Raw genomic sequence first — 72,089 nt, 5'->3', positions numbered from 1 at the left:
CACTTAGATTACTTAAAATTTTAAATGGCCCTTTTCCTCCATTAAAATGTTTAAACATATAACTTCTTTCTTGTTAATATCAATGATGTTATCCCTGAAAAAGAAATCTAGAACAATGGTTCTTAACTAAGGATAATTTCTCTCCCAAAGGATATTTGGCAATGTCTGGAGATATTTTTGGTTGTCACGCCTGAGGAGTGGGTGTTGCTGGCATATAGTGGGTGAAGAACAAGATTGGTGCTAAACTTTCTATAGTAGACAGTACAAATCCCCCATGAAAGGATTATTTAGCCCCAGATGCTAATATTACCTAGGCACTAAAGTAAAATCTACAGTATTTTCATGTTATTACTGCCATTATCCACTTTATTTTTAAGTATCTGCTGGCATCTTTTAGGTAGATTAATAGCTAAATTGATAAAACAAGCTGCTTTGTAAACATTTTAAAAAAGTTTTGTGTAAATGTTTTAATCTCTTTCTTTATACACACACATAGACGCATACACACACTTCCATTTAGCAGAGTTGGAATTCGTGTTTGAATATTCATTTTATGCCCTATCAAGCCCATTAAACGATAAACTTTTAAAAGTTTGAGCTGTCTTGTTCATATTCTCAAATCTTAACAAAAGTCTTTTTTCCCCAAGATTAAATATGGATAAAATAGACAAATTACAAGGGTTTATGTTTTGTAGATGTTGTATTCAGATGGAAATAAACTGATAGGAAGCTAATGAAATAAGTAATATAGCATGATGGTTTAGCTCATGATTTATACTTCCTTGGTTTAATCATATTTGTTCTACCCAATCAGCTATGTGAGATGTTGGCCAAGTTACAAAATGTCTCTATGGCTCAGTTTGCTCACACAGAAATGAAGATAATAGTTCCTATTATTGAGGTCAATATAAGAATTAACTGAGTAATACATTCCAAGAACTGATAACTATACCTGGGCACATAAATTTATTTGTTGCTATCTGCTTTCATTTTTCTTCCCAAATTCTTTTACAGGGTGATAAAATTTGGCAGAGTCCAGAACATTTGTCTGAACTCAGTGTTTCTCCCTGTATCTATAAGAAAGAAAAAAACGTGGAACTTTATTTTTCTTTGTATGAATTGTAAATCAGTGTTCATAGTCATTGTATATTTCTTCCAGATCTGAGGCAAATAATGAAGAGATCAAGATTTCCCGAAGGTTGAGCAGGAAGATGCTAGCAAATTCTCTTAGAAAGGGGCTAGGTATGTCTATAATTTAGCTGGGGTTCTTGTGAAAGGACCTACTAGATCCAGCTAGTTGACTAAAAGTGACGTATAGGTAAACTGCTCTTATAAGTTGATTGTCATTATTCTTACTGCTTGGAGAACTAGGAAATCTTGGGATGTGAAATTCTTCCATGTACATCAGTAATGGAATCCTTCTCTATCAAGCATTCTACCAGTTCCCAGAAAGGAATCCATCACATATTCTACTTATCACTCATTTGCCACTGAGAAAGGAATCATAAAATAATGCTCTGAGCCTCACTGAACTCAAAAATCATGATCAGGAAGAGAAAATAATTACAGTTCATTAAGTGAAGATGTTAACATGAACAATGAAGACAAATGTTCAAGGCAGACATTCAGAACAAGTCTCTCCCTGAAGCACATTAAATTATAAAGACAAAATTCAATTGCAAGAAAATTAACAAACAACAACAAAAAATAATGGAAAAGCTAAAAAATATTCACAAAGGTTCTCTGAAACAAAATTTTAAGGTCAGTAAATCAACTGAAAAAAAGGATTTTTTCCTTTTAAGAACGGCAATGTTATTGAGGAAGATTAAATAAATATATATTAACAGTGTGTTTTCTTTCTGTCTGTAATATATATGGAAATGAAATTCATGAGGGAAAGTAAAAAATAAGGAGAACAGGTGAAGGAAATCTCATATGCAAATAACTGAGATGATAATTGAACATATGAGAATCGCCCTAAGCTTAAAAAAGACTTTATTTTTGAAAAATTCAATATCTTCTAGAAAACTTAATTGTAAAGACTTACACTTAGACATAATAGCAATATCCCTACTTTTCAGGGTAAATAGATATCTTAACCAAACTTCAGGCCCAAAGAAAACTTTACTTACAGATATTTTATCTACTACTCCAGAAGACAGTGACAGGAAGAATATCTACAGACTACTGAGAGAAAATGATATCAATGCCAGAATCCTCTACTAAGTCACTACATCTATGGACTATCACCATCAAAGTGCTACATATTTAAACATACAAGAATTCAGAAACTATTTACTCCTGTGTACTCCAACCAAATATCGTTTGAATCATCATAGATATCTCAAGATATGGAAAATACATTAGGTGAACAGTTGTCAGCAAAAGTCTTAAAACTATTTATGCTTAAATAAAATAAGGTAATTAATTAAGTAATAGGTAGGAGGGACAAGATGGCAGAGAAGAGAACCTGTTTCAACTGGTCCCCTAAAGTGAGCTAAATATCTACTAGAACAGTCTGCACACCTATGAAATCAGCCTGAGGTATAAGATTATACACTTCTGGATCTCAAGGGGGGCAGAAGGCAGTGGAGAGGTCAAGCAGAGTGGCAACGATCGGACTCATATCAGAGGATAAAAGAAGGGGGTGGGAGCCACGAGAAGTGACCCGTTGGAAAGTAATTCCCCAATATGAAAGTGCCCTGTGATTGGGGACCAGCAATAAGTTGGAGACTGGTTAAAAACCCTCAAAAAGAGCCAAGATCTTAAGGGGCAACTGGTGGAATTGGGTGGTCAGGGACATTGACCTAAGCCCACAGTCGCAGGACAGGCTGCTGGTGACCACCCAGGCCAGAGAGATCCCGGTGGAGCCTCCCATCCATGGTCCCTGAGCCTACGGCTTTCTGCTGCTTGCACCATCACTCAGGCTGGGCAAATCCTCGTCAGTGCCTGAAACGGTCAGTTGTGGGTACTGGCCCACAGTCCGGGTGCACAGACTTCCACAACCTGCGCAGTGGCAGAGTCCGAGTGCATCCAACCCACACCTGAGAGAACCAGTGTAGTCTCAGATAGGGGTCCCTTGGCCTACAGCCTTACATGACCTGCACCTCCCCCAGGTGCAAATGCATGGTGTGTGGGCATGGACCCTAGACAGCAGTCCAGGCAATGGCAGTCACCTGCCTTTGGGATCACCCCAGACCAGTAGAGCAATACTGGTTTAGTCACCAGTTTAGTCATGGGGGTGCAGAAACAAGCGGGGGCCTCAGGGGACCACTGGGACAGTTGCTGATGGTGCGCACCACCTGTGGGAGGCTGTGGTCTTCAGTGAGTTTGCAGAGGCAGAGTCTGTGTGTTCTGGACCACCCAGAAAGGGAGCAGACTGAGGCTTCTCTCTGAGGTGAAGATCTGGGTAGAGACAGTTTGCTTTCCACTAAACCTCTGAAAAAGCTGCAAAAAGTTGCAAAGAACAAAAACCTCCAGAGAACAATAGCCTGAAAAACCGGTTTCCACAGAGCCAAGCTCCTTGACACAGGGCAGGGCAACTCAGCACAGGCAGGACTGACTGAAAAACAATGAAGCAGGCCCCTCCCCCAGAATAAAAACCAAAAGAGCAAGAGGACAATGCCACAGGATCCCCACAGAAATGTAAAACCGTAACATCAGGGGAAAACAATATATTAAGCTCCAGTATTGCCCCCAAACCTGTATATTTCATAGATACAAATTTTCTTTCTTTTTTTTTTTCTAAATTCATTCTCATGATTCTTGTTCTTTTAATTTTTTTCAACCTACTTACCATTATAACTAGAGGTTTAATACAACATATTCCATAATAACTTTGTAACTTGAACTTTTTTCATACATATAGCTGTGTTTGTTTTTCTTTTCTTTTCTTCTTTTTTTTTAACACATATAAATATAAGTTTCAAGGTAGTCTTTTTTCCCTATTCAATACTACCCCATATATAAACCAGTTTTAATTTCCCTGTATCTCTGGAAAGTTGAATCATTTAACAAAGATAACAAAATTCACCCAGGAACTGAGATAAGCTTCCTCACCCCCATCAAGGGTTTATAACGAACCTCCCATCTTACTTTTCTGTTAGTATTTCTGTGTATTTGTTTTTTGTTTGTTTTGTTTTGTTTTGTTTTTGTTTTTGTACTACGTAAATCTTACTCATGGGATTCATTTTGGCTGGGTTTTGCTTTTTTTTTTCCCTTGTCTTTTACTTTTGTTGGTCTTTTTGTTTGTTCATTTTTGTTTATGTACCTTATAAATCTTACTTTTGGGGCTCATTTTGGCTGGATTTTTTCTCTCTCTCTCTCTCTTTTTCTTTCTTTCTTTGTGGTGGTGACTTCTGATTGCTCCAAAACCTTCCAGGGTGCACCTTGCTAGATCATGGTTAATATATTCAGCTATACATCCCCTCAACCACCTCTTACCAAGATGAGGAGGAGGAGGAACACCCAATAGAGGAAAAATTCAGAGACTGTACACTTTGCCACAGAACTATTGCCACAGAACTATTGGATATGGACATAAACAGTATGTTCAAAAGGGAATTCAGGGTAACAATTATCCAGGCAACAGATAGGTTGGGGAAGACCATTAGTGGCAACATAGAAACTCTAAGGGCAGAAGTGAGGGCTGGTCTGGCACTACTAAAAAATGCTATCAGTGAAATCCAAACTAATTTAAATACTCTAACAGCTAGGGTAACTGAGACAGAAGATCAAATTAGTGACCTAGAAGACAAACTGATAGAAAAGAAGTATCAGGAAGAGGTCTGGAACAAACAGCTTAGAAGCCATGAAAATAGAATTAGGGAAATAAATGATACCACTAAATGTTCCAATGTCAGAATTATTAGGATCCCTGAGGGGATGGAGAAAGAGAGAAGACTAGAAGATAGAGTTGAAAAAAATCTGCATGAAATTTCTCTAGTCTGGGTAATGGAACAAGTGGTCATGTCCTAGAGGCAGAAAGGTCATCCCCCAAGATCAATGAATCTAAAAAGACCTCCAGACACTTAATTTTGAAATTCATGAATCATAATTTTAGACAAGAGTTCCTAAGGACAGCTAGGAGGAAGAGATTCCTTACATACAGAGGAAGGTCCTTCAGAATACATCAGACCTGTCCACAGAATCCTGGCAGCCAGAAAGGGCTGGCAAGACATATTCAGGGAACTAAATGAGAAGACCATGTAGCCAAGAATATTTTATCCAACAAGGCTGATATTCAAAATGGATGAAGAGATAAAGAGCTTCCAAGACTGGCAAGGTTTAAAAGCATATGTGATCACAAAGCTGGCACTACAAGAAATATTAAGGGGGGTTCTGTAAAAGAAGATAGAATCTAAGAGTGACATAAAATAGTAATTTACAATTTATAGAAACAAGGACTTCTCAGATAACATGATGCCAATAAAACTTATCTTTCAATAATCACTCAGTGTGCATGGCTTAAATGCTCCCATAAAAAGGCACAGGGTTGCAGACTGGATAAAATGATAGGACCTGTCCATATGCTGTCTACAAGAGACGAATTTGGAACCTAAAGACACATCCAGACTGCAAGTGAAGGGATGGAGAAGCATTTTTTATGTCAACAGGCCTCAAAATAAAGCTGGGGTAGTGATTCTCATATCAGATAAATTAGATTTTAAGCAGAAGACTGTAGTTGGAGATAGAGAGGACACTATTTCATTCTTAAAGAGTCTATCCACCAAGAAGATCTAACAATTGTAAATATTTATGCCCCTGACATGAAAGCAGCCAACTACATAAGCCAACTGTTAATCAAAATAAAGAGTCATATTGCTGTGAACACATTAATTGTAGGGGATCTTAACAAGCCACTTTTAGCAATATAGAGATCACCCAAGCAGAAAATCAATAAAGAAACAGGAGCTTTGAATGAGCATTGGACCAGATAGACCTCATAGGTATATACAGAACATTCCACCTTAAAACAACAGAATACTCATTCTTCTTGATTGCACAAGGAACTTTCTCCAGAATAGACCATATACTGGATCATAAATCACAGCTCAACTGGTACCAAAATATTGAGATTATTCTCTGTATATTCTCAGACCTCAATGCGTTGAAACTGGAACTCAACCACAAGAAAAAGTTTGGAAAGAATATAAACACTTGGAAGCTAAAGACCACTCTGCTCAGAATGTTTGGATCAACCAGAAAATCAAAGAAGAACTTAAACAATTCATGGAAACCAATGAGAATGAATACAATTACATCTGAAACCTATGGGATAAGGCAAAGACAGTCTTAAGGGGGAAATACATAGCCATCCAAGACTCACTAAAAAAAAATGGAAAAAATCCAGAATACACCAACTCTCTTTACACCTTAAAAAATTGGAGAATCAACAACAAATTAAGTCAACCCCCTGCACAAGAAGGGAAATAATCAAGATTAGAGTAGAGATCAATGAGATAGAAACTAGAGATAGAGGGGTGCCTGGGTGGCTCAGTGGGTTAAAGCCTCTGCTTTCAGCTCAGGTCATGATCCCAGGGTCCTGGGATCAAGCCCCGCATCCGGCTCTCTGCTGAGCAGGGAGCCTGCATCCCCCCTCTTTCTGCCTTTCTCTCTGCCTACTTGTGATCTCTGTCAAATAAATAAATAAAATCTTAAAAAAAAAAACAAAACAAAAAACTAGAGATACAGTAGAACACATCAATGAAACTAGAAGCTGGTTCTTTGAAAGATTCAATAAGATTGATAAACCATTGACCAAACTAATCCAAAAGAAAAGAGAGAGAATCCAAATTAATAAAATTATGAATGAAAAGGGAGAGATCATGACTAACACTAAGGAAATAGAAACAATCATCAGAAATTATTATCAAAAGCTATATGCCAATAAGCTAAGCAACCTAGAAGAAATGAATGCATTCCTGGAAACCTATAAACTTCCACAACTGAATCGGGAAGAAATTGACAACCTGGATAAACCAGGATCTAGCAACGAGATTGAAGCAGTGACCTAAAACCTCCCCCCAAAAACAGGAGCCCAGAACCTAACAGATTTCCTGGAGAATTCTACCAAACATTCAAAGAAGAAATAATACCCATCTTCGTGAAGCTGTTTCAAAAAATAGAAACAGAAGGAAAACTTCCAGACCCTTTTTATGAAGCAGGCATTGCCCTCATCCCCAAACCAGGCAAAGACCTCACCAAAAAGGAGAATTTCAGACCAATATCCCTGATGAATATGGATGCCAAGATTCTCAACAAGATCCTAGCTAATAGGATCCAACAGTACACTAAAAAGATTATCCACCATGATGGTGGGATTTATCCTTGGGATGCAAGGGTTGTTCAACATTCCCAGTCAATCAGTGTGATAGAAAAATCAATAAGAGAAGAAATAAGAACCACTTGGCCCTCTCAATTGATGCAGAAGAAGCATTTGACAAGATACAGCATCCGTTCCTGATTAAAACAATTCAAAGTATAAGGATTGAGGGAACAATCTATCCATGAAAAACCCACAGTGAATATCATCCTCAATGGGGAAAAACAGACAGCCTCCCCTCTGAGCTCAGGAACACTACAAGGATGCTCACTCTTTTGACTGTTGTTCAACGTAGTACTAGAAGTCCTAGCAACAACAATCAGAAAACAAAAGTAACTAAAATGTATTCCAATTGGCAAAGAAGAAGTCAAACTCTCCCTTTGCAGATGATATGATACTTTATATGGAAAACCCAAAAGACTCCACTCCCAGATTACTAGAACTCATACAGCATTTCAGTTATGTGGCAGGATACAAAATCAATGCCCAGAAATCAGTTGTTTTCTTATAGACTAACAATGAAAATATAGAAAGGGACATTAGAGAATTGATTCCATTTACTATAGCACCAAGAGCCATAAGATACCTGGGAATAAACCTAACCAAAGAGGTAAAGGATCTGTACTTGAGGAACTACAGAACACTCATGGAAGAAATTGAAGAAGACACAAAAAAATGGAAAACCTTTTCATGCTCATGGATTGGAAGAAAGAACTTTGTTAAAATGTCTATGCTGCCCAGAGTAATCTACACTTTCAATGTCATCCTGATCAAAATTACACTGGCATTTTTCAAGGTGCTGCAACAAACAATCCTAAAATTTGTGTGGAACCAGAAGAGATCCTGAGTTGCTAAGGAAATATTGAAAGAGAAAAAACAAAGCTTGGGGCATCATGCTGTCTGATTTCAAGCTCTCCTACAAATCTGTGATCACCAAGACAGCATGGTACTTGCACAAAAACAGACACATACACCAATGGAACAGAGTAGAGAATCCAGTTATGGACCCGCAACTCTATGTGTAACTAATTTTGACAAGGCAGGAAAAAATATCCAGTGGAAAAAAAGACAGTCTCTTTTAATTAATTAATTAAAAAAGACAGCTGGGAAAATTGGACAGCTATGTATAGAAGAATGAAACTTGATCATTCTCTTACACCACACATAAAGATAAATTCCAAATGGATAAAAGACCTCAACATGAGGCAGGAATCTATCAAAATCCTAGAGGAGAACATAGGCAGTAACCTCTTCAACATCAGCGACAGCAACTTCTTTCAGGAGATTTGTCCCAAAGCAAAGGAAACAAAAGCAAAAATGAACTTTTGGGACTTCATCAAGTTCAAAAGCTTCTGCATGGCAAAGGAAACAGTCAACAAATCAAAGAGGCAACCCACAGAGTGGGAGAAGATATTCACAAATGACACTACAGACAAAAGGCTGACATCTAAGATCCATAAAGAACTCCTCAAGATTAACATCCCCAAAACAGATAATCACGTCAAAAAATGGACAGAAGACATGAGCAGACACTTCTCCAAAGAAGATATACAAATGACTAACAGACACATGAAAAAATGTTCATCATCATTAGTCATCAGGGAGATTTCAAAATCACATTGAGATACCATTTTACATCACTTAGAATGGCCAAAATTAACAAGACAGTAAAAACAAGTGTTGGAGAGGATGTGGAGAAAGGGAACCCTCATACACTGTTGGTGAGAATGCAAGTTGGAGCAGCCACTATGGAAAACAGTGTGGAGATTCCTTAAGAAATTAAAGTAGAGCTATCCTATGACCCTGCAATTGCACTACTGGGTATTTACCCTAAAGTGAAAAGAAGTGAAAAGAAGGGCCATCTGTACCCAAAGTTCATAGCAGCAATAGCCAGAATTGCCAAACTGTGGAAAGAGCCAAGATGTCCTTCACAGATGAAGGGATAAAGAAGATATGGTTCATATATACAATGGTATATTATACCTCCACCAGAAAGGATGAATATTCAACTTTTATATCAACATGGATGGGACTGGAGGAGATCATGCTGAGTGAAATAAGTCAGAGAGAGTCAATTATCATATGGTTTAACTTACTTGTGGAGCATAAGGAATAATATGGAGGACATTAGGAGAAGGAAAGGAAAAGTGAATTAGGGGAAATCGGAGAGGGAGATGAACCATGAAATACTGTGGACTCTGAGGAAAAAAACTCGGGATATTGGAAGGGAGGGGTTCAGGGGAGATGGGTGAGCTTGGTGGTGCGTATTAAACAGGGCAAGTATTGTATGGAGAGCTGGGTGTGGTGCATAAACAATCAGTCTTAGAACACTGAAAAAATTAAATTTATAAAAACTAATGATATGCTATATATTGGCTAGTCGAACTTAATAAAGTAACCTATAAAAATTAAGCAAAACTTACTGAAACAAAAGATGAAATATATACGAAAAATACATAATAACCTTAAAGTAAGGCATTTTATATTTTGATGATAAAATCAAGGAAGTAACAGCATTCTAAATAAAGATTTCATGTTGGAAAAGGATAAAACAGGAAAGTATTTAAAATGTTTCATTCTGATGGGAATGCTGTTGGTGAATAAATCATTTGGGTGAGAGTATAATTTGAAAGACTGAAGTCATATGGCTTGATTTATTATTGATAAGGAAGGGAAAGATCAGGCAAAATTGAAAAGCAGAATAGAACTTAAGGACTAGGAAAGATATAAGATGAATTTGGGGAAATGTAATCAGGCTGTAGCTATAACTGAGAAGCACAAAATCAAATGTCAGCTCTTATACTAAATGTGGATAGGCTAAATGCCTTGACAACATGTAGACATTGTGGATGGGTAATTGGGTGATGAACATTAAGGAGGGCACGTGATGTAATGACCACTGGGTATTATATATAAGACTGATGACTCACACTGACTTTTACATCTGAAACCAGTAATGTATTATATGTAAATTAATTGAATGTACATTAAAAAAAAAAAGTTAAAAAGAAAACAAAAAACAAAGCAGACATCGTTAGATTGGGTGCCCTGGGTCGTGTGCCGTTTGCTTTTGTGGTCCCTGAGCAAAATTTTAAAGAGCCACAGTGTGGCAAGTTCTGATTAGAATGTGAACAGACTCCTTTTCTAGGGAGTTTCTAACGTTGTGTAAGACTGCAATCACCAGCCTACTCCTGAATTATTTGAGGCCCAAAGGCCTAAAGGAAACTGGCTATTGGAACTTGATTATATTATAATATATCAGCTTGAATTTAGTCCTAAATGCCCTTTTTGAAATATAAGAAAGAACATAATTCCCTTGGCGATCTATTGGATTAAGTAAATTATGAGCCTGTGTTTAAACCCCCTGAGGGATGAATATTTAACTGCACTCTATTTTTAGCTATGGGATTTCTCCTGCCATTGGCTTTCAGGATGGTGGGAAATGGTTTCTTCATTTTTGGTTCATATTTTGTGAATGAGAGTTTCTGCAAAACGAAACAAAACAAAACAGACGAAAAAACTATTTGAGTCCAAACTCTAGAATTATAAAATCAGCCCATTATAAGATTGGTTTATTGAGTAGAATACAATCAGCTAAATATCATTTATAAGAAACTAAAAAACAAAAGCAAACTAAACTAAAATCATGAAACTAAGGCTTAAACAAATATATGCCAGCCAAATGAAAATAAATACACTATGCATACCAATATAAATATCAGATAAATTAGAGCTAAGAGCTAAAATGTATTACATGAGAGAATGAAGGACACATATACACTAATTAATTTCAAAATCCACAAAGACATTAAAGATATATGATTCAATTACAAGAAGCCACATAGATTAATAAAAAATAGTTCCAACTGCAAAAACAACTTCAAAAAAGAAGAAATGCAATAGCTGATTTAATATATCCTCTTTGGGACACCTTGGTGGCTCAGTCAGTTAAGCAGCTGCCTGTAGCTCAGGTAAGGAACCCAGGGTCATGGGATGGAGACCTGAATTGTGCTCCCTCCTGAGCAGGGAGTCTGCTTCTCCCTCTCCCTCTGCCCTCCAGCTCACCCCTGCCCTCCAGCTCACCCCTCACCTCATGCTTTTGCTCTCTTTCTCTCTCTCTCTTACTCATGCATATGCAGGAACATGCTGTCTCTCTCATATAAATAAATAAAATCTTTAAAAAATATATAGATACCTGTTTCACAGTGGGTCTAGGAAACAAGCCAAATATACAGAAAACCAAATATATAGCAATAATAGATGATTTAAATACTGTGTCATCAAAAAGCTTAAATGTTTATTTACAATCATTAGATATATGTAATTTTGTTATCTATAGAGAATTCCAATTTTTTTCTTTAACCATACATTACTTACATAAACCTATATACTTTATTACAAAGATAATCTTATACACTTCCAAAAGGGTAGATATTTTATAGGGTGTACTTAAATGAAAACTAAACATCAATAGTAGAAATATGATCAAAGAAAATATATGTATTCAAAAATTAATTAGTCTCTGAAATAACCAAAAAGTATCACAAATGGAATACCAGAAAGTATCACAAATGGAAAGTAATTCCAAATCAACAGAATATAATGAAAAACAGAACTATTTAGTAAGCCTATGGAACTCAAAAATGCATTTAGAGAAATAGTTACCACTGTAAAACTTCTTATAAAATCTGATTAAAATTAGGTAAATTAAATATTTAAATCAACAAATTCAACCACAAACTAAATAAATCAAAGGGTTAGGAAATTAAGTTATTATTGATGAGATATAAAAAAAATAGGACAATGATAAAATCAAATTTTTTTTTATTATTTTAATTTTATTTATTTATTTATTTGACAGACAGAGATCACAAGTAGGCAGAGAGGCAGGCAGAGAGAGGGAGGAGAAAGCAGGCTCTCCGCGGAGCGGAGAGCCCAATGCAAGGCTTGATCCCAGGACCCTGGAATCATGACCTGAGCCTAAGGCAGAGGCTTAACCCACTGAGCCACCTAGGCACCCTCAAATTCATTTTTCAAATGACCAATATATCTTTGGCATGTTGTTTTGTTGTTTAAGGCTCTGTTAATTTTCTATCCACAGTCATTCTGCCCAATTTTGTTACACAATTTTTAATTTTTTTTTTTTTTTTTTTTTTTTTTTACTGTCCTCTAAGTGATCAAGATATTTAGGAGCTGGTGAAACTTGATGAATCTAAAAAAACACTAATAAACAAACTCAATCATCTTGTAAAGACCTTGGTAGTTATGGACCCAGGGCAACATTCTAGGAAATAAGAAGTGAGGAAAAGTCAACTTTGTGGCTTTTGAAAAAAAATTGTTTCTAACACAAGACACTGGTTAGGGATATTTTATCTTCTGCCTAAGGATACTGTAATCCATAAGAAATGCCAGAAAATTTTCCAGCTATTTGGAGGATCGCATGGGAAGTCAATGAGCTCAAAACCATCAACATCACCAGGAAACAAGTTGGGACTACAAAACCTTGTGCTCACTCCAGTCCAGAGCTACTAAAGCAGACACTCTGCGGTGTCACAAACACTCCAAGTGGATCTGATAAAGGTTAAAGTTTCAAATCACTGCATTAAGAGGAAAAGCATCATTCTAATGAGGGCTGAGGGCACATACTGAAAGAAACTGAGTCTTGATGATGTTGAGCTGCTGATTTAAGGAGACCTAAGCCTTGACATCATCATTCCAGAATTTTCCTTCCTTTCTCTCATTTTTTTCCCCAGTAAAATGAGGTTTAATATTTTGTATGATAATGAAATTCTAAAAGCCATGCTTGGTAAGACAAATATAACATTATAAAGTGTTTTGTTTTGTTTTTTAATCTCATAGTTATCCCTTTGAAAGTCCACTACCAAGAAAACTTCTTGACCTGGAAAGATCCAAACAAAAAAATGTTTAATAATAAGATCCTAGAGCCACAGTGATCTGTACATGATTACTTAGCTTTTACACATTATTTATTTTTCTACTCATCTTTATCTTCTGTGTCTCCCATTTTGTAGAAAATTTTATTGCATCCATAAAGTTTTTTCACAATTCATAGTAAAATTCTAAGTAAAACAGGAAGAGAGGGAGAGTAAACAGCAAATAATTAAACAAGATAAAATTAGTTTTTAAAACAAAGTAGAAAATATCAGACACCATGATGAAATATTGCAGCCCTTTTCATTTAATTCAGGAATAAAATAGGAAAGCTTTTCCTCAACTAATATTATGATCAGGGAAATTTTTTACACATTTTGGAAAAAAGTACCAAGAGCGTGCATTTTTTGAAGAAGATAAGATTTCACACTTAAGGAAAAAAAGCAAGAGACTTTAGTTAAAAATAGTTAAATAAGAGAATTTGTAAACATAGTTGAATATAAGATAAATACAAAATAGTTTTTTTTCTAACTCAAGCAAAGGCTATATATGGATAGAGATAAAGACAAACACACATGTAAATATATATTCAAAATAATGGTCAAAGATATAAGAACCCAAGGAATAAAAGTAATAAGAAATTTGTAGTATTTATGGAAAGGGAACACCAATTTTTAAGGACATTCAAACTACAAGAAAAAGCGGATAGTTTTATTCTAATTCTCAATGAAAAGATTTAATTTTAATTAAATTTATTTCAAGAAGAAAATAATCCTTCAAAAATAATATATAAATGCAATGAAATTCCATTGATAATCCCTGAGGATAGTTTTCTAGATTCTAATATTAATAAGGAAGTCTATAGTTGCATAAACAATAAAATATGAAAAGAAAGAATCATGAAGGACTGATTTGACAAGATATTGAATTTTTCTATAAAACCACTGTAATTATAACATGATGTTGTTACAGGAAAAGTGAATTACATCAATGTAACAGAATACATACTCCATAAAATTTAATATAAAAATGTTTGCATTTCAATTCATTGAGGAAAGGGGTTATAATGATCTCATCTTAATTGATAATCCATCTGAAAACAAACACACGTTTAGTGTTTTTTTTTAACTTTTCTTTTTTTTTAATTTTTTTATTTGACAGACAGAGATCACAAATAGGCAGAGAGGCAGGCAGAGAGAGAGAGGAAGAGAAGCAGGCTTCCCGCTGAGCAGAGAGCCCAATGTGGGGCTTGATTCCAGGATCCTGGGATCATGACCTGAGTGGAAGGCAGAGGCTTTAACCCACTGAGCCACCCAGGCGCCCCTGTTTTCTGTTTTTTATTCTACTGCTATAAATGGGCAATTCCCAGTATATCAGAAATGTAAATACCAAGTAAATGAATTAATTAATTAATAATAAAAATTTTAGAGAAAATATTCTCATACTTGAAAAAACATGGGATGTTGATCACCCCCCACAACAGAGAGCCTCCCCATGGTAATAGAGGAAAGGTATGCATATTCAGTAGTACAAAAAAAATGTACAACAAAATATACATTATGCTGATTCAAAAGGAAAATGATGAATGTTCCAAATATTTGCAACTTATCTGAAGTAAAGTTACAAATTCTTATTTTTATTATACCCTAAGAAATAACGGAGAAAAATACAGTCTGGAGAAAAATTTGAAAAATCAAAAATAAGAAATTTACTATGAAATTTAAGAGAATTTTCTCATCTTTTGTATCTGTAAGGAAAATATAAATTAAAGTAACAGGTAAGACTGACAATAGGAATTCCTTACATTGTGTGGGCACTCTCATATGTTGCCACAAAGTTCTTTTTTAAAGATTTATTTGTTTTATGGAGAGAGCATGCTCGCGCACGTGCTTGCACGCTGTGGAGAGCCAGCGAAAACAGACTCTAGGCTCAGGGTGGAACCTGACTCTGGGCTTGATCTCGTGACCTGTTCTGAAACCAAAAGATAAAGGTTCATGTTTAAGCAACTGCACCACCTAGGCACCCCTGTTGCTGAGCAGTTCTTAACTACCATATCATACTTGGAAAATTTAAAAAATAAGCATAATGTTAACTTACAAAAATAAAATCACTATATTGTTTGTATACACACACATAAATATATCATACAGGACTGTTTCTGTTGGCCAACAATTGAAAATATATGCTTTCTTGAATAATAAATTATTATTTTGATATTTTAATGCTATATTATATAGGATTGTTTCATCTTTGTTTCATAACATTTAATAGTTCTTAATTTATTCATTTTAACACTCCTCCAAACTACTATCATTTCATTGTCTTCCAGTGCAGTAATACCGCAAATTTGATTATTGTGTTAATCATTACACCTTTAAGACTAATAAAATGAAAGTACAATGTCTTCCCTTTCAGCAAGATGAAAATGGAATATAGCCACATTATAGTTCATCTTTAAGATGAAATATACCTTATCATATATCATTTGAAATTCCTTCCATAATGTTGGTGCCCAAGTTGTTTCTTGGTTGAATTAATGAATATTTTTATTGTGAATATATTTTAACAACTAATTTATGTTGAGGATATCTTTCAGCATGCTTTAAAAATATATTAAGATTAATAAGTTATATACTGGAGACAATATAAATATGTTGTGATTTAAATTTTAGCTATGTATTTTATAAGGAGATTAGTACAAATTAAGCTTATAAATTAGTTTAATTGTATTCTAAAAATAGTTAATCCAGATTATCACAAAACTGATTCAGCAAAGTCAAATACATATATTTTATTCTCATTGATATTTTTATACCATTACGTAAAAAAAAAAATTCTCACTCTGAGTATAAGTGACTCATGTAATCATAGCTGTATCTCATTTGATTAGTTTAATAGTGTCTGAAATTGTGTGTCAGAAAGCTATTGAGATAATCTCAATGTGCTTAAACTTCTGCTAATATAACCCTTTCATGTTAGCATTTTCTAATTAAACTATGTTCCCATAAATCTCTTAAAAAAACACATCAGAAAAACAAAAAAACAAATGGGCCTGTTTTATTGGTGCCAACATTTTAAACTTTTTATTTTTTATAAACATATATTTTTATTCCCAGGGGTACAGGTTTGTGAATCGCCAGGTTTACACACTTCACAGCACTCACCAAAACACATACCCTCCCCAATGTCCATAACCCCACCCTCCTTTTCCCAAACCCCCTCCCCCAGCAACCCTCAGTTTGTTTTGTGAGATTAAGAGTCACTTATGGTTTGTCTCCCTCCCAATCCCATCTTGTTTCATTGATTCTTCTCCTACCCACTTAAGCCCCCATGTTGCATCACCACTTCCTCATATCAGGGAGATCATATGATAGTTGTCTTTCTCTGCTTGACTTATTTCACTAAGCATGATACGCTCTAGTTCCATCCATGTTGTCCCAAATGGCAAGATTTCATTTCTTTTGATGGCTGCATAGTATTCCATTGTGCATATATACCACATCTTCTTGATCCATTCATCTGTTGATGGACATCTAGGTTCTTTCCATAGTTTGGCTATTGTGGACATTGCTGCTATAAACATTCGGGTGCACGTGCCCCTTCGGATCACTAAGTTTGTATCTTTAAGGTAAATACCCAGTAGTGCAATTGCTTGGTCATAGGGCAGTTCTATTTTCAACATTTTGAGGAACCTCCATGCTGTTTTCCAGAGTGGTTTGGTGCCAACATTTTAAAACTACAAAAGACATTTGGAAGCATCTCTTTTGAAACTGTTAGACTTGATAAAATAAGATATTCAACTGAAGCACCAAGTGTAAATCCCTTTCTAAACTTAATAAACACTCATTAAAATTTTGCTAAGTTTAACTAAAGAAAATTTATATATAAATTCATATAGATAATTAATAGGAGAGCTAAGAATCTAAATTATATTTTTCTATTTAGAAGTCCAGTATGTGTGTGTTTCTCAAATGTGCATTTAACAGGTACATTTGTTAAATGTGTGTTTCTAAACACTTTACCAGAGGCTTCGACTAACCCTGTAGGGTTATTATGTACCTGTTTATTATTGTGATCAAAAATTTTTGGAAAGAGCTGAACAATGGAGTTCCCATCAGTAGACTGAGTTATTGCCAAACTTTAAATTTAACCTGATAGTCATACAAATCAGTTGCATCTATTATGTATTATTTTCTTCTCCACTCATTCTTTCTCTATAAAGACTGAACTCACTTACCTGCCTTTTCTTTTTCTAAACAAGTCAAGAAATGCTATAAGCAGTAGGCTTTCCTTTCTTTTCTTTCATTTTTTTTTAAAGATTTATATATTTGTTTGAGAGAGAGAGCAGAGCAACATAGACCAGAAGGGGGAGGGGGCAAAGGGAGAAGCAGGCTCCCGCTGAACAGGGAGCCCAATGCAGGGCTCTATCCCAGCGTCCTGAGATCATGACCTGAGCATAAAACAGATGCTTAACCAACTGAGCACCCAGGTTCTCCAGTAGGCTTTCCTTTCTGACCCCACCCAAAATTAATATCTGTATCTCCTTTTCTAAGATTCTTAATGCTTCAGTTAAGCAAAAATTCACTTATGCTACTTAATGGGTTGGCTGCAAATATTTTAACTAATAGACATATGAGCATTTTATTTAACTTATAGGAAATATACGATATAACAAGACTTTCAGTCTATTAAAGCCATCAAGTCTCTGAAAAAATAATTAAATATGCAATTAACATACATTAAATTGTCCCTCATTTATCTCCAGTTATCAATGAGGACTTAGTAGGATATTGATATAGGGTGAAGAAATGGTGCATCTAGAAGTGAATTCAAGTTTCTCTAAAACTGGGAAGGTAGTTGAACTGAGCAATCAGGACAGGCAACAACCAAAGACAACTGAAAGAACCACATTGGTACATATTAACTTTGGAGGCATAAGAAATTTGTACCATTATATGAGTCAGGCCCTCTGCTGGGTGTTCTAAACAAATAGAGAATACAGTTGTTATGCAGATGATTGCAATTCAGTGAAAAATGGTTGTATTAACATTGTAAATACCTGGATCAAACTCATTGTTTATAAGACTTTTTATTAAAGATGATTTCTATAGGCTTCAACTTTATAAACAAGGTGAAAAGACATTTGTTTTAAAGATTTGCTATGGGGCACCTGGCTGGCTCAGTCAGTTAGGTGCCTGCCTTTGGATCGGGTCATGATTCCAGGGATGGAGTCCCATGTAGGGCTCCCTGCTCAGTGGGGAGTTTGCGGCTCCCTCTCCCTCTGTCTCTCCCCACCACTTGTGCTCTCTTTCTCAAATAAAAAATAAAATATTTTAAAAAATGAAAGAATAAATATTTACTATGAAAATTAAACAAAACTACTTTTCCGAGTCTGAAGCTCATAATTGTAGCTCAAGCTACAACTGCCTTCAAATACATTTTTATAGACAGCCTCAAACTCAACTTATGTCCATTATGGTATCTAAATATTATAAAATATATAACATAATATTGTACCTATTATATTGATAAAATATCCATTATAGTTACTAGCACTAATTATTATAAAGATAATTGAGATTGTCCCAAACAATTAGACCACACAAAATAGGGATGACCAATTCAGTAGGGTTAGGGAAAGCTTCAAAGAGAATACAGACAAGTCTAGCTATGACAATGGATAATTATTTGTCAGCCATAGAGTGGGAACAAGAATTCTGGAGGGATGGAGGTTAAAGGAAATAGAAGCTCCCATAATTATCCTGTGTTCTCTGTTTTTTAAACTTTGTTGTGTTTATAGACTGTGAAGTTTATATACAGTGGTTATTAAGACTTATTTTTTAATGTTGTTCTGTGGTGTGCATGTGTGAGGTGAGTGTGTATGTTATGTATGTGTGTGTGAAAGAGACAGTGACAGACAAAAATTTAACACTATTCCTTGATGACTAGTCAACAAATGAAAGCTAATTTTTCTCTTTTATTTGAAGATGTATTCATTTATTTGAGAGAGGGGGGGGAGGGTAGTGGAAGAGAATCCTTAAGTAGACTCCTGATTGAGTACAGAGCCTGATGTGAGGCTGAATCCCAGGACACTGAGGTCATGACTTGGACTAAAATCAAGGGCTGGACACTTAGCTGACGTAGCCACCTGGGTGCCCCCTCTCCTTTTCTTATTTTTCTTTTCACTTATTTTCTTTCCTTACTTAATTTCTTCTCATATCTTGGTATTCAATAGCATCCCCATCAGGCTCAAAGGCACTTCTATAATCACTAAGTGGATACTCTAGGAGTGAGATGCTAGAGTATAACATATTATATCCTGATTGAATCTCATGGAGGACCTTAGTGTTAAAATCCTAAGGACATGGTTTTTTTGTTTGTTTGTTTTCTTTTTTAAGATTTATTTATTTATTTTAGAGAGAGAGAGAGGCATGTGTACAAACAAGCAGGGGGAAGGGCAGAGGGAGACAGAGAATTTTAAGCAGGCTCCATCTCGGGACCCTGAGGTCATTACCTGAGCCAATATCAAGAGTCAGACACTTAACTAACTAAGCCATCCAGCTGTCCCCCAAGGATCAGTTTTGAATAAAGCATGGCTGCTACAGATAAATGAAGGAGACAGATGATAGAGAGGTAGATTTCAAAATTATTCATGTCCATACCTGATTATAATAAAAGCCAGTCTATTGCAAGTTATTCAAAAAAGCACTTGATAAGGCCATCAACACATAGAGATTTGTGTTCAAATCAATATTCTTATGGCAACTCACATATATTTTGGATTAAAATGAGACATTTCACAGGATAACAAAAACTTTGTTCTCTGAACTGCATAGTTCATATATGAAAATATATGTACTTATAATGACATGAGATAAATATTAACAATATTTATAACTGTTCTCTCTGAATAAAAAAATAAGTGTGTTCTTGAAATTCAAATGGAGTTGTTGCACCAAAATGTAAAGGTTTCACTTATTTCCTGCAAAATTAAGTAGGGGAAGGGAGTACAACTTATGTAATGTGAAGACCATTAAAAATATTTGCTGATCAAATGTAAGTTTGAGCTCAGAGGCTCTGAACTATCATGGATGATGGCGCTTATATATCTTCAACTATTTAAAAATAGATTATTCAAAATTATATATATTATATATATCACACACATATATACATACACACACACACATACACACACATACATACACATATTTGTGTTTATTGAGATCTTCCAACTACTCATTTATTTTTGCAAGTGTAAAGGAACCATTTGAGCATACACAATTTTTACAAAGCTTTTTTTTTTTTCTTCTGGCTTATTTTCCATTGTGGGCATCAGATGTCCTCTTCTGGATGGGGCAGATTATTCAGGCCCTCTTATTATGACTAAAGCCTACAGAGACTTCTTTACAACCTGAGACAGCCTGTGGACAGTCTTAGGAAACCTATTTTCTATCTTCACAGTTAAGATGTATAAAAAGGCTCTGAAAAACAATCTGAGTTTGGAAGGGGCGGTGGGGGGGTGGGAGGTTGGGGGAGCCTGGTGGCGGGTGTTATGGAGGGCACGGATTGCATGGAGCACTGGGTGTGGTGCAGAAACAATGAATTCTGGTACACTGAAAAGAAATTACATAAATTAAAAAAAAAAAAAGAAAAGGACTTATGCCTGTGTTTTCATTTGCTTTCTGCAGTGAAACCTATGGTGGCTTTTTACTGTGTCAATTTGGCTAAATTGGAGCTCTGTTTCACAGATTTCCTTCATGAAATGCTGTCAAATTAAGTTAACCATAAGAGAAATTTGTGTAGGAGGAGAAGCAGCCCCATTTTGTATGTATGTATGTATATATGTATGTATGTACGTATGTATGTATTTTATGCTTTGAAGTTTGCATAGAACTAGGGGCTACTACTGCTTCCATACATTACTCATCTGTTGTTCGGGGCCAGCGGTCAGACCTGCAGCTCATTCTCTTCCCTTTGGATCTCCTCTTTCAAATTCCCAAATCCTGAGCCAATGGGTGTCCAGTTCCATAGTGAAGAGGGCCAGGTTCTCCTGCAGGCAATCCCTCTTATCCTAAGGTTGGAGGAGGTAGGAGACAGATAAGGCTTCCAGTTACTCCTTGCTCTCTCCCCAAGTATGCATTTACCTTACCTTTCCAACCTGTAAAACTGAACTCAGACCTCAAACCAGAAGCAGAGGCCATAGCCACTAGACCTCTGAACCTGCTTCCACAAATGCACAAGGTCTGATCGTTATATTTCAGTCTATACCATTGAGAGTACTTCTCCTTCTCTCTGTGTCAAGTGCTTCTCCTTCTCTCTGTGTCTCTGTGACAAAAGCTTTTATATCCAACTCTTTAGCTACCAGTCCCATGAAGATACTTGCTTTTCTTTCATTTATATTAAAAATGAAATAATTCATTGTCCAATTTTACATGTACAGCTCGATACATAAATAAAATGAAAGAGGGTGCACATACAGACAGGATCTTAATTTAAAATAAAACCAAATTTTTCTGTGCTAAGAAGTATTGCTTCAAAGCTCTATGAGGAGGATTATCCTTTTTTAGAGAGGCAATCCAGGCACATGCCAGGACCAAGTTTAGAAGAAACACTCTCCACAGGACACTGGAAGAATATTGCTTTGTTTTGGTGAAAGGTAAATTTCTTTGGACTACATTATTATACTTTATATTATTGAGGAAACCACTGTTACTTTCTCATGGGAGCAAACTTATTCAGGATCTCCTAGGGTTTTGCTTTAGCACAAGGAAAAAATTGGGGGTTGACATTTGAGTCGTCAGCACCTTTCATTATTGATTACCCTAGGCTGAGTCATGAAACTGCTATCCTATCGATGATTCTGTCCCCACCCTTGGTCCACTGATGAGTAACCCAAGTAATTCAAGGATCTGTCACATAAACAGAGTAGCTGCTAGCCCATGAATGTCATTGTAGGAAGTAGGAAAGTCATCCCTCAATGTTGGACAACCCCTAAATGGTGGATATTTGTACTTACATTTGCTTATGGTGCAATTATAATCTTTCTTAAAGATCATTACATTTTCTCTAACAAAGATGTTCTGCTTCAAAGACGGGTGCCCATCATTGGAAACATTTTCTAACATTAGTGTACCTTGTTTATACAAAACTCTCCTATAGTTATCACATGTTTTATAGTTCTCCCCCGCCACCAAAATAGAGAATTAACATTTCATGCTGGCTTTTGCTAATATCTTACTTACTTACTTACAATTTTTTTTCCTCTCATTTATAAAATGTATCCAAGAGGGATGCCTGTGTGGCTCAGTCATTTGGGTGTCTGCTTCGGCTCAGGTCATGATCCCACGGTCCGGGGACTGAGTCCCACACTGGACTGCCTCCTCTGCAGGGAGTCTGCTTTTCCCTCTGGCTGCCTTGCCTGCCACTCCACTTGCTTATGCTCTCTCCTCTCTCTCTCTCTCTCTCTCTGACAAATAAATAAATAAATAATCTTTAAAAAATTAAAAAAGTATCCAAGAAATCAGTTTACTGATGCACAAGGTAATCAGCCTTAAATACTTATTTGATAATTTAAAATAAAAGCTATTGAAAGAAATCCAACAGAATAATGACCCTTTCCTTCCTTCTCTCTTATTTCTCTTCTCCACTTCTCCCATCTTTCCTTCCTACCTTTCTGCTCCACTCTCTCTCTTTCTTCTGACTCTTACTAATTTCTTCTTTCTTCATAAGGAAAAAAAAAATTTCTTTTTTTGCCACAATTTTTTTAATGAAAAAACTTCTTTTGTTTTCAATTTTAAGCTAGGAATTGCTTGTTTAAACTATCAGTATTGGTAAATTTCTTTTTTCTATCCAAATTCCTTAACTATGAAATTGACTTCCTACTGAAAAAGATTATGTGAACCTCAAAATAATGATAAAATGTGATACATCTGTCAGAGCATGCTAATTTATAATTAGTATAATAAGTAGTATCTCTCTTTTTACTTAACTTATTTCTGTTTTAGTTTCCTCACTTGTACAATGGGATAAAATTTGAGGACACATTTAAAAAGATACCTAGGAAATTGGCACTACATAATTAGTTAATTTAACATAAATCATGTAATTTTACTGTAGCCAAAAGATGACAATAACTTATTTATATCTTTCTACCATGTTTCTGACTGAATTGTAAATATTCTTTTTTTTTTTTTAATTTTCTTTCAATTGTAAATATCCTTATCACTGAGGTGTGTTGATTGACTTGGGAGCAAAACACTCAGCAATTTAAAATTAGCCAGTTATTATTTATTTAGGTTCTTTCTACTTCTCTTTTATTCCCAGCAGGTAGGGACTTAATCAATCAATATATTTCAAACATATTTTACATTTCCCTTTTATATTTTTAAGTATTCATATTTTTAAAATAATAGACATGATATATGTTGAAATATTTTTCTCCTCAAAGCTTCAAATCTATCTTAGAGTCTTATTAACTCAGTGTCCATTGATAATTCAATGAAACAGATGGATCCCTTAAATTAGAAAGAATAGACTTTTCAGAATCTGCAAACATATTTCCCAATATATAAAGTGGAGCAATTACGTAACATAATTTTAGAAATAAATTTTGAAGGTAATTCTGATTTGCCTTTGCAACTAACATTTACTTAGAATCAGCCAACTGTACTTACAGTGCATTAATTTTTCCTTCATTATATAACTCATTCTATTAATGTAGAAATGGAATATGCTTACATCCTGGTTCTACTTCCTGTTTAGATAGACCAAAATAAGGATGATGTCATACTGAGAAAAACATAGGCTTTCTCTTCTATTCATCCTTTTTTCAAGGAACTAACAATTTATTCCGTAAACTGAGATAGTGAACTAATTTCTCTCATGGTTAACCCGTGAGTATTGTTTTCTCCGATCTCCACTGTCAGTGGCTCTCATTAATTACTGTTTGGAAAGGCACTGACTAAGAAACCAATTATTTTTCTGAAGAAAAAATTTGCAACAGAAAGTAGTATCTCATTTGCTGAGAACTATTCTTCATGTCATGCTCATTATCAAATAACTGGAATTTCTTTAAAGTGTTGTGTTAATTTGGTTATGGAAAGTTTTACCATATTTTAGGCCAGATGGATTTTTCTTCTCCCTTATCCATTTTTCCTCCAAATTAAATACTATTTTCTACATTTTTTAAATTTTCTACAAACTTGTCTCATATTTATGGATTTTGTTTGAATTAATGTTGTTCATGAAATAAAATATCCCTGGAATTTGTCTTACACTGAATAAGTTAGTTTGTTCATAATCAAAATAGACTTAATTTGTTCTTATCCGTTAGCCTTTGTTGGATGCTGGGCTTCCTTCAAGTACTTGAGTGCTGGCTTTTTTTTTCTATGAAATTCATGTGCCTGCTGAGGTTTCATATACTAGCAAAAAGAAAAAAAATATATATATAATGGATTTTCTAACATTTGCAGCTCTATGATTTTAATATGTTATATCTTCCTTGTAGGTCATGCAAAGGTATATTGGATATTGAAGAATTCAGGGATCACAGGTGTCACACTCATAAGTAATTAGAAATTTAAATAGTCATAAAGAATGGTAAGAAAAATACTTAGAATCATGTATCTGTTTTGCCTACAAAAAGATATCAAAACATTATGAAAAGGTTGGCAGCAAGTTTTTTTTTTTTCTTTTACTATCTTTACTGAGATCAAAATCACAAGTAGCTACATATGACAGAATGATATGTGAGGTACAAGAAGACATTTCCATCCAAAATCAGGATCTTTTTGTACATGACATTATGCTAGCTACAGCTACTCGACTTCCCAGTTTTTATTTTCATGTTAGTGACTTTTCCGAAGACATGACATTTGATTTATTTCTGTCTTATATCCTGTTTTTCTCTTTATATGTAATGCCTTTGTGGATTACTTTGCTTCTTGTACCTTAAATCCCAACTAGTCTCCAGCATCGGTGATAATGATGAAAACATTTGGATGAGTAAATTCTGTGACATTTCTCATGATGAGATTCTGGAAGGAACCAAATTTCTTCTTCAAACTCCTTTCATTAAGAAATATTTTCTAAGAGGTGCTTTGTCTTGCCCAAAGATATGTAGGGGCTAGGAGCAGAGGCAGATGTGGAACGTAGCTGGTCCTCTACCTGTTGCAAATGTTTCTCTATTTCCCATAATTATGACCGTGTGCTTCACTCCTGTGCCAGACTTTCCTTTGGTGTTGGCAGTGGGGCTTTGCCTCACTGGCTTTCAGTCAGCAGTCAGGGAGCAGCAGCTGTCTCAAAACGTATCCGTCTCATGGTTTCTGTCCTGTCAGCAGCTAACTTTCCCATTTCACTCTGTTATAATTTTTCAGGTCCTTTGCAGCATTCTGTGAAGGATGACACACAGACATAGCTGCACACTATGGGAGAAGTCCTGAGAGGAAAAGTTCATGGTTCAATATGCAACCCAAAGAGATATTTGTCCCAAGCAGTCAAACAAACAGCCTGACTCAGACCTAAGGCACAGGGACTAAAAGTGAGCTCTACTGAATAGGTAAGTAACTTGGATTTTTAGAAAAGAGTTGTGACACTCCAGGCTGGAGATATTTGTGGAAAGGTACAATGCTTTGTCAGGAAGCTATTCTGGTTTGCTCTGAACCCTACTAATCACCTCTGATGCAGACTTCCCATTGACTTCAAAGGAACGCTGGCCTGGGTGGGTAAGAAGAGTGCTGAGAAAAAGGAAAAAGAAGTCCGTGGTGGCTGAAAGTCACATTAATCCTCCTTGATGATTCCGTTAGCCAAGTCAAAGGACAAAACAACAAGGGGAGATGCTTTAAAATAAAGGGAAATAAATGTGGGAATAAAACAGGGACATGAAACGAACAAAATGTCTCTTTGGTCAGTGGTTTCTATTTTGTGAATTCTTGTCCTATTTTCAGTGTGTGTTACTTCTAAAGCTTAGTAAGTGTCCTTTCTTTGAGCTTCACATAATACAGAAAGGGAAGGGCAAAAGGTTTGTCCAACATAATACCCATGTGTGTTAAGTGTCACCTACTCTGAGTAGTTATATTATATTAGAAAAATTGTTTCTTTGTTCTTCATAATAAGATTAAACAGTTCTGGGCTATGTATTTAATTTTAGCTCACTTTATTTCTTTATGAATGCCTTAGTTAATTATAGTAATAGATATTAACTGCAGATACTCACTGAAAATATGAATAATTTTATGTCTTTTATTTTCAAATACCTATATTTGAAATACATTTATTTGTGTATATGTGTGTATATATATGTGCATGTATACATATACGCATTCATATGTACACACATAGATATATTCCAACTGGAAGAAATTTCTCGTGTCAATAATCTGATTTACAGAGGACATAGATTTATATAAATTGAATTATACTGTAGCCAAATTGCCTTTAACATACATATACTCTTTATGTTTATTACCTTGTGCAATATGTATTTTAAATTTAGATTATAAGGACTCGGGATTCTGTGATATGTAGTAAATTACTTGATCACAATTTAATTTCCTTAGGCAAGAATCACCATCATCTTTCCACAGATCTCACGCATTAAATTCTTCTTTCAAAACAAGTTAATACAATTTAGACACACTCTGAAAAAGTTTTTAAAAAGCAAGGTGCTAATCACAGTTTCCTACCAATTAAAACTATTATGTTATCACAATGAGCTTACCGGTTAGAATATACCAATTTTTGAAAAACTGTATCGGAATACATATTGCCATCCTTCAAAATTATGCTATCAATGTAAGAAAATTATCAGCATGGGATTATAACCTTCAGGTTTCTAAAATCTGCCTCTTTATTAAAACTATTCTGATAGAAAAATTTACATTTTGTTTTTTCTCAACATAATGAAAAAAAGACCCTTTCATTTGTTATTTTTCCCAGCAATATTAAGGTATAATCATTGTATAACATTGTATAAGTTTAAGGAATACAACATGATAATTTGATACAGTATATATGGGGAAATAATTTCCACAGTAGGGTTTGTTAACAACTCCATCACCTCAACATAATTATTTTCTGTGTGTGTGTGTGTGTGTGTGGTGTGTGGTGGAAACATATACGATCTACTCTCTTAGCACCTTTCAGGTATATACTACATTATTCTTAGCTATAGTCAACATGCTGTACATTAGATCCCCAGAACTTACTCATCTTATTACTGGAAATGTGTATCCTTTGACCAACACTTCCCCCAGTTCTCAGCCCCTAGTCATGACAATTCTATCCTGTTATTCTGAGTTTGGTCTTTTTAGATTTCACATGTAAGTGAGATTATACAATATTTGTCTTTCTCTGAATGACTTATTTCACTTATATAATGCCCTCAAGTTCCAACCATGTTGCTGCTAATGGCAGGATTTCTTTATTTCTCAGGCTGAAAAATATTCCATCATATATATTCACACACACACACACACACACACACACACACACACACGGCATACCACATCTTTTTACCATTCTTCTGCAGACAGACACAGTTTGTTTTAATATCTTGCATTGTGACTAATACTTCAATGAACATAGGTTACAAATACCTCTTCATAAGAATGATTTCATTTCCATTAGATATATACCCAGAAGTGGGATTGGTAGATCATATGGTAGTTCTATTTTTAATTTTTGGAGGGAATTCCATTCCCAACAACAGTGTGCAAAAAGTTCTCTTTTCTCCCCATTCTCATCAATACTGGTTATCGCCTGTCTTTTGATAATAGCCATTTCTAACAGGTCAGAAGTGATATCTCATTGTGATTTTGATTTACATTTCCCTGATGATTAGTGATGTTGAACACTTTCTCATGTACCTATTATATGTCCTATTTGCAAAAATGTTTATTCAGATACTCTGCCTGTTTTTAAATCAGATTTTTTCTTTTTGTATTGAGTTGTATGAGGTTCCTTATGTATTTTTTTCTAATACATTTTGGATACAATCTCTTTATCAGTAGATGGTTTGCAATTTTTTTTTCCTATTTCAGAGATCATCTTTTCATTTTGATGATTGTTTTGCAGTCCATAGGCTTTTCAGTTGGATATAGTTACATATATTTATTTTTGCTTTTGTTACTTGTGCTTTGGGCATCAAATCCAAAAAATCATCTCCAAGACCAATGTTAGGAGCTTTCTCCCTGTTTTCTTCTAGGGCTCTTATGGTTTCAGGTCTTATGTTTAACTTTTAATTAATCTTGGGTTTATTTTTGTGAGTGGTGTAAGAATGGAGGTCAAATTTCATTCTTTTGTATGTTATTCTAGTTTCCCAGCATCACTTATTGAAGACACTATCTTTTTCCCTTTGAGTGTTCTTGTTCTTGGTTCCTTTGTCAAATATTAATTTACTGTATACACTAGGGTTTACTTCTGGGCTCTTGATTCTGTTCCATTGATCTACTCATCTGTTTTCATGTCAGTATCACATTTTTATTTATTATTATACCTTTGTAATAGAGTTTGAAGTCAAGAAGTGTAATGCCTCCAGCTTTGTTTTTCTTGCAATAGCTTTGGCTATTTAGGGTCTTCTATGGTTCCATATAAATTTTAGGATTAATCTTACTATTTCTTTAACAAAAATGCCATTAGAATTGTGGTAGAGATTTCACTGAATCTAGAAGAGGTTTTGAGTGGTATGGACATTTTAACAATATACCTTCATCTGATCTGTGAACACAGGACATTTTTCCATTTATTTTTGTCTTCATCAATTTCATTCATCAATATCTTATTATTTCTACTATACAGATCTTTCACCTCCTGTTAAATAATATATAATATACTTTTCCCTGACTTTCTATAGGGTAGTGTGAACATTTTGATTTTAGAATTCCATTCTGATTTATCTCTACTATTTTTAAGTGTATCTCTTTATATAACTTGCTTAATGGTTGTTCTGGATTTTTTTTTTTTGTACAAATACAACTTTTATTGTTATAATTTATATCTCTGTCACTAGGATCATTACTTTTCAACTTCAAGTCATGTGTAGAAAATTATATCTCCTTATTTTTTGTTTATGAAAAAGTTGATTTAACATATTCTCTACATATATTTAGAACCAAATTGGATGGCACTAATATTTTTTGCTTCAAACGTAATTTAGGAGACTTGATAGAAGGAAAGTCTACTGTAATTATTCATATTTTTGCTTACTCTCTTCTTCCTTCTTTCCTGATATTCCAAGATTCTTTCTTTGATTTTTTTCCTTTCTGTTTAGTTAACTTCCCTTAGCCATTCTATTAGGGTGTATCTGTTAGCAATAAATTTTTTTAGTTTTCATTCATCTGGGAATGTTTTGACTTCCTTTTCATTTTCAAAGGATATTTATGTTGGACATTGGATATTGGGTTGGTAGTATTTTCCTTCTGTACATGACACATAATGTGTCACTTTCTTTAGCCTTCATGGTTTCCAAAGAGAAATCAGTATTATTTGAAATGTTGTTCCCATGTAATATGATTATTTTCTCTTGCTACTTTTAAGATTTTTTCCATTCTTAGTTTTAAGAAATTTTTACTTTGACTATGACCATGTCTTGATGTGGATTTCTTCCAGCTACTGAATTTGGTGTAAACTTTGCTTATTGTATCTGTACATTAATATCATTTGCCAAATTTGTGAACATTTCAGTTATTAGTTTTTAAAGTGCTTTTTCAGACTTAACCTTTTTTCTTCCCCTTCACGACTTCAATGACGTGAATTTTTAAATCTTTTTCATAGTTCCCTAGGTTCCAGAGTCTCTGGTCATTTATTTTTTAGTTCTATTTTCTTTCTGTTCATTAACTGGGAAATTGTCATCATTCTTTATTTAATTTTACTGATTCTTTCTTTTATTTTCTTCATTGTTCACATGAGCTCTTATGTTTTTTAATCTCTCCTTTTTCAACTTTAACATTTTCACTGGGTTCTTCTTTATATATTGTCTTTCTTTCCTCAACTTTTTATTCATATTCTTATGTTCAATGTTTTGTTTTAAGCATGTTTCAAATTTCTCTTTGAAGAATATTTAAGGCAGCTGCTTTAAAATCTTTGTCAGATAAATTCTAAAATCTCTTTCATCTTGGTGTTGACATCAATTTCCTGTCTTTTTTTTTTTTAATTTAGTCATATCTCTCTGATTCTTGATAAGACAAGTGATTTTTTTATTGACACTTTGACACAAAGTGCCCCTACCACCACTTTTTTGGTTCCTCAGTCAGGATCCACTGATATCTGAGGATAAGGCTCCTCATTACTACTTGGTATAGGTAAAATTTCTGGCTCTCACTAGATCTCCAATAAAATCTCTGGCTGGGAGAGTAAGAGTGTCTCATTACTGATCTATGGTTACCACTGATACCACAGTTAGAAAGTGGCCTCATTTCTGGGTGGTGATATTGAAAGCTCTGACTCTGCACAAGATCTTCTCTTACACTGCCTCAGAGGGGAATAGAAGGTACAACTTGTTATTGCCTGGTGGTGGTGTAAATCCAGACTCCCCTTGTTAGATCCACTGATACCTTAGGCCTTGTGGGAATAAAAGTTCTGACTCTCTAATTGTTTCTTTTCTGGCACCACTCTACTGTGGACAGGAGGGTTTGGGATGATATATTAGTCAGGCTTCTCCAGAGAAACATAACCAATAGAGTATATATGCAAATATGTATATATATATTCATATTTCCTCAGTATATCTCATACATATCAAATGTGTGTGTGTGTGTGTGTGTGTGTGTGTATGAAGAGATTTATTATAAGACATTGGCTCATATAGTAATAGAGGTTAAGAAGTCTCAAGTTTTAGAGTCAACAAGCTGGAGACCCAAAAGAGCCAATGATGTAGTTCCAATCTGAGTCTGAGGACCTGAAGACCTGAGAACCAAGAGAGGTGATGGTGTATTTACTGTTCAAAGACAGGCAGACTTGTGACCCAGGAGAAGTCCATGTTTTTGTGTGAGTCTGAAGGCAGGAAGATACTGATGGTGCAGCTTGAAATCAGTCAGGCAGGAGACGGTCCCTCTTACTCAAAGGAAGGTCAGGCTTTTTGTTCTGTTCAGGCTTTCCGCTGGATGAAAGAGGCCATTCACATTGGGGAGAGCATCGTGCTTTACACAGTCCACCAATTCAAACAGGAAGATCATCCAGAAACAACCTCACAGACCAGATACACCCAGAATAATACTTGACCAAATGTCTGGGCACCCATGGCCAGTCAAGTTGATAAAATTAGCTTTCATAGGTGCTTTGTTATAACTGGCAGGAGCTGAAGTCTAGGCTTCCCACACAGCTCTGACAACATAGGCTGAGGTGGTGCCATGGTTTAAAAAATTAAAAAAAAAAAAATGCTTGCGGTCTTTGGCAATAAGAAAGCAATTACTGTCTGAAATTTTTCTGTCCTTTTAGGCTGCTCACTTCTTATTTCTTTGGCTAGAAAAAGGCCTTTGCTGAGGAACTTACTGTTTGTGACTGCCATTGTTTCCTGGGGGCTGACATCTTTGGCTCCAAGTCTGAGATGTATGAAGCAAAAAGAAAACTGAGGGACATACCCCCATGTGATAACATGGACCTCAAACCTCCCATCCAGTCTGCCTTTTTCTCTCCCCCTTCGAAAGTCTATGTTTGCTTTATACATAGTGCTGAAGTTTTTAGGATTACTTAGTTGGAAGAACAGAGAAAAGTGAATCTCCTCCATCTTCCTGAGAGCAGAGCACATGAGAAGTAAATTTTTAAAAGCTTCAAGATTGTGATCCAATCTACGCATCACAAGGTCAAGAAGCAGCCTGGCAATTATCACACACAAGTTTCTAAGCTAGCATTTCATCCTCAATTTTGGCTTTGTTTTTGATTACATTGACTAGACATTTGCCAAATTATCAATTCATACTGTGCTTTGTAGACATTGTCTTTAAAAATCACTTCAAATACACAATTGCTGGTCTCCAGTATTCATGGGACATAACATTTTTTTCTCATCTCTGTTCCTATGAGGCATACAGAAACATATTTGAAGTCAATTGCAGAAGGTTGTTCTGCTTACATGTAAAAGCCATTCAAGAAATAGACCTTTTGGGAATTGAAACGATCTAGGTTATGCTGTTTAAAGCCTTAGGGGGAATGTGTTTCTATGCTTTCATTTAAAATCCTTGAAATAAATGAAAATGTTTCAAGCATAATTTTTTCAAGATATATTCACTTCTTTTGAATGTTCCCATGTTTTTACAGTGCATCATCTCTTAGCTACAATTTTCTCTGCAACAGTGCTGACTACATTTTTAAAAAGGTCAGAAGAATATAGTTATCAAATGAATAGTTTAACTGAGCCTGAAGATTTAGAACTCCATTTACAAATATTTAACTTTTATATCTAGTTGTAGTTTAAATTAGGATGCACTTTATGCCAGTGCTATCCCTCAAAAGGGTGAATTCATAATAAAACACGTTTTAAATATAATATTTGAATACATAATACATAGGACTATTATAACATATGATGATAAGATGATTTTATAATAAATGCATGCTTTTTATAAGATGACTATTTTATTTTAAATCAATGTCATATCTCATTGAACCATCTAATGAAGAAGTTGTAAAATGCTGAATTAAATTTTAATAAGTAGGAAAGTATCAGAAGATTAATTTACTATCCTGGATATATCCAAATATCTCTTAGTCTTAAATGCTTACTGCTAGAGATGAGACTCACAGAATATACACTTCCGTTTAGATTTATCATTGAGAGGAGCCTAAAATACCATTTGGTAAATATCATTAAAAGTCATTTAGAATTTATTGTATATGTTTCACTCTGAAGAAATTTCTTTCTAGCACTTGGGAAGGGAATTAGGTTTACATAGTTGCTTTTAGTTTGGCAATTCCCCTTCTTTTATTGGGAACTTACTAAATTAGACACCTCAAATCATTTAATCCTTACAATCCCGTAATACACGTATAATTTCTGGGTGAAGAAACTAAGGCTTTGAATTAAGACAAGTCTCCAAAATTCTCTTTTGTCATGGCACACAGTTGTTTCAGTTCACCTTTCACATTTTTTATCCTGAATTTTGTATTTTAAATAATATTTCCGTTCACTGTCTGAGTTGTAATCATTTAAAATTTTTAACACAAAATGTCCAGCTTTATTTTCATATTAAAATATTCTTTTTTTCACTTTGAAAAAATATCATTATTTAATTTCATGTACTCAGATTGTTCTTTGCTCCCCAATTCTCATGACTACTCAGTGTGGAACATTGTTTTCCTTATACAATTGTTTAGTAACAGTAAACCTAATCTCTCCATTATAAAAAAAAATGTATGTGTAGTTTTAATATACATGAAGTACCTATATAATTATAAAATATAGTTATACAGATGACAATTACATATATGTGTATATATACATATATATAACTTTTTAACAGTGCAGTAGAAATTAACATAGTTTTTGTGAGTTCTTTGGAGGGGCCACTTGAAGAATTTATTGTACCCAAAACGGGTGATACCGGATTAGGGATTCTCACTTTGAATTCAGATCAAATATTATTTGTCTAGGACTCCAGGAGAATCACAAAGCCTTACCCATGAAAATAGCTAAGTGTTTAAGTACATAGTTCATTTTTCTTTGAGCTTGATTTTAGGTTGATCTTCCTATGTTCCTTGATTCATCTGAAATGTAGCATAAGCACATTCTCTTTCACTTGTCCACAGAGACTGTATTTAGTTTCCCTTTGATAATTTATGGACATATTTAGATTATTAGATTTACAATTATGTTATTAATAAACATGCAGGACTTGATAATTCATCTAGTGAGTTTCTTTCTCTTCATTAAAGCCAGGTATGGTCTAGGCAGACCTTCTTTTTCAAAGCTCATTTTGGTTTTCCTTGTGTTTTGACAGGGCATAAATCTACAGCATGATTTCTGTGATATAGATTTTCCAACTTTATGTTACTGCTTAAGTTCTTCTTTTGCAAATGGATAGCATCTGGAGATCCTAATATTACTGGACATTCCATTTTAATTATATTATAATTGGCACTTCCTTTCAAATAAAGTGGTTTTTCATCATGGGCTGTTTACTGACAAACAATTGAGAAGGAATTTCTTGGCAAGGTTTTAAAATAGGGAGGATTTTGCTGGTTGTCTCTTTTTCTCTGCTGTTTTAAATTTTTATATATTTTCCATTTAATACTCTAGTCTTTCCTCCTTTACATTTAATTATACTGAAAGTTATTGATTATAATTCTTCTGATTAACAGCTGTTTACAAGAGGATGTACAGATAATTTTATACTTGTCTTAGAATAACAAACCATAAATACTTTTCACAAATTGACACTGAAAATGTGAGAACTACAAAATAATAATGCTGTGATATTATATTATCTAAATGTTTTCTAAAATCCAAAGCAATTGAAAAATTTAAAAAGGAGTTTATGATTAGAGAGAAGTAATCCTAGTGGTTACTATCAAAAAATACTATTGAAGATTAGGGAATGTGTAATAATAATTTCTGTTTACCTCTCAACTTCTGAATCAAAGACGTAAGACATGAGTCAAACTTGTAGTGATAAGAAATTATGGTATAAATCTATAGCTAAATATTTTCTAATATATACCTCCCTCACCTTTTTTTTTTTTTTTAAATTAAGTTGCTCTAATCAGCAAGGGGCATCCCCAGAGGGACAGGAAGCTTACTGAAATCAAGAGGAGAAAAAAAAAAATGTGCATCCTAAAGATATGTGGACCTGAAAAATTCATAGAGAAAGCCTAGAAGGTCTGATTTACACAGGTGCAGTTTATCCCCCATATTCAGTCATACATCTAAGGTCTTCCGTGGGAAGCAGTGAGCCTTCCACAATATTCCCTCCGTGCTTTTCCTTCTCAGGGAATTTAGCCAATGCCTTTCCCTTCTATGGGAAATAGAGGTGTGAGCAGTAATATATTCTAGCAAATAACATTTTGGGAATGTAATTAAAGTTTAAAAGGCCATTGATTTTATTTAAGCCCTTAATATAACATCAAACATATGTGTTATCTCCTCCTAGGTAATGTAATTTGCATTTTAAGATGACTTTTTTGACAATGACTTCTTAACTGTAGGACAACAGGGGTGCTGAGAGTACTGCTGTGTACTTGCACTGTACAAAGGCCTTTAGCCAGGAGTAGAATAGAGAGGTAAAATCTAGAACTTTCTATGCTCTTCAAACCCTTCACCCATTTTGAGGCTGAGCCAGACCAGAGGAAGTGCTGCTGCTTCTTTTGCATTTGCACAAAGATGGTCTATTTAAGGCAGCGGAGGCCCTGCTTGACAAAGGGGGTTAGATAAAGATGACCACCTAATATACTGTTTTAAATATATGACTCATTTTGAAGCAGATGGGACTTTTAGAGGCCTGTAAATCACATCTTGCAGGTCACTGTGTTACTGCTTAATAGTAGCCTTGATTATAAAGAACAGTGTAACATTTTAAGGTTTAAAAATAAAGGGTTTTTTTTTGTTTTTTTTTTTCCCTATTTGAGGCCTTGAGTTGTAAACATTCCTGAATGCAGTTGCTGTATGCTTTAATATGGAAACACGTCATGAGTACAAGTGTCCTGGTAGGTATAAAAGGGACGGCTTCCTGCTAGAATAAAACACGTGTTCCCTTCTGAGACATCCACACTCTGGTCGTGTAGCATAATTACACTCCTTAGAAACAAACTCAGAAACAAAACAATAGCTATCAGCTATCACTTTTCAATAAGTATCCAGCAAACCTTATGTATAACATTAAAAAGTGGCTTTCATTATAGTGGACTTCTATTTCTTTTTAATTGCTTCCATTTTTCTTGAGGTCATTAATATTCAAAAAATTCAATCATTGCAGTTACTTCATTTCCTTTTTGAGATTCTCAGATGAAAGAACTGATAAAGCTATAAAATATAAAGAATTATTTCCATATTGGAATAGTTTTTAAAGCAGGATTCTGAAGTCTTGCTTTACATAGAATAAGCCTAGCCTCTTTTGATACCTAACAGCTAAAAAATTACTTTTGAGAAAATGTTCTTAGGTTCAAGGCTTTTTGTCTCCTCTGATAATTGCTCAAATGTCCATTTTTTACTTCATGTTTTGTTCTCTTGAGATTTTCCTTTCATTCTAATCACATGCAAAATTCTGAATACAGAAAATATGTTTTAAATTTAGAAATTTATTTCAGAAACACTGGCCTTTCTCTCTTTAGAGGGCAGCGTTGAAAGTGCTATTTTGCATTTGTCTTTTTTATGTATTTTGCTCTGTGAACCTCTGCAATTTAAAGTACTTCAGTTTCATCTTTACAATAATAGGGATTCATTTATTTGCAAGTTCTGATAAAAAGGTATTGTTGGAGATATTTTAAAAACACATATGTTAGAATGAATAATCTCATGTTTCTCAGACATTTAGAGTTACATCTAGAACAGCATTTATGCAAACCCAGTGTTTTTTCGCAAAGTCCTATATTATCATAATTTTAAACATTTCTCTCTGTCCCTTTTCTTTGCTTGTATGTAAAAACTTTTTACCGACCTTGGGTAATATATTAAGAATTCTGTTCTCTTGTTTACATTTCATCACTTGCCATTAACATTTTCATATGCTGTTAAATGCTCTTCAAAACCAGGTATAATAATTGTCTTCTTGTCAGCAGATCAAGATACAAGAAGTTTTTTACTCTTTAATGCAGTGGCACAAGTTTGTTGATTACCTATTAGGAAAATAACATTTTCTCCTCCCTAGACCAATTTTTCCAATGCTGATTCTAAACCATCCTCTTTCATATGTTGTTTGCATGAAGGCAATCCTGATCACATATGTATCAATAATGGAGCCAAAAGTTGAATAACTTGTTTTAAAGATACTTCCAGTACCACAAGCAAGTAATCCAGTGCCCAAATTACACTTGAGAATTTTATTTTTATTTTTATTTTTTTAAGTACACTCCACACCCAACGTGGGGCTTGAACTCACAGTCCTGAGATTGAAAGTCTCATGCTGCACCAGGTCAGTCAGGTGCCCCGGGACATTTAAGAATTTTGTTTACCACCAGTGTAGCTCCTGTCCATGGTTAATCTCTTTATTTCATTTATGCTCTTAAGACTGAACCCTGTCCTATTCTCAGAGGTCTTTGAAGATGAGGAAAGAGAACTAACCACCTCACTATCATCCCTACTTCTCTCTGATTAAGATAAATATATATACATAATCATTCTTATATGGGGCCCAAGTTCCCAACATTATAACCCTTTAATTCCACAGTAAATTTCTTTAAAAATACAATCCAGTCTCTAAGATACTACGTCTAATAGGTTTTTTAAAAGATTTTATTTATTTAACAGAGAAATAGAGAGAGTGCACAAGTAGGCAGAGCAAAAAGAAGAAGCAGGCTCCCGGCTGAGCAGGGAGCCCCATGCAGGGCTCAATCCCAGAACCCTGGGATCAGGACTTGAGCCAAAGGCAGATGCTTAACAACTGAGCCACCCAGGTGTCCCTTTCCAATGTGGGGCTTGATTACAGGACCCTGAGATCATGACCTGAGCTGAAGGCAGAAGCTCAACCCACTGAGCCACCCAGGCGCCCTTAGATTTTTATATCTGAAACCCGTAATGATTTTCCCCTTCTATCATTTAACTGGAAAGAAGTGAGCAGAACAGTGATCCTAACTTTTTCTACCTTGATGACAATTTAGATTCTCAGGACTCACTGTTGTTCTATATTGGAGGTCTTTAAGCAAAATGATTTCTGTACCTTGCATTTATCAAAACCTGATTACCCCTATAGAGATCACTTCCATGTGGCCTTTTGAATCCTTCAAATTTTCATATTTGGAGTGTCGCAAAGTTTGGAGATGATGTCAACTACCTCCTCACACTCCATCCAAATTTCAGACTAAACACATCTTTATGTAAAACCTTTCCTGCTCTGAATCATGTTGATTGCAGCCCTATTTGTCAGAACAGGATCACATTTTCTATCCTCCAATCAGACTCCTGAGCTCTGCATATTCATCAGTTATTTCCCAATTAAAATAAAAATTAAAGTTTCATTTTTTCAAGATATTGTCATAAAAATGATTTGTAAGACTTATACATTTTCGTATGAATAAATATTTCAATGTCTCGAGCTGGGAGTAGCAAGGAGAAAAGAGAAAGGAGTTTTCTTGGCAGAGAACCTTAACATGTAGACTCCCCTGCTTCCACGAACTCCTTCCAGAGAGGTCAGTTTCCTATCTCCTCCAACCTGATTCAGTGGATGTTTGCAGTGCAGGATCACGGTTCTTAAAATGTCTATACTTCATCAGTTAGAAGAAATATTTTCTCACATATTAGAGTTCAAACCAATCTTCTCACATACACCTCATGCCAACACTTCACTGTTCCCCTGCTTCTCTAAACACCTCTTAGATCATTGGTACTTATTCAATTAAGTATGACTTTGAATAGAGGAAACATGGTTAATTAATTCTACTGCTTATTTTTATTAAAGATAAGACTTTTTTTTTTTTTTTTGGCAGCAAAATTGACTCCAGTTTTTTATGGGGAGCTTTCCGTCTCACTCACATTCACTAACTCTACTTCACAGGCTACTCTTCTCAAAACTCAAAACTGGGGAAGCCCAAGAATCCAAGATGGGATTTTTGGCACTAATACTTTAAAAATCCAGGGGACACATCTTGTCCTTTTCTTTGTTATTTTTGGTCACTAATGATAATTTAATCTCCCTTCACCTCTATTTTAGTACATCTCTTTCTTGGATCCAATTGGCTTTCCTCTCCTTTCCCTTCTTCCCTTCCCTTTTCCTTTCCTTCCTTTCTAAATGTTCCATGCTGCAATTTGTAACCTGCATTTTATTCTTAAAAAATTCACCTTTACTTTAAACGTCTTCCACAAAAAATATCCCATACTTCTTTGTCAGAATGGAAACATGTCATTCTTGACACCATGGCCTGAGTAGCCTTCTCAGTCTTTCTGCTTCTTCTCCCCTGCTCTGGTCACTTCAGAGTTGAGAAGTCATTGTCAGCACCTTCCTGCCTCTACAGCCTAATTTCGAATACCATTCACCACCCATTCACAAATTTAAAAGCCACGTTATTGAGGAATATTATCCTTTTAGTTTCCACCTCACTACCTGAGAAACTACCTCTCAGCTGTTGGAGAACTTGCCTCTTCTCTATCCTGAGAACTTCATGTGTCCCAGGTAATATCAACTTTATGAGGACACCAGAGATATCATTCTTGCCTCCTAATTTGCAAACTCCCTAAATTGTATATGCTATGAATTGAACAGTGTTCTCTCAAAAAGGATATGTTCAAGAACCTAATCCAGTACAACAGAATGTGACTTTGTTCGAAAGTAAGGTTTTTACAGAAGTAATCAGGTTAGATGAGTTTATAAAGGCAGGCCCTAGTCCAATATGGCTGGTGTCCTTTTAAGGAACATAAAGGGAAAATCATGTGAAGAGACATGGGGAGAAGATGGACACCTACAAGCCTGCAACAGAGATTTCCCTTCTAGCCCTCAGAAGAAACCAACCCTGCCAAAACCTTGATTTCAGACTTTTGGCCCCCAGACCTATGAAACAATATACTTCTGTTGTTTAAGCTACCCAGTTTGTGGTACTTTGTTGTGACAGCCCTAGAAAACCAGACACTGTAACTATAATAAAAACTCTGCTCTTGGTACCTAATTTCCAAATCACAATTTACAACTTAACACCCATGACTCATGAACTTCATAAACACTAAAATCAATAATCCCATACCCAAAGATAATCTTTTCATGCCCCAAATCTCCTCACTTGGTGTACGCTTTAACTCTATTAAGACCACTAGCCTTTGACACATTACTGTTAGTCAGGTCTCCTGTGTCTTCATTGATTCTCCATCTGACTTAGGCAAAAGAGTTGATCATTTCAGCTTCAGCTGTTGTCATTGTATTGTATCATATATTATATCTTATTTCTGTACTTTCTTCTCTCCTACTATATTTGAACTGACACAGTGCTGGTGAAAAAAAAATCACATAACTCCAAATGTGTTGCCTGTATAAATTTATAGTCCCAGACAGTTCTCGATTTTTATTCAAAAGTACTAAATCTCTATCCTTTTATTTCTACTCAACAATAATCATTCATCACTCATTTCAAGTATAACTTCAACTTTCTCTAGTCTCCTCCAACCTCTTATGCTCTTTTTACTTTCAGGAGATGACCTGTCTATTTTGATTGTCAAAAACCATCATACGCAGGCTCCCAATATTTCTTCTAATCTCAATGGAAGTCCAATTATTACTCCCATAATAATTGTAATAACTGTAGCATCACTGTAAAATAACTACTTTGATCTGTATTCTCTATTTCTGAGTTCTACCCATTTACATTTCCATCAACTGTTCATTCTCTTTGTCATCAAAATTTTTCTTTCAGTTGGTTTCTTTACCATTAACCAACAGCTATTATATAATGCATCTACTCCTATCTTTAAAGTCCTCCACTTTTATACATTTCCACTAAAACCATTTTGTTGCAGGAAATTGTTCTCTTTTGCCTGAGTTACTCCTTCATCCTCCTAAATCTTCTCCATTGGCCAGTCTTGTCAACTATTCTAAACCAATCTAATATTCACTATATTTCTTGTAATTGCAATGATCCTAAAATATATATCAGGTCATTATTTTCCCATTATTTTAACCTATGGATATTCATTAAATTTAGTAGGAGGCCCATACCCCTTGGCATGTGTAACTTAAGCTTGTCATATATCTTGGCTTGCCCAAGAATCCCAATTTATACTTATTATACCAGCATAATTATAAATTATACCCTCACAACATTCAAAGCTATCCTGATTTGGATGATCAGTTATCTTCATTGTGGAACTTCTAATCCAGTTCTTGGTACACAGTCAGTTCAACTTTCCTTTTTCTGATTTCTTTTTCAGAGAACACAATCATTAAAAAATTTAACAAATGTAAATATTATCCAACATATGTTTTTCTTATACATAAATTAGAAATATTAAAAAATGTCCCCAAATCAATTTCAATACACAATGTATTGAATGCTTTTGTTTATATGATGTTGTCATTGAGATAAAATTTACATACTCATGCAGTTCACCCATATTAAGTGCAAAATTCAATGATTTTAGTATATTCACATTGTTCTTCGTAGCTTCCTCTTCAGTTGTATCCTGACCTGTATGACGTCCAAGTCCCTCCTAATCAAATTTTGACAGCAAACTGGTGAATTCAAATAATTCTTTGACAATTTAGCCAATGAAAATTGGAATCTTTCTCCCATGAAGACAAACTGCAGTTGGCTATTTTGAGCTTGAAATCAAGGGGAAAAAAAAAAGCAAGATAAATAATCACTGAGTACTGGTATCTTTTATTTTATTTATTTATTTATTTATTTTTAAAAGATTTTATTTATTTATTTGACAGAGAGTACAAGTAGACAGAGTGGCAAGCAGAGAGACAGAGAGGGAAGCAGGCTCCCCGCTGAGCAGAAAGCCTAATGCGGGACTCAATCCCAGGACCCTGAGATCATGACCTGAGCTGAAGGCAGCGGCTTAACCCACTGAGCCACCCAGGCACCCTGTACTGGTATCTTTTAATTTGTGGTGTAGTTTTTCCCCACTGATGAAACCAAACCAGTGGCTGCTGATGCTGTAGGTGCTCCTACTTTATTCAAGTCTCAGTTATATACTGCTAGTTTCCATAAGACATCTGCCTTTTTTCACAAGGTACACAGGACTGTTGTACAACAAATTTGTTAGTACTAGAACTCTAGCTACTAACATGGCCTTAATTAAAGTGGCAATTTCTTTTTCTCCACTTGGTATCCGATATTGTTTCAAAGTAAAAACCCATGTGGACTCAGGCAAATCTGTATATTGCCATTTAGTATGTCATTAATACTGACTGAAGGGCAAATTTATATGACTTCAATTCTATGATACTACATGGGGAAGTGTTTACCAGTCAGACATAGTATCCATCCCAATAATAAATTATTGTAAAAAGTTGCAACTACTTTACATAAAAATCTGTTCAAAAATTACCTTCCAAAATTTTTTTTACCATAATCTGATCAATAATTACATCCCTGTATCATCCTAATCTAATTATAATCCCATTAGACTTCAACAATTTTTTTAGAATCACAGTGCATTGGTATCCTAGGTCAAGGAGTCCCAGAAATTTCATATCCACTCTTGACCATTTTATTTCTGCATGTCTATACAGTCTTGAGAAACTTTGGACCCTTTGGCAATTCTCATTTTCTTAATTTGCCAAACCATCAATTTGACAGTTCAAGGTCATTTTTCTCATTACTCTTTTTTGTTGGATTTTTAAATTTCTTCAAACTAAGGTAAATAGACAGGATTTTCTTAGGGCTCTTCATATTGGGCTACCAGCAGGAACACCCATCAGTTCACACGGCCATGATGCACGAAAGCTTTTGTTTTGACCCCCCTCATTGTTGGCTTAATTCATTCCATTCCTTTAAATAAATAAGATGTCCACTTTTCTGGGAAAAGTCCCTTGACTACTCTAATTTTTTTTAGCATTTCTAAGACTCTAAGAGGAACTGACACAGCCAATATAATGACATCCTTTATCATTGGTTTATTTTGAAGCAGCTAGTTTACATAGGTGTTCCTGCAAAAGGACTCCTTAAACATGCATCTGCCATGACCTGGGTAAGGGTCACATAAAGTGATTGGACAGCTAATCATCATAAAGCCAGTCCAGAATGGTTTGTATATACACCACATCAACTGCTTCATCTAGGGAGTTCTACTTGGCATACACTAGGGAGGAAGAACAATTCTCTTTCTCAAGGTAAACAAACTTTATAGCAGCCTTTATCCAATCCACCATGCTAGCTGACCCCTTGGGAACAACCGGATGGGTGTTTGGATCATATATAGTGATAAATAATTGTTCTGTAGTAACCTGTGGATCCTGCATGACCCGAACACACATCTCTATTCTACAGGATTCAAAACTAAGAAGACTGCTTCTAAGCTAATCAATCTCTCAATGAATTTTAGTAGAGGGTTTTAGAAAGCCAATGACATCAGACTACAAAATGAGACAACTCTTTTCTACCATACACCCAGGTTTTAGTAGTTTCTTGGTTCTGTCAACCTCCATGTTACCTAGACTAACTTTTTGGTGACCAGAGGTAATGCAGGTGCTGTATCTTATTCAGCATAATTTATGACAACATTTAAAAAAAAAAATAGAACAAAATGCATTTAAGAAAAAGTGGGCTACAAACTGAAAACTAAAAACATCACTGGAAGAAAATTAAAGAAAACTTGAAAAAATGAACAGTATGTTAATTTAAAATTTTAAAAATGTTTACAAAAGGAGGGAAAGGCCTTAAGGTAAAAACAAGTGTTACTGCTGTGTTTGAAAATTATTTGAATATTTATTAATTATTGACACTGATCACAGCTATCATATATTCTTATATTGTTTGAATAGGCCTAAGAATATGATGCAATATTCTAAATCTCTCATATTTTATTTTTCTGATATATTGGTAGAACACTTTATCAAACATGCTGCCAATTGGCTTGAAAAAAAACTTTGGCCCCAGAATATTCTGGTAAGCAGAACTCAGGAACTAATTAATGACTGCATCTGCCTTAATGTTTTTGCACAATATTAGGAATTCTTTAATTTCTTAGCAACTGCTATAATGAAAAGTCAATGTCCTACTGTAACAAATCAATATAATATTCTATAAAAATATAATTATTCCTATACCAGCATAACAAGAAAAATGTTTTCAATGACAAAATTGAAAGACAAGCTTTTAAATCAGTAGTGCACAATGGAAATGAGTGGAAATCTTTGAAGTATACTCATCAGATTTCTAGTGTAGTAATCTGCTTTCTATATGGTGTGACAAGCTGCTTCTTCCTCCTCAACATATGTAAATATCAGCATTTCAATCCTCTTAGGGTACCATAACAAGATATCACAGACTACATGGCTTATACATCAGATTTATTTTCTTGTAGTTCTGCAGCCTGAAAAGTTCAAGATCAAGGTCCAGCAGCATTCAGTTTTTGGTGAGAGCGCTCTTCCTGGCTTATAGATGGTTACCTTCTTGCCATGTCCTCACATGGCTTTTTCTAGTTGAGAGAGTCAAAGCGAGCTCTGTGGCATCTTCTAACTACAGTAATGCTATCTAGTCAAAGCCCCATCCTGTTGATACCATTTAATCTTAGTTATTTCCCAAAGGCCCTATATCTAAATACAGTCATAAAAGGGCTTAGAGCTTCAAAATACAAATTTTGGGGGAATGCGATTCAGTCCATAAAAATCACACACTACCATTTTTAACTTGAGAATTTGCTGCATCTTTCAGTTACTTTCTTAAAATTTAGAGTTATCTTTATCTAGTTAGCTCAGGAAATCATTCTCAATTCTACCTCATGATTCTTTATTCCCATTTCTGCAAGGTTTGTTCCCCCCCCATGTTCATTCCTATTGGTTAATACCTGGATTTTATGTTTTTGTCTCATAATCTCATAATCTCTGGTGTCCTAATTATTAGCAAATTAGGCTGTTTTTCTGGCTTATTTTTCATTTTGATTCTGAATAATGCCTTTTGGAATGCCCCATTTAATAGTGATACATAGCAGATTACTAGTAAAATCAAGATAACTCCAATAACCTACCAATGGTTCTGGGATACCTTATTTCAGTCTGGACTCAATGCCCAGAAAACTCACCAATTTGCAAAGGAGGATAAGAAAAGAAAATATTAGTTGATTATTTAATGTCTCTTCAGTCTTTTTAACTACTTTCTCTTTTTGTTCTTTTAAATTCACATTTGCACTGCCTCTGATTTCCCCATCTCTTAACCAGACTTGCTACTGTTCAGTCTTGCTCACTTTACAGCCCATATTGAAAGAAATATCCCATTCTTTGTCCACTTCCTCACTTTCTACTGACATTTCAAACTGTTGCTATTTCATCTGGTCAATCTGCTCTTTCTATGCTTAGGTTTTGATGTTAAACACAACTCATGAACATTTTTGTCTTTTTCTTCTTGTGAGTTTATTGTTGATTACTTTTCAAATTCATTTCTCTATTGTTATTGTGAAACTCTCCTCTTTCCTTCCTACTTTTTATCTGCCCTTTTCCAGAGTTCTTGGCTGAATCATTGTGTCAACTGTTAACTGTCATTCCTTCATGTTCTATTTTTGGTCTTCTGCTGTTCTTACTCCATTGACTCTCTTCAGAAGACTTCATCTGCATCCATTTCTTTATCTATCATGTATAAACTGATGGGACCAAATCCATATATTAAATCCAATTCCTCATCTTTATTTAGGCCACCTTGATCATATTCACAACTGACTAAACTGTTCTCAGATCCCAATCTCTTCCACCTCCCATGTTCATCATTTCATGCGAAAAGAACATTAACCTAGTATCTGTAGTCAAACATTCAGAGACAATGCTGATCATGGTTCTTTCTCTTATGATCTGAATGCTTGTTTCCCTTCATAATTCATGTGGAAACCCTAATCCTAAAGGTACAAAGGAGAAGCTATTAGCATATGGGGACTTTGGGCGGTGCTTTAATCATAAGGATGACAACCTCATAAGTAGAATTTATTTAAATAGGACAGACTGCAGAGAGCTCTCTAGCCAATTCCACTATGAGAAGCTACAAGAAGAAGTCTGACCCAGAAGAGAGCTCTCACTTGGCACTCTGATCTCTGATGTCCATCCTCCAGAATGGTAAGAAACAGATTTCTGTTGTTTAAAAACTACCTAGTCTGTGGAATTTTGTTACAGAAGCCCAAAAGGACTAAGATACTCTCTTATAGTTCCTGAGCTAATCAATCACTAAGTTCTATTAATTCTGCTTCCCACATGAATCAGTCCAATTTAGGTAATTCTCAGTATTATTACCATGAAGGTTGTCATAATTTCTAGTGTACTTATTCACCTTTCTGTTTCTGTTCTTGCCTACCTCTAATTTCTTCCTTACTCTCTAACTCAAACTTTCTGATCTGATTTTTTTTTAAATTTCTCTGATTAAAACCCTGTGTGTGATTCTAAGGACCTTCAAATCAAATCTCCTTGGTGTAACATCCAAGATTCCTTATGATCTGCTCATATTCATTGTTTCAGACTCAGTTGCTAGTATTGAGTTCTGATATTTTAAGCTCCTGCCATTTACTTGCCAGTTCCCCAACTGGATCACAGTCTCAGGTTTTCAGAACTTTTGAAAAGTACTTTTGTTTGTTGGAACACTCTCTGACACTTTCTTCTTTTTTTCTTAATATATTTCTATTAATCATTAAAGACTCCTTTTAGATATTATTACCTGTTTCCCTATACCTAAAACTTTACTGTATACTCAACCATCTTGATTTGTATATATCTTGCAACTAGAAATTACCATAATTGCTTCTTTACTCACTAATAAGAATGAAGATGTATCTTGTTCATCTTTAAACCTCAACTTCTAGAATAGTGCTAGGGCAACATGGGTTGCCAAAGGCATAGATGTTAGCAAAACTCAGAAAATGAGCTCTAAATTTCCAACTGGGTTCAGAAGCTCAAGAATTCCCCATTGTGACTTCATCAAAATCAGAAGCTTCTGCACAGCAAAGGAAACAATCAAAAAAAACAAAGAGGCAACCCACGGAACATCAGAAAGGATGAATACCCAACTTTTGTAGCAACATGGATGGGACTGGAAGAGATTAGGCTGAATGAAATCAGTCAAGCAGAGAGAGTCAATTATCATATGTTTTGCTTATTTGTGGAGCATAACAAATAGCATGGAGGACATGGGGAGTTAGAGAGGAGAAGGGAGTTGGGGGAAATTGGAAAGGGAGGGGAAACATGAGAGACTATGTACTCTAAAAAACAATCTGAGGGGTTTGAATTAGTGGGTGGATGGGAGATTGGGGTACCAGGTGGTGGGTATTATAGAGGGCATGGATTGCACGGAGCACTGGGTGTGGTGAAAAAATAATGAATACTGTTACGCTGAAAATAAATAAAAAATAAATTAAAAAAAATAATAAAAAAAAACTCAAAAAAAAAAAAAAAAAAAGAATGCCGCATTGTATTTTTCCAAAATTAGTCACAACAGTATCTCTAATTCCACATGCTCTGCTAAAATGTGACTGTGGAACACCTCCCATCAAGTACTGTGGTGTATGTTCCCTTAAAGTGTCACCTAGAGTGCTAGGCAGCCTCTGCCTTCATGGAATGCTCATGTTTGGAAACTTGATCTGTCTTACACAAAGTCCAGTTATGGTAAGGACATAACACTTTGTGAAAGCCAAGCCACACAGAGAGTCCTTGTGCGGGTACAGAGTTCCATAGACTTCTAGTCTTCCCTGCTAGACAAGTGACCAAACAATTCTTCAGGTAATTCTGGCTCCCAGACATCCAGTCATTGCTGGTCTTTGAGTTTTCCTACTATGGCAGACATTGTGTCAAGTCTATGGCATCAGAGGCAACTAGTCCTGATGGTACCATTTCCAAATTCTTGATGCACATAAACTATGAACGTAATAAATGGTTGTTGGCTGCTCTCCACTAAGTTGGAAGTGGTATGTTCCACAATAATGGACACTGAAACAAGAGCTATAACCAGTAAAAAGAAATAATTCAAACTTTTAAAAAGGTACCAATTTATTATTCAAGATCCAAAAGGTGGATCAAAGAGAACATATTATATATATCTTTACAACCTGAAAAATCAGGATTATTGTCAAATATTATAAAATAAGTGCTGCTTTGGGCTCCTGGATGGTTCAGTTGGTTAAGTGACTGCCTTCTGCTCAGGTCATGAACCCAGACTCCCAGGACTGAGTCCTACATCGAGCTCCCAGCTCCATGCAGTGTCTGCTTCTCCCTCTGACCTTCTCTTCTGTCATGCTCTCACTCTATCTCTTGAATAAATAAATGAATAAATAAATAAATAAATAAATATCTTAAAAAATTAACTGTGGCTTTAATATTCTTTCACATTTTCTTGCTATTTTTGAGGTATATTAATTTTGTTTAGGCATTGCTTTCCAAATAAATGTCATGTTGAAATTAATAAAAATTTACTTCTAAATTATCCAATATATGTATCAAGATAATATAATATGCTCAGAGAGCAGTTTATACACTTACTGATCTAACTATAAAAAACCTGCTAAGCTGCAGAAGTTTTTAACCAGTAAAAAGATAAAAAGCAACACTCAAAAGATTTTGGTTTTGTTAAGCTTCTGTATTTTTCTCTTAAGAGTTGTCAAAACTTCCAACTCTTTTGAAAGAGGCAGTTCAATATACCCCCCCCCTTTTTAAAAATTTTATTTATTTATTTATTTGACAGAGATCACAAGTAGGCAGAGAGGCAGCAGAGAGAGATGGGGGGAAGCAGGCTCCCTGCTGAGCAGAGAGTCCCATGCAAGGCTCCATCCCAGGCCCCTGGGATCATGACCTGAGTCAAAGGCAGAGGCTTTAACACACTAAGCCACCCAGGTGCCCCTCAATATGCCCTTTCATAGGGAGGAAAAAATCATCTTGAATTTTGTTTTGATTTTTTCAGTTCATTTTTCCATAAATGTATGGAGGCATTTTAATGTGAATAAAAACAAAATTAATCAGTTTTTGTGTAAGTTTATATTTTTGCCTAAACTCAGAAGTTATCTTGTTTATCCAAACAAGAAGAAATAATAGAGGGTCACCTGAGTTTTTCAAGTAACTTGCAAAAAAAAAGAAAAATATTATAATTTATTTGATCTGTAGATTTACAAAGACAGGATATTATTGCCTTAGGAATTTAATTGCTTATCATTATAGGATAACATAATTGTGTATATAATAATATGAATACTTGAATAGAAAATTCTTTGGAAATTATTACATTGAATAATATAAATTATACATCATATTTTTAAATAAATATATCAAGATGTTCTTCTGGCTTTTAAATAAAAGACATCCTTTCAAAATTTAAGCTTTTAAAAATAATTTCAAGACAATATTTATTTGAAACAAAAATGAAGGGAAAATTTGCTCATTATCCTTCTGATACAACAAAATTTTTCTACTTTTATACTCATTTTTAGTCATTGTCCCTAAATATTCAGCAATTATAAATAACCAAAATTCTGGAAGTTGTAATCTTTAGTAAGTTTAGTTATACTTATGGCATATGATTCTATGTTAAATATATCTATTCTTATAATTATTATTTGAAAATATTTCAAGCAATACCAATTTCTGGACAGATTAACTAAAATTAATAATAATTCACATACTATTGAATATTTAAGCTGATTTTTTTCATTTTAAAAATATGCTAAAACATTTTTATACATATGGTTTTTGACCATTCTTTTGAACTGTTTCCTTAGAGTGCTTTCTAGAAGTGAGAGTGTAAAAGCTCTTCATGACCCTTGACACATGTAAACGTACTGCTTTCTAGAATGATTAATCAAGGTCACTGACTTATTATGTGTTCCAGGATGACTAAAGCTTAGCTTTAAGCTCATACTTTTAAGGAATAATGTTAATTTTAAATTATGTGAAATTATATCTGTTCTTCTTTCATTGAAAATACTCAAAATTTTTAAATCTAAAGACTTTACAAGTTGACTTTTTAATATAGTCTTTATATGGGATCTCAATGGTTCCATAAATCACATAGCTAAAATTTCTGGTTGTAAAGGCAATCAGAACCTTATCTGAATCTTATCTTTTTCATGTAGTTGCTTATAACATTCCACATATTAGTTGATTTCATTAAATTTAAGGTCTGTTATCTATAAAATGGGAATAAAAATATTTACCATTTGCTTAGTGTCAAGAAGATAAAATAGGATAAAATTACAAAACTCTTAACACACTACAATGCCTGAACAGAATGCATTCAAGAAATATCGCCTATTGTTATTATTATCATTATTATCATAATATTTCTGACTGGCAGACAATTTAGATTATAATATATTCAAAAAATGAATGGATTATAATATGTTCAAAAAATAAACATACATGGCATGGGGTCACTGTAACCTTGGTACTTGGTACTTGGCACATAACTAAGTCTTCTGCACACAATTGCTAAATAATTTAAAAAGTGGGGGTCCCTGGGTGACTCCATCTATGTTCAACTCTTGATTTCGGCTCAGGTCATGATCTCAAGATTGTCGAGATTAAGCCCTGGACTGGACTCCACACTGGGAATGGAGCCTTAAGCTTTAAGGTTGTTTCTCTCTCCCTCTAACTCCTCCACCACCCCTCTGAAAAAAGTGAGTGCACATACGTGATAAATATTAGCATCTCATGTATACTTATTAAAGTACCTTGTAATAAAGCTTATTTTTCAAATTAATTAGTCAACTTAATATGGCCTACATAGAAAAAAATTGATACTTAAAAGCAATTTTATGGAAATGATCTAATTCTCATTTTTAATCTACATGATTAATCTATACTTTACCAGGGATAAACTTACTATAGGAGCTTTATTAAACACAGATTGTGTACAGCTCTGTGAAGATTAGATCAGTATGAGAACTCCTTAAAATAATTTAGACTTTATCCCTCCAATCTTAAAATTAAATTTCTGCATAAAAATCCCACAACAAAAATTGGAAGTTTTAAAAATCCATAATTTCCAAGGAGAGTATGTCTAATTTTATTATGTTAGCCTTTTATGGAAGGCAGTTTAGCATTTATTGTTATCAAGAACTTAGTTGATAGCTGTTTTATTTGGAGTAGGTTTTGGATTCAGTCCAATCTATCTACAATTTCTATAAAAGCAGTGAAAATTACTACCATTGCAATTGCTTGATTGTAGTCCCATTATAATGGGATTAACATAAAATGTCTAGAGAAACATTTCAAAGTAATAAGTTTTACACAGTAATACGATTTGTAGCTGTCGGTCACGATAGAAATACCGTGCCAACTTGCAATATTGCATTAGAATAGAGTTTTCTAATTTAGAGCTTAAGATATTGTTAACTAAATACACTTGTCTTATCTCATTTTTAACTATTTCAGAGAAAGAAAAATGAATAAAGAGACAACATTGTAACTACCACTCTTTATGAAACATACTGTTTAAAACAGAACAAGTTCTCATTATAAGCATTTTAAATGGATGAGAAAGAAAAATTTCTTTTCTCATATAGGTAATAAATGAACTATTCAGTAATTTTTTTAAATAAATACCATATAGTGGCTAAAAGCAAATCATACAAAAATGTACTTAATGTAAAAATAATTTGGAGATAATTTGGAAAACAGTGCAATGATACATTTATAGGATATTTTATTCTAGGAATAAGTTGGATTTTTTTAAAAAATTTTTAAGTGAAGAGATTTAAATTATGAATACTTGGGATAGAAAATTTTATGATTTAGAGTTTAGAGCCATGAATGTGGAGGGTGAGAGGCAAAGAAGACAGGTGAGATCAGAAGAAAAAGAAGCAAGACCATGAGAAAGAGTTTAATTACGGGCTTTGGAAGGTTTCTTCCAAACAGCGCACAGATCAGACAAGAAGAGTTAGCTTAAGCTGTTTTTTTCTTGTTTAATTTCTGTTGAGGAAGGAAGAAAATCAAAGGATTAATAATGTCTTAGAATATATGTTAACATAGCTCAGCTAAAGGCCTTACTGTACTTTGAGGATTGTCCCAGTTAAGTAGGTCAGATAACAGGAAGAGACAAATGACTGATGGTGATAGGAAGAAAATCAGATAAGTCCAAGGCCTATTGAGAAGAGCCAAAATCAGTGCCAGAGAATTGCTTCTTGTAGTACTAGCTGGGAAAGGAACCTGAAGTTAGCTATGGCTAAATACCTTGGAAAATAAAACTCTTAAAAACTGAAGCTAGAGTTATCTAATTGTAAAAGAAGTTTTTTTTTTGTTTTTGTTTTTGTTTACTTTGAAAAAAATTCAGGTATAGTGATATTTGACAAAGCCTGGGAGTACAAGTTGTTTAATTTGTAATAATTTTAATCGAAAAATAGAAAGGAATCTTGGGGTAAAATGGCATTGAAAAAGTAATTTTTTTCTTAAAAAATTCTAGAAAGAAATAAAGATGAAGATTTGCTCAGGAGAGGAACAGAATTTTCTAAGCACAAAAACTTGAAGTTAATGAAATGAAAATTTGGTAAATATACATTAAAAAGGCAAATGATGCATATCATTCTGTGATGAAATGACTTGATACTTGATTTTTGCTGAATATTGAAACATTTTCTACATGATTTTATTTCATTTTTTATAAAGAATTGAGATATCATTTGTATTCACAGGCCTCTGTCATTATATAGTATGAAACAAACAGCATCATCTATGCACTCTTTTTGCCAAAATGGTTCATCTAAATTCAATAAAGTCCATACCTAATGTCTAATTTGGAGAAAATATAGAAGTTACAGAAGCAAATTAAAGGTCAAAGGATGAACAGGTTAATATTGATGTCATGACAAAAAATAAAGAGAGAGAGAAAGGTTCATGATTAAAAGATACTGAAGAGACATAATAAGCAAATACAATCCATTGTTCTTGAATACATACTGACTTAAAAAATTATAAAACACATTTTGAGGACAACTGACCAAATATGAATATTTTCTGGGACTATTACAGCTAATTTCTTTATCAGTAATGTTATTATGTGAATTCATGGAATATATTTTAAAACATAAAGACATCTCCTTAAAAACATTGATCAAAAACTAAGGAAATTATCACAAAAAGTAAGAGAAAAAATCAACATCTAGAAAAGAAACTTCTGGATTTGTAATGGGCTTTCTCAGTCACATATAGAAATATCAGAGATTGTCAGCACCCCCATTTATACTATGAACTCACAGTTTTAGTGTGCTCTAGACAACTTCTGTGACTATTTGTATCTTTGTGGATTTTTTTTTTAAAGGAAAGGGTCTCTCTTTTTACAGACCAGAAGTGCTACGGAATTAATAACTCCTATAAGCTGCTTTCAAAATGCCAATAATAAAAATTAATACATTAATAGCACAGCTTCTTTGACCCATAAGACAAATAGTGTTGTAGGTTTTATATCAATTCCCAAAAGTTTCCTGTAGGATTTAGTTTCCATTGTCCACTGCAGTAACTGGCTTAATAATACACTTTTGTCTGTCTTCCTTTTTTTATATATTAATCTCCATTTCCCTGCAGGATTGCATTTGAGTCATTGTATCTAGGTCTGAATCTGTGGAAATCCAGAAAATATTTGGTACCAGACCTGGTCCTGATTCTCAGCCTGATACCAAATTCTCAGGATAGGATTTTGAATTGGATCCTGGGCTGGCCAGATGGCAAGGATAATTATGCTGCTGGTAAATGGGATGGTGAGACTGTGTCAGCCCTGGAATATTGTAACATCACAATTACTAGGACTCTCAACCTTGGAGATTTGGGATGTGACACATATACAAAATGCCTGGATAATATAATGTGTCTAGAACTTGAGAGATATGGTAGCAATAGTAATGATAAGGCCTGAAAAAGTGGTTGGTTATATACTGTTCAACACCATAAATGTGCTGAAGAAAGAGGATGGCAGGATTAAGCTAGCCAGTCTGCAACCCAGAAACATGATGAGAAAGTCAGAGGCTCCCATGGCAGCATTTAAAAAGGAATTTACTTCCAAAATTGGAGCTCAGTTTGGGCAGAAAGTCAAACCCAAGATCTGATTGTGATGGTTATCAAGAAAAAGTTTTATTCACAATTGCAGTATGTCTGAGGCTAAAGTCTAGACACTGTCAGGGAAAATGTGGGGTCCTGGGACCTGGGGTGGGACTATTTGAGTACATGCACTTGAAGACTTTAAATACTCAGATTCTCTTCAGTCTATTGGGCTATTGGAAGTGGCCCCCTCAATTTCACTAGAAGAAATAACGACTATTTCTATCCTGTTGACTATGTAGAGCCTTGCCTGAGGAAGGAGACTTCCTCAAGGATATCCACACTTCCTCTCATGGCTTCTAAGTGAATAAGCAGTAAAGAGTCTAAGAAGGAAAATCATAGAAGTACTCTCCCTCCTTTCGAAGAAAAAAAAAATTACTTATAGACGTAACTGAGGAACCTAACCCATAAGTATGGCCGGAACTTTAAGAAAATATCCTGGAGTGGATTTTGAAGTTGCTGAACTTAGGGGTGGTGTGATAGAATATCAGGCCAGACAAGGGAGATTTCTTTGATATGTTGTTATTCACAAGTGTGTTAGGATTTATGTCCTGGCAAGGATGTCTGGACCCAATCTTAAGGCATTACTGGGATGTCTATGTGAAGTTAAAAAAAAAAAAAAAAAAAATGACGGCCTAGAGCAAATAAAATTCAATTAATAATTAAATTATTAATTAAAGAATTGCCTTGGCAGAACGAGAAAGCATTCAAAGGACTGAGAAAGGTGGGCTCACTGGGATGGATTTGTTGTAGAAGACTAGAGAACCCACCAACTATGTTCTCCAAGAGGTTCCAGAAAAATCTCCCTTCACTAAACCTCAAAGAAAATGTTGGTAATGTGGTCACTGTCATTACTGAGAAGGTCAGTGGTGGCTGACCTCTGTATGCAAGGGTTGGTATCGCTTCATCTCCAGAGGCAGGGTAGATGTAATTAAGAAAATCCACAGCAAAAACACAATAGTGGCTTGGGCTACTGACCTCCATAGCTCTATGGTGATGGCAGTAGTTTTTTTATCCGGGTCACTTCTCAGATTTAACTCATAGCTAAAAAGGAAGTTTGGGACCCCTGAGGAAGGATTTTGCAAAGCCAAAGCCTGTGTACACAGTAGCAGTTCTCTTACAGAGGACCCAAAATACTGTCGTATTTTCCCCACACAGCTAGAGTGGGAACACATGGTGTCCAAAAGTAAAGTCTTGGCTGAGATCTGTCTCAGAGTGGTTCAAAGGGGTCCAAGTACCCACTCTGTGTTCCTTTACCTGATCCTGAAGGGTGAAATAGGGTTAAATGTACTATAATAGCTTTCAGAACCGTGAAACTTGTTGTGCACCCTATTCAAGATCTATATTGTAGAAAAGAATAGGTGGAAACTCCCAAAACAAGACTTTGTCCAAGAAAGAAATTGGAAGCTGCACATCTTAAGTAAATTGGCAGACATTTGTGCCTCAGTTGAAGACTTGAAGTAGGTAACATGAAGGTCCCCATCATTACATGCCCAAGTTTTGATTATTATTACATTTTTTAGTTATACATGTGGGAGTCATTTAATTGTTAATAAGCCCTCGCAACTTTGTAGAGTAAAATAAAAATTCAAATGGCTTTATATGCTTATTTTATGTTACTGAGGAATAATGAGATTCTTACTTGCAGGCATTATTTTTAACTGCCATTGAAGTGAAAATACAAAATCTATGAATTCAAGAGTTAAGTACCATTTTTGAAGATGGAAAATATTTTTCCATTTGTTGAATTTAAATATATAAGAAAGTTGAACATGCATTTGAAAATGTCTTTGTAAGGAGTTGCCCTACAATAGAGTGTAAAAATGATCAGCTTTTTCTTCTGAAGACCCAGAAATTCCTTATCTGTAGGTGACCTAAAAGCCAACTATTTTTATATGCAAAAACCAGTGCAAATGACTAACAGAGGACCATTGTGTCGGGCTGTACTTTTACAACTGCATTTTAACTTCTTGCAGAGTTCTTTAAGAATGTACTATAATGTGCTTTGCCCACATAGAGGAAAAATGCTCACTTCTATTCTTAGATGAATGTTTCATAAAAGCTCTTTTTTTTTTTTTTTCTTGGAACAGCTTGTGGTGGCTGTACTCCAAATTAATTGTGGGTTTAATGGTGAACAAGGCTAAAATATGTCATATACCATTTTCAGAAATTTCCCTTTGTTCTTTAGATTAATTGATATTTTAAAAATATCTATTATAAACAAAAACTTATAAAATAGGAGCACCAGTTTATCAGGTGAGTAAATGTTTACCATGTCGGAGACATGGTTGGTTGCTTCGCACTTTTTTCCTCTTTTCTAACAGAATCTTATATTGTTCAGGTAACCATCTCTCCATCACAGAACCTTGGGCAGTGGAGGAAGCTAAGCGACTACCAGCTCTAGAAGAGGGCCTAATATTTTATTTTTAATTAATTCATTAACTAATTAATTAATTTGAGGGCCCAGTAATTTCAAAGTTCATTTGTCTTCCAGGATAAATTTATTTATTTATTTATTATTTATTTATCTTTAAGGATTTTTATTTATTTATTTGTTTGTTAGAGAGAGAGAGCACAAGCAGGATGAGTAGCAGGCAGAGGGAGAAGCAGACTCCTGCTGAGCAGGGAGCCAGATGTAGGACTCCCTCCCAAGACTCTGGGATCATGACTTGAGCTGAAGGCAGATGTTCAAACAACTGAGCTATATAGGAGCTTCTGGGAATAGTTTTCTTGTCTCTAGCAAAACTGTAGAAAGAGATCGTCTCCCACCCCACCTGACCCTAAATGGTGAAATGCAGAAGAACTTTTACTATTTTGGAACAATCTCAAAGACTGTCAATACCTAGGATGTCAGACGGAAGATATGGAAAGGACAATCAACCTTAATCCAATTAAGTTTGCCATTTCTTCAAAGTGTGTGAGGCAATGTATTTTTTATAAAAGAAGGTAGTTTATAGCTAAACGAGCCATACATGTGAAATAACCACATGTTTTGTACTACCATTTCTTATATTGCTCTTCTTTCTCTTTCATACCTTCCAGGGGCTTATGCGTTCACTTCTAAAAATCAGTGGTGTCTTGGTGGCGTTACACATTATTTAAGGAATCAAAATTCAAATCAGAAATCTTAGAATTCAGTGCTATCCAGAACTATTTTTCTCTTTGAAAAATAGTGAAATACAGCTCAATAGTAATTATAATGACTGATTATCAATCTTATAATGTGAGACAAAATGTGGTAGGTAGTTTTCACGTGTGATTTTTATTTGACTCTCACAACCTCATAAGATTGGTGTTATTTCCTTTATGCAGATGAAGAAGCCCAAATCCATAGAGTTTAAGAAACTGGTTCAAAGTTAACTAGAGTATTATATGGAAGAATTGGGGTTTGAACACAGTATCTGTCACTCTGAAGCCTTTAGAATTTCCTCAGTGTCAGACTTTAGTAAAACAGAGAACAGCTCAAGTTAGTGGTCATCTGGAATTCCAATTATTGTTTTGGAGGCAAGAAAAAAAAAATTTTAAATTTTATTTTTATTTGTTTGACACAGCGAGAGAGGGGACACAATTGGGGAGTTGGGAGAGGAAGAAGCAGGTTTTCCGCTGAGCAGGGAGACCAATGTGGGACTCTTTCCCAGGACCCCGGGATCATGACCTGATCCAAAGGCAGACCCTTAACAACTGAGCCATGCAGGAACTCCAGAAAAACTTTCTACTACTCATTTGAGGAAGTGGAGTGCACTCACCAAGTGTAGCAAAAATGACAGCATGATATTATCCATATTTTTTTGCAATCAGGTCAAGAAACTAGTAAGTTTCAACATTTCAATGGTTTATATCATTTATTTCATGCTTACATTAGCTTTTTTCTTTATAATTTTTAGTATTTTTTAAATTTTATTTTATTTTTTCAGTGTTCCAAGATTCATTGTTTATGCATCGCACCCAGTGCTCCATGCAATCCGTGCACTCCTTAATACCCACCACCAGGCTCATCTAATCCCTCACCCACTCCCTTCCAAAACCCTCAGTTTGTTTCTCAGAGTCCACAGTCTCTCACGGTTGGTCTCCCCCTCAGATATCCCCCAATTCACTTATCCTTTCCTTCTCCTAATGTCCTCCATGTTATTCCTTATGCTCCACAAGTAAGTGAAACCTAATGATAACTGACTCTCTCTGCTTGACCTATTTCACTCAGCATAATCTCCAGTTCTGTCCACGTTGGTACAAAAGTGGAGTATTCATCCTTTCTGAGGGAGGTTAATATTCTGTTGTACATATGGACCATATCTTCTTTATCCTTTCAACACCAGTTTGTTGTTGTTGTTGTTGTTGTTGTTGTTGTTTTCCTTTAAATTTAGAAGTGTAGATTGGCTGAGGCAGCTCTCTTCTCAGCTGCAAATCGGATTCACATGCTCCCTACCTCCCTCCCTTTTGGGCCTGATTCCAATCTCGGGCATTCATGCTTTTCAGGCAGGTGGCAGAAGCACAGGCCTGCAAGGAACTCTTCATGCCTCTCAAACCTTCTGGTGAGAAAAGGTACACTGGTGCACCCAGCTGGCCAGTGAATCACCTGGAGGCTGACAATGGAGCAGGGGCCTGTGCTACCTTTATGGTGGTGGCAGGGGTTAAGGGAAGAGTGAGTATTTGCAGAGCAATAATGTAATCTACCCTCCATACCAGCATATTTTACATATTAGCTGCTATGTCTAAAAACTAATGACTCACATTTTATTTAGTCTAGTTTCTTATAATTAACACATTGAATAACTTATGTCTGGACAAAAAAACATGAAAAAAATCTTCAAAGGGTATAGAATGATACTCACATCCCTACTTTTCTGAAGGAAACACTGAATTTTGTTCATAGTTACTTAACCTATCACATTTATGCAACTATCTAGTCAATTTAGAAATCTGATGTAGTACATATTAATCACCAGCCATAAAAAGTAAGATAAGTGGACCCTTACACAACCCCTTTCTCCCTTCCTTTGCTGTTGCATTTGAACAATAACCACCACAGCAAACCCCTTACATATTGTATACATTTAATTATCTACTTTCAGTAACTCACAATTATGCCACTTAAGTGTAGTTTTGAGTCCAGTCGATTCTTCTTACATAAAGAATTCTCTGGTTAGAAAAGTTAGTGTGGCTGCTCAGTTCCATTATCTTGGTGGCTTTTTCTCCTCCTCTACTGCGTTGTATCCGGAGCTCGCTTCTGTTGTTTGTTGGGACTGAGCGAAGTCAGAGGATTTCATCTTTTTTTAAGGCTCTTCCATCCCTTTCCACATGTCCTGGCATGTTACCACACTGGCACTCTTGTGGCAAATGAGAGCCCAGGGTCCCCTTCTTATGCAAGTCTAGGGGTATTAGGTGATGTTACCCCTCAGTTAAACCTCACAATGGGCAATATCCAGAACTCTGAAGCCCATTACCAAGAGGTTCATTTTCTCAGGAAACATCTGTCACAGCTTCTAGCATGATAAAAAATGAGTACTGTGTACTCAAGGCAGAAGAAATCAACAGAAGATCTATTAACATTTCTATGTTACTGGTAATTCATGCTGAGTGTTTTTTTGTTTTGTTTTGTTTTGGTTCGCTTTTTAGTTAGTTAGTTAGTTAGTTTGTTTTAGTGGTAGTATAGATAAAGATGCTTTTTGCTATAGTCTTGGACCAAACTGATTAAGTAAGAATGGTCAGGGGAAAAAAATACATAAAAGAAATTATTTTAGCCTACTAATTTGCACATGATTTCACCTGAAATTCTAGAAGAATAATTGCAAAGCAACTATTTTTTCCAATTTTTCTTAAAAAAAAAAAAATCAACAAGAAAATATAATATGTGTAGTCTCATTTGCAAATAGATGAAATGTTGGTGAATTTTGTGATAAATTTCTGGATAAAGCTTGCTGAATAATTCCGTTTTTAACATCTGGCTCATTAGATACAAAAAGCTATATGATGGAATATAATTAGTGGATTATCCTACATAAGCCAATTAGATTCATTGTGCATAGTATGTAATGAAATAATTGTAATTTGTTTTCAAATTCTATCCTAAAGTTTGTGCCATAGAGAAATTTTTAAAAACAATGACAATTAAATATAAGATTTTCAGATGGATAAATATTAAACAATTTTTGTCAATATTCCTTGATAGAATTTTTATGAAAAATAGAAAAGATCTGTTTATTCACAGTCATGTTCCCACTAAATTCATTAAGCAACTTCTCTTAATTAATATTTCATAGATCTGAGAATTCCCTTAATAAAAAAAATTGATGTATTAGACAGTATAATTAAATTATCTTGTTTTTCACAAGATTAAGCATTACAAATATTTGTTTATTTTATTCATCTTTTCCAAATTTTATAATATTTTTGTATGATTAAACAAGATATCAGTGATATCTCGCCTTTTCTTTTCTCTACCTTTGTCCCACTAGGAATTTTAAATGGCCCAGAGTTATAACAAGAAAGTCCTAACTGAGATGTAGAAGGAAAGTGATGTGAAGTGGTGTGTAGTTGTCTTTGTCAGGAGGTGAATGATTTTCCACACCCTGTGGGAGATCTTATCAAGTACTGGACACATATCTACACGTTAAAACTATTAACAATGGAGAGAATTTATTTGGGGGTGGTTGTGGCATAACAGGAATATATTTAAAAGGAATAAACATCTTCACATGATCCATAAAATATCTCTATACAGAAAAAAAAATAATGGAGGTATGATCTTTTTTCTTAGGATAAAACACTATTCCTAAATCTAAAGGCAGATATAAAACAAGATTTCCATGGTGGCAGGTGAGAGCTTTTAGTTGAAATTTTAGGTTTCAAACTAATAGCCAATAGAATAAAGCCTTGTTAATCGATGAATTGATGATCTGACTTCTCAGTGGTCTGTTCAGGTTCATGAATTCCCCTCAACATTACTCCCAAGAGTGTTGCTAAACGCTACTGTCCACTGTAGAGCTTACCTTATTGGGAACCGCATGAATTATAGAGAGAAGAAGACATATTACAAACAATTTAATTGAAGTTCTAGCAAATATACTTTTTGAGAGATATAGTAGTCTACTATATCCATCCCACACAGTATTTCAGTGTATATCTAATTATCACTAAGATTATTATTTCCTAGTTTCTACCAATAATATAGATTTTAATGTATTTCATACCACATTTTTAGGTCAACACTATATTAAATATCTTTTTGCCACATTTTATACTTTTCTTCTGTGATGTCCCTTGTTTTTCTATGTATCAGGTAACACACATGATGGTACTATCAAGGTTATGGACAGATAATTCGTGTTGTGGGGCACTTCTTGTGCACTGTAGAATGATTCACGAAATCTCTGCTTTCTACCCACAAAAAGCCAGTAACAACCCCATCAGTAGTGACAAAGGAACTTGTCTCTCCAGACATTGCAAATATCTTCTGGTCGGGAAGGGCCAAAATGTCCCTTGCTGAGAACCACTGGTTACATACAGATTTTCAAGTTTGCCCTGATTCAGATAATTTCCTTCTTTTCCCTACCTTCATGGAACAAGTACCTCAATTGGTCACATAATCTATGCACTTAAAATCCTTGATTCTGAAGTGACAGGACCAAGTGAAAGGGAGGACAACCACTTTTTGTGGACAGGCCTTTGTTCTTACTGTTAAATTCATTTTTGCATATTTTGAATAAAGACATTATATTACAAAGCCTAATCATGTAAGCTTCCATTGGGATAAAAGCCAAGTCGGTAATTAGTTACATCCTTCATTATTACAGTTAAGAAACTCAAGAAAAGTGGAGAAAATTATTCTACCATGTTTAGAAAGTTCATAATCTTGGGCCTCAGTGCAAAGCTTCTAACAGGCATTGCATTCTATTGATGTCAAAGAATTTAATCCCTTCCACGTATCAGGTTTCTCTTTGTAAGTGTCATACGTGCACTCCCATCTTTACAGGTGTTCTCAGAATTAATTGCTATTTTATAGGTAATTACCATTTATGTAATTAGATTAAGAAAGTCGGTAATTTAAAAGATGACTAGAATTGAGGAGTGACATTATGAAGACTGACACTACCATCATCTTTCTTAAATTTTCTCAAACCTCTTGAAGGGTTGGGGAAAACAGGTGGAAGGAGAAGTTACTAAAATTACAGTCTGGTTTCAAAGAGCCTCAACTTTAAGATAAAGGTGCAGTAAGCCTTTTACTTTGTAATTCTCCGATATTTGAGCACCAACATATGCTGGAACTGCTTCTTTTCCAACAAATGTGTGGTAGAGATCAGTATTGTGATTTTATTTCTTTGAGGAGTTAATTGATGGGCACTCTATACACTAATAGATCCCTGTCCTTCTGGCTCCTGTCTGATGGGGCGCCCCATTGTCTCATCCACCTGTTCTAAATTGACAGCCAAATGCTCTTTTCCCTGGGGCTTCTTTTCAAAATATTTGCTTAGAGGAAAGGTGACGCCTACTCCCAGTTTTGATATTCTAATAATATCCTTACTGAGATCTGGGGCCATTACAATGTCCTTTTAGAGGTGATTGAAGTTGCTATACTAATACATCCAGGAGTTTTCTGTTAATACACCCATATGGAATATAGAATGTGGCAAGGTATTCACTGATGAGAAGATTAATAAAGAATTTTAACATTTATATATATTGTATACATGATACATACTATATTATTGATAGATACATTTAACAGAAAAGTCTGTGAAATTATAGCAATTAAAATTTCAGAGTCCTTGGCTTTCTCAAAAAGTAGATTCTCTCTATAAATCTAGATATATAGGTACAGTACTGTCTAAATAAATAAAAAAGGGATTTTACTTTTTAAATTTCAATGAACAAGACACCATTCCAACTGTTTCTGTCTAATTTGTACTGAATTTTGCTTCTAGTTCTTAGCAAGCTGAACGTATTTTTCTTTTTGAAAATTAAGAGAGAAATAACACTGAAGCAACAGTTCTATGGACCTAGCGATATTTTACACTCTCTCCGGAAAGATATGAATATGAATTCATGTGTATTTGTTGTTGTTTCAGCCATATTTAAAATACTATTTTAGCAATTGTAGTAATTCCTTGCTTTCATCAAACTCCTTTCAAACTTACTTTGCCCTGTATTTTGAAGGCTACCAGTTTTGTGACAGCCTTGCTTGTGAAAGCAAGGCTGGCTTTACATGGAATTGAAATGTAGAGCCCAATGCCAAGATGATTAAGTAAATAGGGAATTTGCCAAATATGTTAGAGTATCATCCTCACGGATGGGCAGGGTGCCAGAAATCACAACTTTAGTTATCGATCTGGTTTAAAGTTCAATCTATTGAAAATAGCTTTGAAATACAAAGATATAATTAAATAGGGCTATATATTAACTTACTAGTCTCCGTTCTTGAATAAGCAAAAATAAGGGATCAGACTCTCGAGCTAATAATCTTCCTAAGTTATGGGAGAGGGACACTTTGATGTTAATTTAAAATTGCTTAAAAATAAGAAAGGATAAGTATTGAGGTGGAGTACCAAGGACAAATAAAAAGCAGAATGAGGTCTTTGTTGGTAGTTTTAATGAAAAGAAAGTCAATATTGACTAAGCAAAATGATTTTTTATTTACTACCTGATTTAGGACACAGTTAAATCTCCTTCATTTGGAATACAAGGTCCTCTATAACACCATTCTTTCTGGCTTTCCATTGTAGAAGAGCACAAGGGAACCTATCTGTCACTTTATTTTTTATATCCCTCCCCCAACTTCAATTAAAAGGGAGTTAATTCCTATGCTAAGCGTAAATATTTCCATGATAAAATGCACAGCAGTTATCTTCTTTTTATTGCGTATTCTAATTATATTTCCTTTATTCATATTGAAGAACAAAGGAAATAATAGGATTTCATGATTTTGACAGGTGATCTTATATAATGCCAATTGAAAAAATTATGACATTTTATTTCTGCCCCTGGCTCAAGCTGTGATATAGCTGCACACGTAAGTACAAATAAGAATATAGTTATACCTCCTATTTACGAAGTTATACTTATTTAATATTTCTCACTTATGGAACTGCTTTCTTGGCCTTTCCCATATTTAAAGTGTCAGGTATTTTTACTCTGTACTTTGGAAAAGAATATAAAAGGAAAAAGAAGCTAAAAGATGAATCACTTTTAAGACTTTAATTTTCAAAACTCTGTATCCAGAAGGGAATAAAAAAGATATAAAACTTTTGAGAAAAAAAATTAAGAGCAAGGATTCTGTTACTCCTGGCAACCGGCTCCTCACAGTCTCCTCCTACATACCCTGAGGAGAAGAAGATTCCCTGAGCAGAAAAAAAGGAGAGTGAAGCAAGTGGTATTGTTAGAGAAAGGGGCTCTGTGCCCTTTTCTTTAGCCAAACCCCAGGTAAATTTTTGATTTTCAAGAATAAAGGAGACCTGTTTCTCATTTCCTGTGAAGAACCCTTGGGAGATAGTAGGAATGCAACTATCAGAAAAGTATATAAGTGATGTCTCTAGCCATGTAAGACCTAAAAAAATCAGACTGTCCCAAAACTTTGTCAGAAGATAGCTTTAAAATAGTAATTTGGGGGCACCTGTGTGGTTTGGTGAGTTAAAGCCTCTGCCTTGGGCTCAGGTCATGATCCCAGAGTCCTGGGATCGAGCCCCACAACGGGCTCTCTGCTCAATGGTGAACCTGCTCCACCCCCACCCCCGCCTGCCTCTCTGCCTACTTGTGGTCTCTGTCTGTCAAATAAGTAAACAAAAATCTTAAAAATAATAATAATAAAATAGTAATTTGTATGCCAGTAATGAAAACCAGTAAGACCAGTGGCCAGGGGCCCCTAGGTCCCTCAAACAGTTGGGCATTTGCCCTAGGCTCAGGTCATAATCTCCAAACCCTGGGATTGATACTCAAATCAGGCTTCCAGCTCAGCATCGAGTCAGCTTCTTCCTCTCCCTCTGCCTCCCCCTTGCTTGTGTGCTCTCTCTCTCTCTCTGTTTCTCTCTCAAATGAATTAAAAAAAAAAAAAAAAAAAAAGACCAGTGCTCATCTCAGGAGATACTAACATTTACATTATTAATTGGACAAATATCTGTCGAGTCTCTTACGTGCCATTTTTTTTTTTTTTAATAGATAGTGAGGCACAGCAGTGATCAATGCACTCAAAATCTTGCCTTTGCAGAAATTACATTCTAGTGATAGCTGGGTAGTATTCAGAATGAGATATTCCTCCCTCACTCCTCAGGGTGATGTAAACCTTGTAGAACTTGAACTGAGCCATCAGGGAAACGAGTCTGTGTATGTGAACACAGAGAATGGATTATGATAAAAATGACACCACCCAAGCAGATGTATGACAATTAAATTGTTCTAGAAAATCAAGTTATCAAATAATCAAGTAATCAGATTACAACTCATTGAATACCCGAGTTTGTATACTAAGGATTATATCTAGTCCTCATTATAGACACTACTGTGCTAAATAACTATATGAATTCGACATTTCTGTTATACATTATTTTATGATACTGATGTGATCATTTATTAAGCACATTCAAGAAACACAATGCACAATGTAGAAAGTAGAGTGCATTCTTCCAATATTCAAAAACTTTTTTTTTTCAAAAAATATATAAAATATTCATTTGTATTCAAAGTGAAAAGTCACAGCATCAGCTCTTCAGAATCCCACAAACCAAAAGGTATTATGTATTACATTAAGATGTTTTAAAGCATAGTAACTTCTTCATATATCATATTTAGATTAGCACAATTTCATAATTTGAAAGCATTTTCTGAAAAATAATTCTCATACTGCGAATTGAGGTTCTCAATTCTCAAAAAAAACTCAATATGAGATTGATTTTTATTTTCACCATAGAAATGATGTTAGTGATGCTTTATCAAGAGTCTTACATATAATGTATAGAAATGACAAATACTTCTTTTAATTGAGATGTACTTTATAAACCATGAAACTATTTATTTTAAAGTGTATGATTCACCAATTTTTATTTTAAAAAATATTTTATTTATTTATTTGACAGAGAGAGACACAGTGAGAGAGGGAAGACAAGCAGAGGGAGATGGAGGGGGAGAAGCAGGCTTCCTGCCAAGCAGGGAGCCCAATGTGGGGCTCAATCCCAGGACCCTGAAGGCAGACACTTAATGGCTGAGCCACCCAGGGCCCCATGTTCCACTAATTTTTAGTGTGTTTGACAGGTTATATAACTATCACCTTTGTCTGACTCTGGGATATTTTATCACTACTACAAAAAGAAACTCTGGACCAAGTAGTAGTCACTTCCCATTCTGCCCTATGCTCATCCCCAGCAACCACTAATCTATTTTCTGTCCCAATAGACTTGTCTACTCTGGATATTCATTACAACTTGAATCACAAAATATGTAGGTCTTTATGATTGGCTTCTTTCATTTAGCATAATACTTTTTAGATTCATCCCTATTGTGGTGTATATCAATACTGCATTTCTTTTTATTGCATTAAGTATATTCATGCCATTGTATTATACCACATTTTATTTTTCTATTCATCAGCTGATGAGGATTGCATTGTTTTCACTTTTTGGCTATTTTAAATAATACTGCTATAAACATCCATATGTAAGTTCTTGTGGAAGCATATGTTTTTAATTCTCTTTGGTATATATCTCAGAGTAAAATTTCTGGGTCATCTGACAACTTGATGTTTAACTTTTTGAGAAGCTGACAGTTTTCCATAGGCACTGTACCATTTTACATTTCTATCAGCAGTAGGTCAGAGTTTCAATTTATCCACATGCTCATCAACACTTGTTATTTTCTATTTATTTTATTATAGCCACCACCCTGGTGGGTGCAAAATAGTACTTTATAATTTTCATTTTCATTTTTTAACAACTAATGTGTTGGGTATCTTTTTGTGTGTTTATTGACCATTGGTATATTGTCCTTATAGAAATACCTATCTAAATCCTTTGTTTATTTTTAAGCGAGTTATCTGTCTTTTTATTGTTGAGATGTGAAAGATATTTATACATTCTGGATACTAGACTCTCATATCTACATTTGTCTTTTCATTTTTTTGATAGTGTGCTTTGAAGCATAAAAGCTTTGCTTTCAATGAAGTCCTGTTTATTTATTTAAGTTGTTCTTGGTTATGCTTTTGTGTCGTATCTCAGAATCCATCAACTAACCCAAGGTCAAAAGATTTATAGATTTTTTTTTTCCTCTAAGAGTTATACAATTTTAGCAATCATTTGCAGTTTTTTATTCTTTTATTCTTTTATTTTATTTATTTTTATTCTTTTATTCTTTTTGTTTTTTAGCAATTTTGTGTTAGTTTTTATATATGTTGGGAAATAGGGATTCAAATCCATTCTATTGCATGTTGATATCCAGGTGTCTTGGAGCCATTTGTTGAAAACAGTGCCATCTGCATTGAATGCCTTTGATACCTCCATCAAAATCAGTTGGTTTGCCTCTGAAATCTTAATTCAATTCCATTGTTCTTTATCTCTATCTTTATCTTTATGCCAGTTCTATGTTATCTTGATTACTCTAATACTAGTTAGGTTTGCAGTTGGAAAGTACAAGTCCTCTAACTTTGTTCTATTGCAAGACTGTTTTGGTTGGCCTGGATTCCTTGAACATTCATATGAATTTCAGGATCAGCTTTTGTACTTCTAAAAAAAAATAGTTATTGGAATTTTTATGATGAGCGCATTAAGTTTATAAATCAATTTTTGAATTATTGTTGTCTTTATATTCTGTCTTCTGATTTGTAACCAAGATTGCATTTCCATTGTTTAGGGGGTATTTAATTTATTTAAACAATGTTTCATTTTAGTTTCTACTGTATGAGTATTGTGCTTGTGTTAAACTTATCTTATTCCTTTTGATGGTAATGCAAATGGAATTTTCTTAATTTCATTTTCAAATTATTTATTGCTGGTTTTTCAAAGTATAACTTTTTAAAATATTCAGCTTATATTCTGTAAGTTTGCTAAGCATTTTTATTAGTTCTAGTAGATTTTTGTGGATTTCAGGACATTTCATACACACACACACACACACACACACATAATGCCATCTACAAATATAAATTTACTTCTTCCCTTTTCTTCCTTTTCTTGCCTAACAGTCCTACTTAGACCCTACAGTACATTGAAAAATAACATAGGGATGCTTGGGTGGCAGAGTCCATTGAATATCTGGTTCTTGGTTTTGGCTCAGGTTGTAATGTCAGGATTGGGAAATCAAGCCCTGGGTTGGGCTCCATGCTCAGTGCCAATTCTGCTGAAGACTCCTTCCTTCTCCCAGACAGAAAGAAAGAAAGAGGAAAAAAGAAAAGGAAAGGAAAGAGAAAAGAGAAAAAGAGGAAAGAAAAAAATAACATAAATGTTGGCAAAGGTGCTCTGTTTTGCCTTGTTCATGATCATCAGGGGAAAACCTTCATTCTTTCACAAGAAAGTATGACTTAGATTTTAAGGAAATTCTTTCAGGTTTTTTTTTTTAAGATTATTTATTATTTTATTTGACACAGAGAGAAACACAGAGAGAGAGAGAGAGGGAGAGAGAGAATGAATGGGGGAGTGGATGCAGAAGGAGAGATAGAGGTAAATGTACCACTGAGTAGGAGCCCGATGTGGGACTCAATCCCAGGACCCTGAGATCATGACCTAAGTGGAAGGCAGACTCCCAACCAACTGAGTGACCCAGGAGGCCCTGTCTTTATGGATTTTTCTAGTGTTTTTATCATGAAAGGGTGCTGGATTTTGTAATGTGTGTGTGCGCACACGTGCGCAAGTATGTATATGTGTTTTAATCCGTGTCTATTGAAATGAACTTTTTTTTTTCTGTCTTGATTTTGTTAATATGTTATTTCTGTGATTCATTTTCTTATAGTGCACAAATCTTACATTCCTTAACTAGACCTAACTATTTTATATCCTTCTGGATTTATAATGCTAGATTTTTGTTGAGAAATTTTGCATTTATATTATTAAGGGATATGGGGGGCACCTGGGTGGCTCAGTTGGTTGGTCAACTGCCTTTGGCTCAGGTCATGATCCCAGAGTCCCAGGACTGAGTCCCTCATCAGGCTCCCAGCTCCACAGGAGTCTGCTTCTCCCTCTGACCTAATCCCCCCACTCTCTCTCACACTCTCTCTCTCCAATGGAAAAATAAAATCTTTTTTTTTTTTTTTTTTAAATAAAGGATATTGGCCTATAGTCTATTTTCATATAATTCCCTTATCTAGTTTTGGTATAATGGTAATACTGACTTTCAGAAGGTGTTAGGAAACACATTTCCTGTTCTCCTATATTTTTGGAAATGTATAAGGAATAAAATATTTCTTCATTAAGTGTTTGGTGGAGTTCACCACTAAGTCATCTGTCTCACTAATCTTTTAAAAATTTGTATATATTAAGATTTACTCTTTATATAGAAATGTACTCTTTGTACATTTCTGAGTTTTGACGAATGCAAAGTATGATGTACCCCCCAGAATATTTTCATTGTCCTCACAAATTCCTTTCTCCTCACTTGTTTAACCTCTTCACTCACTCTCCCTAGCCCAGAACACCTAGTTACCACTAATCTGTTTATCCTTTCAATAGCTATGCCTTTTCCAAAATTTCAAACAAACAGTATGCTGCATTTTCAGACTGGCTTCTTTTCATGTAGCATTTAACAATATGCATTTAAACTGCATCCAGGTCTTTCTGTAGTTTAACAGTTCATTTGCTTTTATCATTGAACGTTATTTAATTGTATGGATTCCCCACACTTTGTGTATCTCTTCACCTGGACAGATATCTTGGCTCCTTCCAGTTTTTGATGATTTTGAATAAAATTGCTGTAATTACTTATATGCAGGTTTTTCGGCATAAGTAAGCTTTAAATAAGTTTGGTAAATATTTAGGAGCATGACCACTTGATTCTATAGTAAGATGATGTTTAACTTTCTTGTTCACTAAAGTGGTTGTACTAGACTTAATTCCTACCTCCAGGGAGAGCTCCTATCGCTTCGTATCTTCATCAGTAACTGGTATCATTAGATTTTTGTTGTTATTGCTCTGATTTGTATTTTAGTCTTTCTAATATGTAGGTAGCAATATTTCATTGGGTTTGGTTTGCATTTTCCCAATCACAAATATTATTGAATATTTTTTTGATATACTTATTTGCCACTTTTTTTTCAAAGATTTTTATTTATTTATTTGACTGACAGAGATCACACACAAGCAGGCAGAGAGGCAGGCAGAGAGAGAGAGAAAGCCAAGCAGGCTCCCCGGTGAGCAGAGAGCCTGATGTGGGACTCGATCCTAGGACCCTGGGATCATGACCTGAGCCTAAGGTAGAGGCCCTAACCCACTGAGCCACCCAGGCGACCCCTTATTTGCCATTTTTATGTGTTCATTGTCATTTATATGTTCAGCTCTTCTGACCATTCAAATAATTTTCTTGCCTTCTCATTGTTTAATTTGAGGAGTCCTTATATATGTTGGATATGTTCTCTGATTTTATTATTCATAAAACTTGTATAATAATTATAATCTCATCAATAGAATTGTTGAGAAAATGCATATAAAGATTTAGTAGAGTAACTGCACATACTAAGTCCCAGATAAATCTTTTTGGCTGGCAACAACTTTGTTCTCATTTTATCTGCCCAAAAACTACCACAGGGAGGAGATCAACAAAATGGGTCAAATTAATTAATGAACTTTCTAAAATAGGTGGAATTTAGGCTTAGTTGTTTGGTCATAACATTTTTTGCTTTTGTTTTTGTTTTTTAAGACTTTTATTTATTTATTTGACAAAGAGAGACACAGTGAGAGAGTGAACACAAGCAGGGGGAGTGGGAGAGGGAGAAGCAGGCTTCCCATTGAGCAGGGAGCCTAATGCAGGGCTTGATCGCAGGACCCTGGGATCATGACCTAAGCTGAAGTCAGATAATTAACGACTGAGCCACCCAGGCACCCTGTCATAACCTCCTTATACACTCTACATTTACATCAACTATTTTAAACTTTTTTTTTTTTTTTTTTAGATTTTTTATTTATTTCTTTGACAGAGAGAGACATGACGAGAAAGGGAATTAAAGCAGCGGGAGTCAGAGAGGGAGAAGCATGTTCCTCACTGTGCAGGGAGTCTGATGCGAGGCACAATCCCAGGACCCTGGGATCATTACCCCAGCCAAAGTCAGATGCCTAACAACTGAGCAACACAGGTGCCCCCTATTTTCAGCTTAAACATGGTACAGTTAAAAACAAGATGTAACATCATGCCCACATGCGTACATGTCTGTTTATCTTTTTCTATTATACCTGTGGTTTTGTCATTCTCTGTTATAAGTATCATAATATATGCAATGGTTTCCTCTATAAACATATGGTTTCTAGCAAATGGTATGTTGGAATAGATGTTTTATATTAAAATTCATAGTACCATGGTGATGAAATAATTTAAAAAACACACCAAACTTATGAACTTCTAAAAAGATATTTCTAAACATTTTCTAATAATTATAAAAATTAAGGGGTGCCTGGGTGGCTCCATCAGTTAAGCATCTGACTCTTGCTTTTGGCTCAGATCATGATCTCAGGATCATGAGATCGAGCTCTGTTGGGCTCTGTGCTGCACGTGAAGTCTGCCTAAGATTTTTTCTCTCTCTGGCCCTCCCTGCTGCTCACTCTCTCTCTCTCAAAATTAATAATAATAATAATAATAATAATAATAATAAAACATTAGTTATTCTCTAGTTTTGTGCAAGCAAATCCTAAATCTTAATATTTAACAATATACTGAACACTTGCAATTATTTTAGAGTTTTAGTTTGCATGGTTGTTTCCTAGATAAAGTAGGGGCAATTGAAAGCTTGGAACATAACACAAAACATTATAGATCAAAGAATATATACAGTCAAATCAAGTTTCTGATTCCTAGCCTGTATCAACACAATAGTAAATAAGTATTTGGTAGAAAATGAACTGAATCAGTTTGGTGAGGATGGTGGTTCTTAATTAAGCAAATAGGACATCTATCTAAGACTCTTCATGAAAATATATAAAAACACA

This window comes from Mustela nigripes, chromosome 1 (genome assembly GCF_022355385.1).
Source record: "Mustela nigripes isolate SB6536 chromosome 1, MUSNIG.SB6536, whole genome shotgun sequence".
Lineage (NCBI taxonomy): Eukaryota > Metazoa > Chordata > Mammalia > Carnivora > Mustelidae > Mustela > Mustela nigripes.
The sequence above is the reverse complement of the archived record's forward strand: the minus strand, read 5'-3'. Positions refer to the sequence as shown.